The 54,663-nt window shown below is 32.1% G+C and overlaps 2 protein-coding genes across 3 annotated transcripts; one reads left to right on the top strand and one right to left on the bottom strand.

Annotated features, from left to right (window-relative positions):
* Window positions 1-5,537: 5,537 nt before the first annotated feature.
* Zyx (lipoma-preferred partner zyxin) lies at window positions 5,538-11,210 on the top strand. 2 transcript variants are annotated; one of them, XM_089220892.1, is made up of 9 exons: window positions 5,538-5,698; window positions 5,821-6,087; window positions 6,157-6,269; window positions 6,347-6,560; window positions 6,673-6,842; window positions 7,552-7,730; window positions 9,203-9,323; window positions 9,403-9,753; window positions 10,193-11,210. In XM_089220892.1, the coding sequence occupies exons 2-8, from the start codon at window positions 5,832-5,834 to the stop codon at window positions 9,532-9,534; spliced, it is 1,185 nt and encodes a 394-aa protein (XP_089077018.1). In that variant the 5' UTR covers window positions 5,538-5,698; window positions 5,821-5,831; the 3' UTR covers window positions 9,535-9,753; window positions 10,193-11,210. The 2 variants fall into 2 exon arrangements, with proteins under 2 accessions (XP_089077018.1, XP_089077017.1); XM_089220891.1 differs by having other exon boundaries at window positions 6,154-6,269.
* Window positions 11,211-14,088: 2,878 nt separating this feature from the next.
* On the bottom strand, window positions 14,089-50,769 carry ft (cadherin-related tumor suppressor fat). The gene is made up of 14 exons (XM_089221356.1): window positions 45,122-50,769; window positions 33,079-33,396; window positions 31,422-31,655; window positions 30,923-31,124; window positions 30,093-30,286; window positions 29,082-30,003; window positions 28,828-29,008; window positions 25,188-28,764; window positions 22,765-24,317; window positions 22,135-22,690; window positions 21,806-22,076; window positions 20,937-21,587; window positions 20,169-20,425; window positions 14,089-15,684 (listed from the first exon to the last, which is right to left on the bottom strand). The coding sequence occupies exons 1-14, from the start codon at window positions 50,261-50,263 to the stop codon at window positions 14,593-14,595; spliced, it is 15,150 nt and encodes a 5,049-aa protein (XP_089077482.1). The 5' UTR covers window positions 50,264-50,769; the 3' UTR covers window positions 14,089-14,592.
* Window positions 50,770-54,663: the final 3,894 nt, after the last annotated feature.

Below are 54,663 nucleotides of genomic sequence, written 5' to 3'. Positions count from 1 at the left end.
ACTTGAAATAAATGTAGGTACTATAAAATGCAATAATTTGAGGAAAAAATTTTTTATCTAATAAATATAATAAATTAAAAGTAATTAATTGTATATTTATATATTATATTCAATATAGACACCTATTCGCTATTAGTTATCAGCTACTAGCAACAGCATAATGCATTAATACATACACCATTATGTATATTATGTTGTATACATAATTTATAAATTGTTGTTTCATAACTTTGACCAGTGGTGTACTGATGGAGGGGGTTTTGGGGATAACACTCTCCCCCCACCCGAAATGTAAATGTATGATATGTTTTGTTATGTACAGGTGTTAGGTCATACATATGAAAAAAATTTTAAATTAAAACCCCCCAAAATTCAGGTCTAAGTACGCCACAGACTATTATGAGTAGGTTAACTAGATCACTTGGCTTAAATACATAAATAAAAATTGCATACCTATGCAATTTATTGAAATATCCGGTGATACACGACTGCGGACGGATCTTATCAGGGCTACCTTTTTAATAACACGATTGCGGACGCCGGACGATTATACTTTAATGATGGACACCCAAAAATGACACGATTGCGGACACATGTTGCCAAATTTATAAATAATACTTCGATAATGTGGGAATATGGGAATTCTGAGCGTATTAAAATATTAAATGTAATTTGCAGTTAGAAATCATTTCTGTTAAATAGGTACTGCAGTAATAGCTGCGCACTCGTAGACCGTAGTTATAGTGTTCTATTATATAGTGTTTTTATCAAACTATGGAAAACTGTCAAAATAATTTATCAGAACGTGGTAAAGAGTTAATTCTACACAAAACAAATAAATATCGATTTAGACGACAGCGAAATGATGGTTTTGTAAAATTTATAATATATAAATTATTGTCTAATATCTTAAACCGCGTTGTAGTCGGTGCTCATTAGCCATTCAAACGATAGTCGATAAGCCTATCATTAAATTGATAATCGTTGGGCTCATTAGACTGCGTTGCACAACTTGGTAACGTTTCAATAAATTTCGTCCGGAGTCGTGTCATTTTTTGGGTGCAATATAAAACCTTTTGTCATACAGTGGTCGTCCGCAGTCGTGTTGCAAAAAAGGTAGAGCGTCCGCAATCGTGTTTCACCCGAAATATCGACATTTCTCAATAATGAATCTCTCGACATTTTAAAATCTTAGGTAGGTACCTATACCTATGGTTATATTAAAGAAACTATCAAAAAGGTGAATCTAGATTTTACTGATTTCCTGAAGATATTAATATTGCAGAAATCGAAAAAGAGCGATTTTAAGTTTTATTTTGTTTACACCTGTTCAACATTTCAACACATATTTTATACTCACTTTTGTCGATTCATGACAGCAGTTAACAGTATTGACACATTTATAACTAGTTTGTTTTGGTACTTAAAATTCAAATGAGCCATGACCGATATAATATATTGTATTCATCAACCGACAACAGTATTCCGTAAGTTTTAACTATTTAAATAGTATTAAAATAGGTAATGTATGTAAATAGTATTTATATAGGTATACTTGGTATATTTCTAAAGTTTTAAAGTTTGCCAACAATGCCAACACCATAATGATACAATTCTATATTGTCTATATTGACTATATTACTATAGTAATATAGCTATTAGTTATATTATTGAGTATAGGTATAGTACCTACCTATAATTTCGAATCAAAATTAAAATTAATAAATCATCAAACCTAATTAATGGTATTGTAGAAATATGTTGATATTGTTATGTGTATAATAGTACACTAAAAAGAAATTATTATAATTGTATTTGTTTTTATTAGATACCTAAGTAGTTTGGTATAATAAACGATTTAATTTGTAACATCCAAGTACAAGTTTAAAAACATATTAATGATGATTGATAATATAGGGATGGGATAATTTATCCCATCGGCCATCCCTATATTAGGATATATATATATATATATAACGATCAATGTTAAATATTCCTTCCTTAGCTCGCCATCAAGTTTCAGTAAAATTTCTTGACGTTTTCAAAAATGAATTAAATATGTAAAGTACGAGAGCAGTTATGAGAAATAATTATAATTTTTCCAAGTAGATAATATTTCCAAAAACATTGCATGTAGTTATCATAATTCATAATACCTTATATTATCATAGATATGCATATACCTGGTTTGAGGATAAATCGTTATCATTACGCGATTTGATACAAATTTAAAACTCAAACGCTCAAAACACTTTTCCTATAATGACGCTTCTAATTTTCTCTATAGCTATTTGAAGCAAAATTTATAGAAAACTTAGTGTTGAATTTTATAACCTTAAATATAAATACAAACAATATTATGAATTTTGAACTACAAAATAATTCGCAAATATTCATGGTTTTGACGAATTTTTGTCAATATTTGAAATTCAAATGCTAATAAAAATTTAATTTGAATTTCCAGTGGACATTTTTTTTGTGATAAAGATTGGCAAATTTGTAAGGAATCTTGTATTAAATTTTCAAATCTTAGATTTAAAAAGAAAATTTTTCATGAATTTCTAGCTTAAAACAATTTGCGAATTTTTGTGCCATGTTTACGTATTTTGTAAAAATTCAAAATTTGAATGCTTATAAAAAAAAATTGTGACTATGAATTTATAATAAATAAATTTATAATTTATTTTATTTTTCAACTGCTATTGTAACAATATGTTAAGAGCCTTGTATTAAATTTTCAAGATTTTCTACTCAAAAAAAAAATTTTTATCGATTTTAATTTAAAAAAAACTAATAATGATCGAAAATTGCATATACCTATGAATAGTTCAACTTAAATCAAAAAATTTTGAAAATTTCATGGTGGATAGAATATACTTTTATAAACATTCGGTGAAAATTTCATGTATCAATGGTCATTTGTTTTAAAGTTACATCAAAAATCAAAATCGATTTTATCGAAAACTGACTGTACGTAAAATTTTCTGTTTTCCCTTAATTTTTAGTTTGTTTATCCCGATTATTTAGAAAAATATTGAACATTTTCCAGTTTTAACCCCCGAAAGTACCAACTAGATTCACTTTCTGATCGAACGAGGTACTGAAGTCAAAAATCGAAGCACTTTTACTCCCCCAAAGGCCAAAACGTGATGACAAACACAAAAAAAAAATATTCATGGTTTTGACGAATTTTTGTCAATATTTGAACTTCAAATGCTAATAAAAAAAAAATTGTGCCTATATATTCTTATAATTTTTTAATCACTATAAGAATAACTTATGAGAAACTTTGTATTAAATTTTCAAGTATTTTGATAGAGCCAAAAAAGTTTTGTCGTCACTTCAAAAAAAAATTTTCAGAAAAATTGAAAATTTCATTTGTCTATAAATATCTAAAAAAAAGTCAAAATATTTCGAAATTTAAATCATGTAAATGAAATGCCATATAAAAAATTGATTTGGTCGAAAACTGGTTTTGCGTAAAAATTTCCGTTTTTCTGTCATTTTTTTTTTTTTTGGTTTTCTTGATTTTTTTGAAAACTGTTGGAAAATGTTTACTTTTGACCTCTATAATGCACCAAGGATATTCACTTTTACATCGGAAACCACCCACAAAGTTTGAAATTGAAGCATTATTTCGACTAGTTATGCTGTACACAGACACACAAAAAAAAACACAAATCATTGTAAAATCAATACATTCATCACTTCGTTCAGAATCTAAAATAATTTAAATACTTATAAAAAAAAAACTATTATCTCAACATTAATGAAAATATTTTACTGGAAAAATGTATGTCGATTTACGTAATCAAAAAAGTCAAGATTAGTCATTTATAAAATATAATTGATATTGATTAATATTATATTTTGGTTGATATTTTAACTTGAAGTTTAAAAACTATATTTAGTAAGATGGTTGTTTTATTAGTTAGCACACTCGTATAATAGTTAAAATATTAATATTGGTATTAATTATTATAGCCATCGAGGGTACATTAAACTTTAATTAATAATAATTTATAAATATCATTGGTAATAAATTGTAAAATTTTACCACGACGCGTGATTTTAGTTTATAAATGAAATTACGTAACTCATTATAAATTCGTATCACTCTCACTTATTTATTTATAATATAATAAACGCGTCACAAAGGTACTCATACACGTAGACGTCGTACACATAATACCTATATAATACGAGTTATACGTCCTAGTAAATTCTATAGGCACACCGAAATGATTTCTTTTTAATAAATATAATAATAATACAATTATATGAATTATGAATGAAATAGGTACTTAATAATACTTAATAATAATATTATTATTTATTAGTTTATTACACTATTACGTTATCTTTCATTCATGAGCATCTACTCACACCGGAACTAGGTATTTGTAATATTCTAGGCATCTGACATCCGTGTCTTATTGCGAGTATTAATATGGGTACCTACGTGTATATTCTTCATTCGTTCACTCTATGGTATAATACAGTAGTAATAGAAGTCACGGGTTACAATATCCGGTCAGATGTAATCGGAATAGAAGAGAAAGTGAATTTTTGTTTATTTATGTAAGTCATTCATGTTGGATGTGTATACGTCATATATGATGAGTAAACACTCGTCCACATAACGTCTTGACTTATATTTTACGATGTAGATGGGTTATTTAAAGTTGGTACCAAAGAACTGTAATCAATGGAAACCTTACTACCTTATAGAAGAATCCCATAGACGCGTAAGTAGCTGTCAATTTCCGTCCTCCCACACTTTTTACAATTTGTTTTTGTTTTTAAAGTGAATTTTTCTTAACTTTTCTGATTAGCTACATACATATCAATACAAATTATAAATTATATAATGATTAATGTGTGTAAAATGTACATATTAATTACTAATAATAAATAAAATGACTTAAATGGTCATTTAATAGATTTATATTTATTATATTTTGTTGTTTTATTAATAATGAGTGATTAAAATTGTTTATCCACAACCATTTAAGGAGAATTTTTACACGCATGTATTGTCGCCGTCTAACTATAAACTGTAACATGGAACATTTTCGTTCAGAACAATCCAATTTACTTTGTTTTAGAGACTCAGAGTAATATTGTAAATTGTTATTTAATCTGTTATTAGATTTAAAAGTAATAATAGATATTATAATAATACAATCAATAGGCAATAAGCATATAGGACCAGTTTGATTTATTTTTATATTTTGATTTTATAACAGAGTTGTCTACATGGTACTTGCCTGATCAATAATAGTAATGTGCATTTACAGAAATACAGATTCCAACTAAAACTATAACTCAAAAAACGAATGTCACAACACTCATAACAGCCCACCAAAAATCAAATTTTTATTGTCAAATTAACAGCACTTTTTCTTCCATGAATTAGTACATGAGTATTAATAATAATATTGTGGCATAAATTCATGCTTATCGTGATATCCAATGTTGATATTATATATATATATATATCTGATGTTATCATTCTGTTATCAATTATTATTATTATTAATTTTAATATATCAATCTAATCTTACATTATTAAAGTACCTATATAAAATTATTCCGATTTCGAAAAAAACATTCAAAAAATAATCAACACTCGATCTGTCAAGCTGTATAAAATTTAATAATTGTTAGTTGGACCATAATCAAGACATTTTCCCTGGTAAGAACAACGATCATCGATAAAAATATCACATTATTAATGTAGCATTCATACCATTGTCATAAATTCCACACAGGTGACTAATAATATTTTTACTATTGTTTATATGTTTATAAATCTAGCTCTCAGAAATATGTACAAAAAACCATCTAGTCCTTTATATGCCAATGTTTCTGGAGTAAAGTACAAGAGTGAAGAGTTGACTCCCCAGAATGAACCCACTTACTACAATACAGTAACAAAAATAATGCCACAACCTTCTCAGGGCATTTATAGCAATGTGAACTACCATGAAAAGTCCAACAACATATATTCTAACATTGCTGAAACGAGCAAACCAGCTTATAAAAATACTCAATATCCATTATATGACAATCTAAAACCATTAGGTTTGTTCACACTTATTTATACATTATTTTAATTTAATTTTGATTATTTATTATATTTATTTAAAGTAGCTAAAGATAACATACATTGCCCTCCATCTCCAGTGAGTTCAAGTTACTCTGAACTTCAAAAAGCAGTTAGTTACGAAGATGATGCTAAAGATTTTGATAATTCTTCTTCTCAAGTAAGTAGACAACAGGGCAGGTGTCCCTGCATTAATTATTTTTTTTTATTTAAGTTGTAATATTTCACTTCTCTTAGGCATCAAAAATGTATGAATCAATCTATGAGCCTATTAATGCTGTCCGTCCACCTAGTGAATTATCATCAACATATTCAATGAGCAGTCTTTCACAATCCATTACTACTCGTGAACATGAAACCGAAGTTGATTCTTTAACTGATCTCCTTGTAAATTCAATGTCTGTCAATGATGGTAAAAAAAGTTCGGACAGTAATGCAAGCTCTTTAGATTGTAAGTATCTTTAATAGTTTTATAATTTATAATAATTAATATTATTATTTACATTCAAGAGTTAATAATGTCAATTATTATTAAAAATAACCATTTTATTATTTATATTAAGGGAATTGTACTAAATGCAATGAAAAAGTAATGGAAGAAGGTCTTGGCTGCACAGCCATGGGTAATATTTATCATATAAAATGTTTTACCTGTACCCATTGTGGAGATCAATTAGAAGGAAAACCATTTTATCACATTGATAACAAACCATATTGTGAAGAGGGTTATTTGGTAAGTGTTAATAATTAATTATTTAATAATAAGCTGTACAGTCAAAATTATTATTTTTTTTTTAATATAATGTATAATGCTATATAATGTAATATCTTATAATATTTTATATTAATTTAATATTGAAGGATAACCTCTGAAATATAAATTATTTTCAACAAATCGTTGTAAGATTCATTTTTAATTTGTTAAATATGATAAATAAATATTTTAACATTTCGTTTATTGCCCCCTAGTATAAAAAATAAATCAACATTTATCAGAAATTTATAATTGTATAAAAATAAATTATGAGAAATATTTTTAACAAAAGAAATCTACTAGGTAATGATTTCTGACTATTTGTATGAGTCGATTCAGACATTCAGTGTTACAATATTTTTAGTTTTATTAGGTATAACAATTAATAATTGCACACAAGGGTACCTATACTTTCATATCTAAATAAACAGCTTATTAAGATGTATATATTGAAACAAATTAATATTTTTAGTATAATTAATAATTGATCTGAATTTTTATTTTTCTTAATGTTTTAAATTTTACATTCTACAATTTTTTGAGAAATAGTATTTTTTATTTACTGTCATGGTAGGTATTAATGTATTATTATATCTAAGTAAAATATATGTATACAATTAAAATATAATAAATATATTTGAAAACAATTGAAACAAATATTTTCACATTCAATTTGTATTGTATTCAGGATACATTGGAAAAATGTTCTGTTTGTCAAATACCAATTTTGGATAGAATCCTAAGAGCAACTGGACGTCCTTATCATCCACATTGTTTCCGATGTATTGTATGCTCTACATTATTGGATGGCATACCCTTCACTATAGACGCAGCCAATCAAATTTATTGTATTGATGACTTTCACAAGTAAGGCATCTTGTAAAATATGCAAACATAAAATATATTAAATAGTCATAACTATAAAGATAAATGAATATTCATTAAGTGGGCAGATAGGTGGGTCTTTGGAATTGTTTGAACAATAAAAGAAAAGTAGTAGTAAATAAGTAAAAGTTTTATTGTATAAAATGATAATTGATTATGAATTGAAAAATAAATATCATTTTCTATTAATATTATTTTGATTAAAAAAAAATATACATAGATATTATTATACAAACTGATTACATAAAATATAACCAATTAATGTCGATGACAAAATTCAACTACTAAATTAAATTATTTGATGATGTCACTATTTTTTTTATTATCATTAATTTCTGTAAGAAAATTAAATAGTTGAATAATAAATGTATAAAAGTGGGTAAGCCGTGGATGTTGCTCTGCTGTACATTAGATTACAAGTGGGTTACTGTAATGGATGAAATTAAATTTGAATCAAATGATATTAAATCATTGTATACAAAAAGCAATTTTGAGCGGAAATGGTTTATCTGTCTAGGATATAAAATAGATTATTAATACTTATTAAAATATTTGACTTTCCGGTGTGAATTTTTTTTTTTTTTGTTCATTTATATCAAACACTCATAAAAATTTAATTTGACTTCCTGGTAGACATTACTTTTTTGATAAAGGTTACAAACTTATAAGGAATCTTGTATTAAATTTTTAAATCTTAGATTTAAAAAGAAAATTTTTTATGAATTTCTAGCTTAAAATAATTTGTGAATTTTCGTGATTTTTACGTATTTTGTCAAAATTCAAATTTTGAATGCTTATAAAAAAATTGCGACTATGTATTTATTTTATTTTTCAACTGCTATTGTAACAATATGTTTGGAGCCTTATATTAAATTTTCAAGCTTTTCTACCTAATAAATTAATTTTTATCAATATTAATTTAAAAAAAACTTATAATGATCGAAAATTGCATATGCCCATTAATAGTTAAACTTAAGTCGACATTTTTTGAAAATTGCATGGTAGATAGAATATACTTATATAGATATTTGATGAATATGTCATGTATCTATGGTCATTTGTTTTAAAGTTGCATCAAAAACAAAATCGATTTTGTCGAAAATTGTATGCAAAAATTCTTGTTTTTCCCTTAATTTTTAATTTGTTTATCCCCATTATTAAGAAAAATATTGGGAATTTTTACTTTTGATCCCCATAGTACCAACTAGATTCCCTTTCTGATCTAATAAGGTACTGAACTTCAGTACCTTATTACTGCCTGAAGTCAAAAATCGAAGAATTTTTATTGCCCCAAAACGTGATGACAGACACGAAAAAAAACACACATCATGGTTAGGTTATGTATATAAAATGTTAAATATTTATTACCGTTACTTTTAAATACCTGCATTTATAAGCATTAAAAAATATTTAATATTACTTTAAAAGTTTAAACACAATTATTTTTTCTATAGGAAATTTGCTCCTAAATGCAGTGTATGCCAATTCCCTATTATGCCAGAAGTTGGTCAAGATGAAACAGTAAGATTTGTTGCATTGGACCGAAGCTTCCATGTACAATGTTACAGATGTGAAGTCAGTTAAAAAATATCTTATATTATTTTTAATTCAGTTTTATTTTATTTTCCATAAATTTGTCAATTTATTTTTCTAGGATTGTGATACCTTATTAGGATCAGAAGCTGAAGGTAGAGGTTGTTATCCATTAGATGATCATGTGTTGTGCAAAAGTTGTAATGCTAAAAGAGTCCAAGCTTTAACATCAACTATGATCACTGAACTTTAAATAACGTTATACTCTATTCCAAATAAAAGCTCACCATGAGACAGACAAAAACCAATTAAAATTCCATTTTAGACAATTTCTGGGATATGCATGACAGTAGGCGATCACAGAGAATTTAGACATTGGTTTGGAGGATTTGAACTTTGTTTCAAGACTCATTTGTATGCACCACAATGGTATGCTCTTATTTGGAATAAAGAATATGTCGAGACTTCACAAGTTAGTATTTTTCTTTTAATAATATTAATAAATAGTTATTAAATAAAATATTAATCACTTATAAAATTTAATAAAACAAATACGTTATTAATTCAGGGCATTTGCATATCAATCTTGCTAAGTTGTATTTAATGCTAGATATAGAAATATATCTCAAGTTAACTTTGTTAAGTATGTTAAGTTGTATTTTGCATATTTATAAATAAATTTATGGTCATTTTTACAACATCAAATGATTAAAAATAGGAATGGATAATAATTTTAGCTGTTTCAAAAATTGCTTATGAATATTATTGAATATTTTACCAGTTTGTAATGCATAAGTGCAGTCATTTTTTATAGCATGAACTTACAAGCTCTGGTTATATAAGATATAAATTCATACTATAGAACAATAAATTACTAGTATTAATTGTTTATTGTATATTTTTTTTTACAGATTCCTAACTTGGATTAAGCAATCAAATACATGAAATTGACTACCAAAGTTAATAATTGTGTACTTTATTTGCGAGTCAAATTATAGTTATTAAAACATCAAAACCATTTTATTTATCCATAATATTATTATAATCATTTTTTGTGATGTAATTTGTGCATTTATAGTAGCTTTTGAAAAACTTTTGATAAATTAGTTCATGGTATTTACACTTGCAGTTAAGATGTTAGTGTTATTAAAATATTTTAGAACTCTTATTACTACAATTATTGTATAATTCCTTCTTTTTCTAACTTTTATATTTTTTTTAAATATTTTTTTTTACTCTATCAATATTAGCCATTATATATTGTAATAATTGTCATTCCATAATACTGTTATAGTAAAACTTTTATGTTTTAAGATTGTTCCAGTTGTTGACCACATTCTTTGCTAGTCTATTACTGATAGTAATTTTGTAATCTAATTCTCAGATTTTTAAATTATATTATACTTATTACTCATAGTTATATTAATTTTAAAATGAAAACTTTTTTTAAGTTTAAATAATCATACCAATAATATAATAAATTTTATATTAGTGTATTAATAAATATATTTAACATACTTGTTAATTTAGTCAATTGTATATGTCTTATTGCATTATCCATTTATATTAGATTATTAATTAATGCATTTGAAGTGATATATCTAATTGCTATTATTGATAATATTATTCTCTCATTAATTATATCTATTAAATTCTAATGTATACTAAAATATATGTAGCCTAGAAAGTAATATAATAGCTATTGAAATAAACATTAATTAACCTGCAGAGGATTATGTGTTTTGTATTTTTCACAAATATTAGGCATTTAAAAAAAATTGTTTTTTGATTGTAATATTATTAACTATATTATTAATATATTAACTCTAGTACTGATTTGTGAGCCCCCCCCCCCCCGATCCAAAAACAAAATGTCCTTAAAATTGATTAAGATATTATTAAAATAAAAACTAATTACAAAATGTTTAATCATCAGGCTTTACTAAATATCATGCATTTTTCATGGTTTTTAATTTAAATAAGTCATTTATCAGAATATTTATTATGTGTGACTTCCTGATAAGTACTATAGTCTATAATGATAGGTATAGTATTATGGCACCAGTGCACCACTACCACTAGGTAGTAGGTACTGCTGTAAATATCATGATTTATAAAAAAAAATTTCAACACTCGTTGGGTTAAAAATCACTATTTTACAATATTATTTGTCATGAGTAAATAAATAAACACAATACCTACACATCTAAATTAAATTATAAACAATTCCACGTATTGTTATTGGATAGGTACATTAGTGTGTTGAATGCTTATAATGTACCAGCATTGTCTATAAGTTATAGTGTTGGCCGTTAGAATTAAATAGGTACTTTTTTATCTAGATAAAGATAAAGATAACAGGACAAAAATGTATCTAGAAAAAGATAAAAGATAAATACATTACTATCTAGATAAAAAAGAAGAAATATTTTTAACACATTAAAATCCAAAACATTTTAAGAGTACCTACACCTTTGATACTACTTAGTACTTCAATATTACATTAACACCCGCTATAAGTGTAAATTAATGTTAGCAGTAGATATTATTGTTAATAAATAACTAAGGTATAACTGAAAAAACATTTTTTAAATTAAGTATAAATATCAAGAAAAAAACTACATATTTTACACGACTCATCACAGTCAATTTTAATTATTATAAACCTTCACAACAGTTTTAGTAAATATTTACATTTATTTAGTAGATAAAAAATTATTGTTATTAGGTGAAATATATTATGTAACTAATACCATGTAAACTATGTACATTGAATAAGTATATACTATTACTATACAATAAATAAAAGAATATTTTAATTTATGTTATGCTCATGAGTCATGGTACCCAACCAAGTTTGAATTTAGGGAGACTAATAGCCGATAAAATAAATGGGTTGATTTTAAAAAGCTCTAAATCAAATGAATAATTAAATTTTTTTTCAAGACTAAGAACAATTGAACATGATAATGGCTTGCAATAAACTAAATGCGTTGCTTAAATTAATTTCAATCTTAAAGTAATTATAGTGGGTGCAACATACCCTAAAAAACATGTTTTTTCACCTTGTAACAGATCAAGTGATGTGGCAAAACAATATTTCTCAAGAAAACTCCACTCCAAAGTTTTGATTTTTTTTAATTTTAGGTTATCAAAGGCAACACCCAATTTTTCCTTATTAGTCACAACTTTTCTGACTGCAAGGAACATTGAGTTCCGCCTATAGTTATAATCGGTACATGGAACATACAACGGCATATCTCATATACTTTATCCGACGCCACTTAGCTTCTATTTAAGAGGTTCCAAAATAAATTTAATTTTGCAAATATAGCCTTGAAGATATTATTATATGAGTTGTCTCCAATTTTTGCCACATCAGTAGTAGCGATAAACTTAATGTATGAGCAGAGCAGGTCAAATGGTTCGCCAAGGTTATGTCATCTTCAAAATCGTATTTGAATTAGACACCGTAAAATCAGAAATTAATTTTGTTAGGTACATCAACAACTTCAACCTCATCAGCACTCGTATCATCAACCTCGCCATCAGTATCACTTTTTTCGCTACTTAAAGATTCATCACTAGTACCTACCATTAAACCAGTTACTATTAGTAGTACTATCCTGATTATATTTTCAATTGTGAGGGTGGAAAAAATTCTGAATGCTTTTCCAAAATTTGTGGCATTGTCAGTCACAGTATGTGAAATTTTAGAATTATTTATTTGAAACCTTTGGGTGATTGTACTAAAAACTTGAACTATATTTATATATATATGACTACCTTTTATTCGCCGACAACCTAGTATATATGAGTATATCTGATAAACAGGGACGGCGCGAGGGGGGAACAATCGGGGCAGCTGCCCCGGGCCCCGCGATATTAAAATTATAATCAAGGCCCCACAGTTTTTAAATTATATTTTATACTGTTCAGAGATTAGTTAGTTTGGATAATACGTAATGTGACTGTTATTTATTTTGCATGGGGCCCCGCAAACCATAGCGCCGTTCCTGCTGATAAAAGTATTCTCATCAAGAAAATGGCATGTCATTCTTAGGTAGCTTTTGATGTTACACGGCCATATATCAGCTATTGTGTATAGATATTAAGTCCGTCAACATTGTATATTTGTATAGCATAGGAATTATACTTTAAATGTAATTCTTTACTTATATATAGACTATAACAGAATGGTTAAAGTGTCAGGCCCTGTTCACGGGGTAAGGGACATAGACCCATGCCTAGAAGGAGTGGCATTTTCAAAACAATGGTAATATTATATGTTATAATTTATAACTTATAAATATAACATTTGATTTTGCTTAGTGTTTTTTTTTTTTTTTTTTTTTTTTTTTATAGCGTTATACCTTAAATTGTAATAAATCACTTTTTTCGGCATGTGAGTGGAAAAAATTCCTTAGGGTACACTGTGTCCAAATAATCCAAATACAGTCATGTATGTGTGAGGTGTCCGACTTTCCAAGACTCGTGGACACGTATTCATTTGAGTTCAAGCGAAAACCCATAGCATAGACTATTGTTAATAAATGGACTGCGCTTCCCCATATCCTTGTGTGTTGCCATGTGCCAACAACACTGTTAGTAGTCGATACTCGACTTGTAGTATAACCTGACTTAACTATGGAGTATGCTATCTTTTTCCAAAAATGTTAGTAACTTTGTTGTTGAACTATATTCTCTCTCTCTCTCTCTTTTGCTATGAAGACTGAAGATGATGTAAATCAGTGTTTGTTTGTGGTTTTTTTACGATAGTTTAGTTTTAATGAAGCAAACACGAAAATGGAAAAGTAAGAAAATCAGTCAATTTTTTATTCATTGGTACACATATTTGTATATACATATACATAAAACATATTATACTTACAAAACTATATGGCACAAATATTATGTACAGTCGCGAAACTCGTATATCTTATTGTATTTACATATATATCTACGACTATATAATATTACATAATATATATTTATAATAGGCATTTTATATTTATGAAGTTTGTACATATCGTTAAAATATTTTTTCTTGTAGAACACGATTATATAATACTTTTTTAATATTCTCAAAATAATAATAATTACACATTTACAAGTAGGTAGTAAAATTACTTAAGCATAAAAATATTTAAGAAAAAAAAGTGTTTCGAAAGAGGCAGGAATTAAAATACATAAAAATAATAATAATTAATAATAATGGTGACTGCTCGGGGGACGGGGAATAATATTTTGGACTAGCACCGTTTGCGTCGGCCGGACCATATGATCGCGGTCGTTGTTGTCATTGCAGCCGTCAGACGTACTCTTCGGGAGATTTTGGCGACTGTCGGGACGACGATGTACCTTCGCCCGTTCTTGCGGCCACGGAGTCAGCGACCGACTGACCGCTACCGACGCCACTGCCGACACGGTGATGGTGATGGTGCAACCGGTGATCGTGATCGGCGTACGGCGACGACGGCGACGGCGGCTGCATGATTGGCCTCATACCGTTGTTGGACGGGGCCCAGTTGAGCAAGTAATCCCAGCCGAGCCCGACCGGTATGCTAGACGACTCTGACGGATTGTTGTTGGGCGTCCGGACGTTACGGTACATCGCAGGGCCGTCGTCGTCGGACGCCACCAGCGTGCTCAGTGAACCTCTGAACGAAGAGTCGAACGTGTCGTAACCCGCGGCCGCCTGCATTTGTTCCTGTTGCTGGTGCTGTTGCTGTTGCTGGTGTTGGGCCGCCATGACTGCAGCGTCGGACGACGAGGACGACGAGGGCGGCAGCTGGGACGGGAGCGGCAAACGGTGACGGCGCTGAGAGTCCCTGTCCGACGACCCGGACGCGCTCTTTCCACCGCTGCTGCCGATCTTGTTGAATATTACATCGCTCAGCTTCTCTCCCGACACGCTGTTGTTGTCGTACTCGATTTCCGAGCACGTGAACGAATCGTTGCCGCTCTCGTCCGACGACGTTGACGTACCGGTGTCGTCGTCATCGTCGTCGTTCTGCCGGTGATGTTGCTGCTGGTGCCGGCGGAGGTGCGCGTGGTCATCCACCATTATGTTGGACGGCCGTCCACCGCTGCCGCCTGTCCCGGACACCACGTCCACCGTGCTCCCCAGGCTGGGTGGTCGGCCGTGCTGCTGCTGTTGCTGTAGCTGCGACTGCGTTCGGCCGGCACTGCCCATGCCGCTTCCGACTCCGCCGCCACCGCCACTGTTGTTTCCGACCACGCCACCGCCACCGGACATGCCGCTGCCCGACAGGCTATGACCGCTCATCACCGGACTGTTCAAGCTCCGTTCACTGTTGCTGTGCAAAGGACAGTCTTTGTTCACCACGCCTGACGACGAGGTGGCCAACAGTGCCGTCTGAAGTGGCTTACCGCTTATGTCCTGCACACAAAAACAATGGATCAAGTTAATATCTACCGTTTTAGTTCACATCGTATAACATAATTCTACAGAAACAATAGATAATAGGTATACATAATAGACGTGCGATAAAAAAGTTTTTGTTATAAGATGTAATCGTAAATAATAAATCATAACAATTAAGATTGATTAAAATATGTAGGTACAGTATGAAAAACCCCCAATAATTTTTTTTTTTAAAACACTAACTTTTGAGTCCAGTGTAACCGGGTCATTTGTAACCTGGACATGAACTCCTGTGATATTTAAACCCCCATCCCGAAGAAATTTAAAGTATTACTCTAATAAGTCTAATAAATTTACTTAGGAGTAAAATTTTTCTAAAGTAATGTGTGTCTGCATTTAAAATATCAGCTGTACCGTATTAAATACGAGTGAAAAATCGGTGCATCACTAACATTCATAGTTGTGAAATTTGAAATTTCAGCTTTGAATATATTTTGTTCACTGATATTTTACCTCTGATAAAATATATTATTTAGTAAAACTATTGACTTCCTAACATTTATATGGAAGATTTATTCACTATGAGCAAATTTTACCAAAGTTAAATATCTACCAGAAAAATATTGCCACAGTCACCCCCATCAAGGTCACCCACATGAAGAGGAGTATATTATAAATAATAATTTATTATATATTATTGTATTCTAAAAATTTCTAGTAAAATGATACACAATAATATTATAAATTAATTATATTATACACTAATACACCTGAATAAGCACACTTTATTCTACTATAGGACACGTTATACTATTATATATTATATATCACTAATTCCTTTCAATATTTTATTGCGGTATATTATACGTATTGACTCTAGTATTATTTACGTCATTGCACTACTGCAACCACCATACAGATAAAATTGGTTTTGTTGGTTATAGTTACATATATACAGGGTGATTCTTTTATCAAACAACACTCATTATTTAAAAAAGTATTGACTTTTTTCAAAATATTTTTTTACATAGTTTCAAATTGTTAAAAAACCAAAGTTTTTATTGAAAAATTATATTGGCAGAGTGGAGTGGTACGGGGTTACCCCGCAAAATGTTTGTACACTACTCCGCTTGTCTAAACTTTAAATACTTTTAACTCATAAACTACTAGCCCTAAATTCGATTTTTATGAATCAAAATACTTAGAAAAATATTCTGCTTTGGAATATGAAATTAAAACTCTATCTTATTTGTCATTCAAAAAAGTAAAAAACTTAAAAATGATTAGGATAAAAAATATTTAAAAACATAATTTTTTAATAAAAAGTTGGTTTTTTAACAATTTGAAACCATGTAAAAAATATTTTGAAATAAGTCAATACTTTTTAAATAATGAGTGTTGTTTGATAAAAGAATCACACTGTATATACATACAGTTTTTGCTAATTTTTAATGTCCAAATGTACATTAGTACCTATGATATAATGGCCCGACTATATATACTTTTCTGGACGCATATTATTATAAGTGCGGTCTGCTGGTCTGCACGTAAAAAAATATGCATTTACACGGGCTAAAAAACACCACGCCACCGTAACGGATTTCAATTAATTATCTCGCCACTTACCTACTTCGTTTCACGTTCAACTATACTTATATAATAATATATGATAATGAGTGCAGCCAAACGCGTAATGCCATAGCGTGTAATAACTGCGATTTCCGAGCACAAGTTAGTTTTGCTACGTTTGTAATTCCAATACATTAGGTATCTGGTATATAATATCAGGTAATGTTATATTATTATTATTATTATTAAACGATAATATGTTATATACGTCTGTTGCCTGTTATGTGTGCAATTCGTTTCCATACGAGTACCGCACAAATCGGGCTTTGATAGATTTAAATAGTACCTACTTATATTATATTATCTTTTTTATTGCAATATACATATGTTATATATATATATATATATAATATACGTAAAACAACTAATATTATCTAAATAAAAAAAATCAGACCAAGTTCCAAAAAGTAAAAACAAATAAAGACAACATGTATTATTTGGTGGTTTTATCATTGTTTAAATATTTAGTATGCATTCTAAGTCCTGTTACCTATGGATCTTAAATCTTGCATTATTGTGACTCCATTATATTAACATGACGTAATATATGTATATATTATATTGGTAGGTATTTATATATACGCGCGCATAGATTTATAATATATAATAAGTAGGTAACATCACACAACCTGGAGTTTAACAAAGGTATTATTATATAATAATATTTAGAATTGTCGAAAGTCAATAAAATAGAATAAATTTTAAATTGTAACAACATAGCCGGTTACAATGATTGCATAACTGGTTTAGTGAATAAAAATCTATTTTACGTACGACTTTTATTATTTTTGAAACCAATAATTTAAATTATAAATGATCACTCATAGTAAAGTATACAAACCGATTATTGTGATTTATAATGAACATTTGTAGAGGTCAAAACCGTTAAAATTCTTAGTTTAAAATTTTCATGATTCAAATAATAATAATAAAAATAAATAGGTAAGTAGGTAGTTAGGAAGTTATATCTGTATCAATATTCAGAAGTTAATGAAAATCTACAAATCTACAAATATGAGATATGATTTGATTTTGAGGTTTCATTCAAGCCGCAAAATAAAACTCACCAAATAAGTTAATTATCATTGGGAACCTGTTTTGAAACTTTACATGGTCAGAAACACTTGTAATGATTTTCAAAGATAAATAGGTAATTACATACTTTTGATAGTACCTTATTTATTAGTATTAATATTTCTCTGTATCATAATTTACCAATAAATATCCAAAATTGAAAATTCTCAGTACTTGTTTTAATAACAATCAGGGAAAGAAAACAAATTGAGGAAAAACAAGAATTTTTATAATTTTTAATCGTTTATCGACAAAATAGTTATTGTTTTTTTTTTTTTGCTGTAGATCAAAAGTGGTTTCAAACATATTATCATTTTTGATTTTATGTAGTTGTTACTTCTTTACATGTCGATATTTTAGCTTGGTCAAAAAGTTGGAAAATTGAATTTAAGGTTGCCTTAAATTCAATTTTTTCGTTCATATTATAAAATTAAAAAAATATCAATAATGCAGTCACAGCATATTTTTTATAAGCGTTTAAAGTCAGAATTTTGACAAAATTTGTGCCACCAAAATTTGAATAATAATTTGAGTAAGAAATTCTTGAACAATTTTCTTTGTAAAATATATAAGTAGGTACTAAAAATTTAAAAAAAAGATTCCTCATTAAGTTTTTCTTCCTATAACAAACAAAGGTACTTGATCAAATGCTATTACCTATGAAAGCATTTTCATATGTTTCTAGTCCCTTATGGAACAAATCATAATTTTTTCAACGTCCAACTCTTTCACAAATCGTTTTTACAGTTTTATCTTTTAATTAATTGTTGGTTTACAGGGTTTAATATAGGTACCTAGTGTATTACGGCGCCGCGGAAGCAATGCGAAAGCAGATCCCGCGGCGTCGTCGGTTAAAACTGAAAAAAAAAGAAAAAAAAAAAGGTACCTAGTGTATTAGTGCGATGAAATTTCTGATGCGAATGTCGACCTATGACCAATTGTTATCACGACGTCGTTTAAAAGTGCTTATTAGATGTGCAGAAGCGAAACGATTCACGATTACTTTCCTCTTACTCGGCTCTTAGTCCGAGACACGTGCCGTGCGTTTTCCGAGGATTACGCGCTAGACGGCGCGTCAAGGTAGGATGCACAAAGTCATCGCTTATATATTATTATTCACAGGTTTGTAATAGCCATAAATATCTGCATTCCGCGACCGTTTATATATATATAAATGAGATTTTATTGTAATTACATAATAATACTATATATTATTATACAAACAGTTACGGAAAATCTTGAGAAAATAATATTAATTAATTAATAATCGCGTAGATATCGCTTTGTTTGTTGATTTTTTGTGTAATATACTAATATATAATACTTATTATTAAATTACTTTGATAATGTTGTACGATGCTAATAATATTAATACCATGATTTAGTACCAAGATATATTTTGTACTACAAATTGGCAATATAAATAAATTATATGCAAATCACTGCTATTGGTTAGAATGGTTAGATCATTGGTTTATTAGGTTTGTACCATATACGTTGGTAATTTTATTATAGTAACTATTTTTATTATTTATCTCTATACATTCGTATCTATATATGATATATCTCACCACAGTCTACTAGTATCGCTTAATATTTTCAAACGATGTACCTAGATATAATAGTATAAAGTTTTGTTTTTCTTAAAACGTTCGCTATAAAATTTTTATAATAGGTACGTTATTAATTAATATTTTAAAAGTCAATATCTTTTGTCTAAATAATATTTTTTTTTTTTAACAAACAATATTTTGTTAAAAACTTTAAACCTCGAATCAAATTAAAAGGCTACTTACTCTCAACGTGAGTATTCTGGGTAACTGTTGACTAAGTTCACTGCTTGGACTAAGCCTAGCGAGCGGTGTGCTTTGGTGTTGCATGTGATTGGTAGAATCCAATGGCGGAGGTGGTGGCGGTGCAGCTGACCGACTATCTCTGGAATGTGGTGATTGAAAGCCAGTCGCGTGTCGCATTTGTTTGTGATACATGTTAGACGGCATCCCAGGACTAAGATGAGACTTCATTTTCCGTAAATTGTTTCCATCTCGGTAACCTAAACAGTCAACATGACGTCATATTTTACAAATAAATGTATCAAAAACATTTCGGAATCAAAAATGAAAGTAATTTATTATTTTTTAGAAAAATCATTGTTCAGAATCAAAAAATAACAGCATTCATTAAAATAAATGCATGATAACTATTGCCATACGTCTAAAGATAAAAAATAAAACTTACGTTCGAATAAATAATGCGTTTCAATTAAATTATAAGGTTAATGCAAAAACACTTAACGAGTGAATTAAGATAATAAGTGTAATGACCAATATTTTAATTTAATACTCACAGAGTATATATTATATATTAAATGATATTCAAATCAATTATAGAACTAAATATGCATAGAGTATACATAAAAGCAATTTCACATATCGTGTTTGGATTTACGTTTCATTAACTCACGTTAATGAAAATCTCGTATTGGTGTTTAAATAAATAATTTCATGGGATTAAAATGGTTTAAATAATATTAATTTATCGATGTAATGTTTTTGAACACATACTTTTATAGTGATAGACAATATCTATATCTGACGGTGCTATAGAGCTGGCGTTTTCTAGGTCATAGTGTTCAGGCATATCGTGATCCCCAGTCACACTATCGTGCTGATGCATATTCTTCATGTGCTGATTGAGCTCGTCTCTTTGTGGTGGCGGAGATTTTCCCACAACCTCCCTTTCAATTATATCCGGTCTATGTGGCCTATGTGTATCATTCATACCAATGTCTTGATCTTTATAGCGCTTGGAAAGTATCTCCGGTGGCACCATATGATGCCGTATTACATCTCCAGTTTCTGACATAAACGATGACACAGGTATTGTGTTCAGAGCTGGAGATTCAGAATGGAGACCACTTTGAAAATGATCTTTACCACTATCAGAATCTTTATCACATTTAGTTTGTCTTCGTATTTTAAACACGACAAAACTTATTGTTATTGCCATCAATAATATAACGAAAAACACGATAACCAACGTTATTCCTAGGCTAAGCGGATCAGTAACAGCAATACCAACTGATGCTAGCCCGGACAGATCACAATCGAATGATATATTTCCAGTATGAAAAACTTCTGGAAATATACTTCCAGTTCCATTAAATGGTTGAAGTTCTTTATTGATTGTTAAATTAGCTAAGCAGCCTGAAAAACCTGAAAAAAATTTTAAAAATTAGTACCACAGTAGTATTAACACCATACTTGTAAAAAGTAGGTACACTCAAAAAAATTGTATTAATCAGTTTAATAAGTTGATATAAATTCATCAACATTTTTTAACTTAATGAATTTATTTTATAACTTAGGTCACGAATTTCTTTAATATTTACTAACTGAAATTTATTATTGTTTAAATTAAAACAAAAACTCACTTGAAGTATCAATTTTTCCAGAGACATATTCACGATCGACACCACCTAGATACATTTTAGTTAGATATGGATCCAAAAAATCGTGCACGCTGGCTGAATCCAATTCTTCTCCAACTTTTTGACCATTCAAAAATAATTTCAAGCTTTTAGCGCCTATTACCATTGTTAAATTATGCCAATTTCCATCATCTACATTTTTTTCTACTGACATATTCACAGTAGACGTCGAAGTACTTAAAAACGATGAATAGAGTAGTTTACCATTTATAAGCTAAAAAAAAATTATAACTATAAATATTAAGATCGATTTTTTTAAGTATAATATTTACTTTAACTAGCGTAAAATCTGAATTGGAAGCTGCAAAAAGTATGGTAGCATTTGATTTCATTGTTCTAAACATCAGACTTAGTTCTTTAACTGGGGTTACAATAAGTGAACTTCTCTTAATTCTAGACTCTTGTCGCCATACTGTTGTTCCATTATAAATTGATTCCAATAAATGCATTCTTCTGTGCTTCTCTGTGATTTTGTACTCGAGGAACGAACCTTCGCCCAACGAGACTGGTTTAAATGCTTGAAAACAATTTGGCGATAGTACATCATTATCTTCACATTTACACATAACACCATTCCATCGGTCCAAACAAGAAGATCCTTCACCACATAGTGTTGATGATTGAGCACAAAGGCCTTGGCGATTACAGAACGGATCGACAGCTTTGGAAGATATTGGACTACTAAGGTTCATACCATAGCCATTAATAGTAACACTATGCACGCAACCAACAAAATCGTCCGATCGTATTTGTCCGGGTCTTTCTAATAAGGGATCAGCTGAAGTAACTCCACCAATTAACAAATTATTTCCATTAAAATTCAAAGTTCTGAAACACATTTTAAAATTATTTTAATACAAACAATACAAATATATTAGATTTATCATTTAATGAATACATACCCTACGGTTCCTGTATTATCACTATAACATGATTTATCCGATGGTCTGCATTCTTGACAATTGTCTCCATTATCGATACACGATGCAACACTCAATGATAGGACTTTACCATTCCGCACAGCAGTTATCTTATACCACTGACTATCGGCCAACGAAGATCCATCACTTTTTCCAACACTAACAGTAGTTATAGAGCTTCTAGCGCCACCGTATGAAAACACGCATTTCCCTTCGATCAACTCAATTGCTATAAAATCGGATCTTCCTCCAACCTGAATTCCATAATTGTATAACAGTAAAGAGTCCGGTTTAGATGTAGAAAAAACGATTGTAATATCATTAGTTATACTGTCCAATGACGGGAATGACATATATGAATACTCATTAAATCCAAACGATGACTTATCGCAATGCCTTCCATGCAAGCCATTCGGGCAATTACACTTATATCCAGGTTTCAAAGAAACACAAGATCCTCCATTTAAGCATGGGTTAGGTCGACATGAATCAGCTGATAATTCGCATATGTTTCCTCGATATCCCGGTCTGCATAAACAAAAGTATCCAATGTTGTCTTGAGTTTGTTTACAACTACCGCCATTCATACAAGGGTTGTTGTCGCATTTATCGTAACGCTCTTTTTCGCATTCTAGGCCTTCTCTATCTGAAGGGCAGAAACACTGATAACTTATGCCTTGTCTTCTACAAGTACCTCCGTACTGACAAGGATTTGGTGCACATGGATCTTGGCGTTTGTCACATTTTTTTCCTGCATATCCTTCGGCACAGGTACAAAAAAATTCTTGTAGTATAGTGGGTGAAGTAAAAATAAAATCTTGAGAATTTGTTACGCGTGGTTCTTTCGATATAACTAGAGATGTAGAACAATTTCCATAATTTTCACAAGTATTCTTTAGACATGGTGAATAATCGAAGAAAACTGGCAATCTTGTTGTTTGTGTAATGATATTTGATTTACTCCTTAAAGCGTCGTTCGTATATTCTTTAGTCAAACCTCTTACAGCTATAGCTACTTCAATACCATCATCTACTTCGTTAATACTGTACAACAGAGGTTCGTTATCTTCAAATGTTGAGTTTAATACATTTATAAATTTCGTATAATGGTTTTCAATAAAACCCGAAGAAGTGATATTTTCAATTCTCGTAAAAACAGTATTTTCTATTATATTCTTATCGATTGTTTGGTATTCTACTTTAACAATATTAGTGACAGAATCATGTTTGCCATCATTACCAGACACATGAAGTACAGTAACTGGTTTAGAAATACTATTGATATGTAAATCACAGGATTCAGGAATAAAAAAATCGTTGTTTGTTTTTTCGAGATAACATTTATAATCTCCCGCTGTATCAGGATCAATAGGTCTTACATCTGCAACTTTTCCTACAGGATATTCATTTTTGATTGAATAAATGAGAACATTTACTGATCTTGGACTAGATGGACAGTCATTTTGATCTAAAATTACGACGTTCAATAGATTTTCAGTTGTAATTTGAGGAGAACCATTATCTGTGATTGAAATCTAAAAAAAAAACCAAACAATGCCATTGATTACATAAATAATGTTTTGAAAAAGTTTTAATTTAAAATAATTAAAATAATAATGTTTATACTTTGTTGTTGAAGATTATATTCACTATAAAATAAAATGTTTTTAATATTTAACACCCAAATATTATTTTATTTTAAATGTATGAATTAAATTATTTGTTTATTATTTGTAAATTTTATAAAAATTTAGTAAAATAATAATTAAAAACTATTTTCTCAAACTCACTGAAATATGCAATTATTGAGAATCCAAAATTATTTATTTAAAAACTAATGATCTTAACATTATTTGTATACCTCTATACTTATGCTATTACAAGATTTAACATTAAATTATCTATAAAATTGCATAAATGAACTTTTATTTATGAAAATATCAGTTTTTGCTACCCTCCAAAATGAATAGCCGCTAGTTTAACGATTAATTTAATTATAATATAAAAAAAAAAAAAAAACAATTAGGTATAGTGAAAATATTACTAAATTACTATATTACCTAATACACAAACATGAAAAAATATAAAAATATGCATCAAAAGTAAGAAAAAACCGAAAGGAATATTAATATGGTCTAAAAGAAAAATGGATTTATATGCAAAATAAAATTTAAAACTATCTTTATCTTAATAATCTGTTATTTCATTCATATCATCTATTTTTGTGGTTTAATTAAAAAAATATGTTAATGCTACAAATCTTTAGACCTAATAATAATTATAAACAGTTTATATTAATCCTCATTGATGATACAATTGATACATCCATATTTAAAATCAATTTAAGTACATCTAAAAACTATTATAATACTAACCACCTAATTTATGATTACTATGATACATACCACAATACTAAGGTTTGGTGTTTGTTCACGATCAATTGATCTAGCAGTTCGAAGAAGTCCATTCGATTCGTCCAACGTAACAAATTCCCGATGAGGTCCACCAACTATTCTATATGTAAACGGAGCTCCATTTGGTGGTTGATCTGCATCAGTTGCAGTTAATATCATGATACTTGTATTTATTGGTTCGTTTTCAGATACATATCCCACACTGTTGTCAGGAGCTAATACTGGACCATTATCGTTCACATCAGTAATCATAACTTTAACTGTTGCACTTCCAGTCTGAGGCGGGGATCCTGTATCTACAGCTGCAACTATAATTTCATAGTAATTGATAGTTTCCCTATCAAAGTGACCAACGGTTTCAATAGTTCCATTTTGCGGATCAACCCGAAATAATTGTGTCATGTTGTAGAGTATAGAATAAGAGAATTGATTATTCTGAGGCCAGGCATCTTTATCAACGGCGTGGACAGTTAATATTTTTGCTCCTGGTCTAGTACCTTCGGAAACCAAGCATTCATAATACTCTTGATCAAACTCTGGAGGGTCATTTCCGTCTTGAATTGATATTATCACTTGAGCTTCATCAGTATCATTTCCTCTAATGCTGCCAGCATTTTTCGCCAAAACAGTTAGTATAATTCGATTTTGTGTTTCTCTGTCTAGATGTCTAGAAACTCTTAATAATCCAGTATTATGGTCAATCGTAAATCCTTTGTCATTGCTAGATCCAACTAAAAAGTAATACACTTTGCCATCATTTCCAGCATCTAAATCTGTTGCTTTTACTGCCCCGACGTTAGTACCGATTTCTGCAGATTCAGGTACATCATAATAGAAAACAGATTGACTAAATGTCGGATAATATTCATTTACACCGTCTATATGTACGATAACTTTTGTAGATCCAGATAGTGTTGAGTTTGGATTAATGGCTAAGATTTCTAAACTGTAAGATTTTTCTTTTTCGTAGTCAAACACTTGTTTTGAGAAAATTGCACCAGATGTACTATTGAAATAAAATAAGTGCTCTCCAGTACCACCAGTTATAGAGTAATTTATTATTGCATTTTTAGGAGAGTCTAAATCTTTGGCTACCATTTGTGAAACAAATGTTCCTAGTGGTGAGTTTTCAAGAATAAATACATTAAATAGAGTTTGATTGAAAATTGGTGGATTATCATTTATATCAGTGAGCATAATGGATAATGTAGCTTTAGACTTTTTAGGTTCAAATCCTGTGTCCATTGCAATAATATTAAGCTTATATTCTTTAATACGTTCAAAATCCAAAATTTTAGCTATAGTTATAGCACCAGTTTCTGAATTTAATTTAAATTTATCTGATAAATTTTCAAACGAGTATCTAACTAATCCATTTGGCCCTTCATCTTGATCTGTTGCTTTAACTGTCAGTATTGTTGATCCTATCGGTTCATTTTCTGGTACAAATACTTGATAACTTAATGAAGAGAATTCTGGGTTAAAATTGTTCTCGCTAGTTATTGTAAAGGTGACATCAGTTAAGTCTTGTTTTGGTGGTACTCCGTGATCTGTTGCTCTTATCACTAAATCATAACTTTTACTTAAATCTGTATCAGTTAATTTTTTCTTTAGCGATATTAAACCAGACAATTTGTCGACTTGAACTAAATCTGTAGCATTGCCTCCATATACGAAGTATTCAATTTCGGAATTTACGCCTGAATCGTGATCGGTTGCTACAACAGTAATTAAAGGTGACCATACATCCAAATTTATTGGGATTGGTGAGAAATATTTTTTCTTTTCGAACTGTGGTGCATTATTGTTTGAATCAATAACGTTAATAATTATGGAGCATTCGGATGACAAAGGAGGTTTACCATTATCAGTAGCTAGAACAGTTAATGCATATTCATTTTCTGGTGATATGTCTTTTGTTGAATGTTTGTATTTTAATGGACGTTTAGTAAATATATCACCATATATTGGATCTATAAAAAAAACATCAGAAGGCTGTTTCAAATTAAAAGAAACGACAGAGTTAGATCCTTGCTTATCTCTATCGGTAGCAATTACACGACCAACTGTAGCTCCAATTTTGTTCGTTTCGGGAAAATTAAATTTATAGTTAGTTTTTTCAAATTCGGGTGCGTTATCATTAACATCTTGAATTGTTATAGTTAGAGGAGTTTCAGCTTGCCATGAACCATCTGCTGCGACAACATTGAGTAAATATTCATCTTGAACCTCGCGATCTATAGCAGATGCTATATAAACTTTTCCTGTATCTGAATCAATTTTAAACATATTTCCTGGATTTTCAGTAAATCTGTAGGTTGCTTTTGCGTTGACGCCTATGTCTAAATCTGAACTTGTAATACCAATTACAAATGAACCAACTTCTGTATTTTCAGTTACATTAACACTGAACAAACGTGTAAATCGTGGTGGATTATCATTTATATCTAGAACATTTATATGTACCATTGCAGATCCAGTAAGAGGCGGATAACCTTGATCAACGGCTTCGACCATCAACGTATAATGATCATCAGTTTCTCTATCCAATTTTGTGTTGGTTACTATTTCTCCTGAAACATCGTCAATGCTGAAAATTCCATTAATATCATCGACTAATCTATATGTTATGATGCTATTTTTTCCTGTGTCTTTATCAATGGCTACAACAGTTATTACAGAAGTTGGAGGAAATGTTTCTTCTTGAATAGAAACGGTGTAAAATGGATATTCAAAAACTGGTGGATTATCGTTTACATCAGTAACATTGACAGTTAATAACACAGCACTTCTAAGTTTAGGCTCATCTGAATCTGATGCTTCAATCCAAATTTTGTATTGGCTAGATTTTTCATGATCAATTCCATTTTTACCAATTATTACTTCACCACTAACCGAATCTACTTCAAACGTGTTGTCGAAATTGCCTCCTGCTATAGAAAAACGTAAAATGCCTTTTTTTGTTCCAATTTTTGGTGTTGTTGCTAAAACTCGTGATACGCCACTTCCAGGACTAGAATTTTCAACAATCGATAACTGTTTAGTTCCTACATGTCGCACAACAGGAAAGTCTCGATCTGGCCAAAGAATTACAGTCAAATCAAATTCTGCATTTTTAGGTATCTGTCCTTTATCACTAGCTTCGATTTTTATTTTGTACTCCATTTGTTTATTTAGTTTTTGAATTGATTCAATAACGCCAGTATTTTCGTCTATATGAAACATATCTATATCCCCGGATATTAAATGGTAAACAATTTTTCCGTTATCTCCAGAGTCTAAATCTATAGCAGTTACCCCAAATATAAATTGTCCTGATTGAGTTTTATCTGACACATAAATAATACTTTGTGACGTTGAAAATATCGGATAATTATCATTTACATCTCTTGCGAACACTGTTAAGTTAGCTACTGATGCTTTAGGTTCTGTTAAACTCGAATCTTGAGCTACTACTGTTAAATAATACACTTCATTTTCTTCCCTGTCCAAGTTGGATAATGTTCTTAGTATTCCTGTATCTTCGTCCATTTGAAATTTATCTTGTTTATTTCCCAGGAGGCTGTACCTAAAAAATAATAAAGAATTTGTTATAATAATTGAAATATTTTATTAATCTAACAAAATATACTTTATTTTGGCGTTCAACCCAATATCAGAATCTGTTGCTATCAATTGAGTCACTGAATACCCAACTGGACTATTTTCATCAATGTATGCTACGTAATTTTGTTGCTGAAATTTTGGACTATGATCATTAACATCCTGAACAATCACACGAATAAATCCTGTGCCACTTAATGATGGCATACCTATAAAAACAGTTGGACTATTCAAAATGCTATTTAACATAAATTAATACAATTTTGAAGTTATTTTATTTACCCGAGTCCATAGCTACTGCAGTTATTAAATGTTCAGCTTGAACTTCTCTATCTAAGCTCCTCACAAGATGTATTTTTCCATTAACACTGTCTACAGTAAAATATTCCGTGTCCTTTAAATAATATCTTACTCTACCATTATATCCAGAATCTGCATCTGTCGCTTTCACTATAGCAACTGGAAATTCTTTAGATTCTGGGATATACTCTTCGAGAACATGAATAGTATAAGGGGAATCTGGAAAAACTGGATAATTATCGTTTATGTCCAAAACAGTAATTATAACTGTAACTTCATCAGAATTAGCACGGTTATCAACACCGACGGGCCCATCTTCAGCTTTAATAGTTAGTACATAGCGAGATTTACGTTCATAGTTAAGATATTTTGCAACTCGTATTAAACCAGTATCATCAGCAATGCTGAAATCCAAATTTTCATCTCCGTTTGTAATAGTATATCTTATACCAGCATTAGGACCAACGTCTTTATCAGTGGCGAATAATTGAATAACTGTGTATCCAATGGTTACATTTTCAGGTACAGATGAACTATATTGCCTTGGATCGAATATTGGACTGTTGTCATTTTCGTCCAAAATATTAACTGTCAATTGAATTATTGAGTTTAGAGAAGGATCACCGCGGTCTTTAGCGCCTATTTCTAATTTGTAGGATGATTTTGTTTCGCGATCTAAAGAATTCGCTACACGTAAGACTCCATCAATGGATCCAATAGTAAATGTTTTTTCATCGCCAGAATTTATCCAGTACTCGACAAATCCATTTTTCTCTTCATCGTCATCTACAGCTTTAAGAACCGTAACTATTGTACCAATCTCTACATTTTCCATGACTGCAGTCACGTTTGGTGTAATCCAGTGAGGGGAACAGTCGTTAACGTCCTTGATTGTAATTGTCATCTATATATGAAGGAAACTCATTAATAATTGTTTAAGACAATGAGATTATATTATATTGCATGTATGTGAATTTCTGTGGTGTTTATTACCTGCGCAGTGGTTGAGAGTTCAGAAGCCGCCGGGCGTCCCCCGTCCTTGGCAACTACTACGAGATTATATGAAGCTACAGTCTCACGGTCCAAATTGCGATGTGGCCAAATAGTGCCATTGTCCGGATCAATAGTAAAATCGCTGTCTTCTTGATCAATAGATTGAATTGAATATTTTATTTTCCCGTTGATTCCTGAAAATCCAGAATGCATTAACTTTTTTTTTATTAAAACTAAGTGTTATTAAAAAATCTGAAAAGTTTAAATAAATAAAAGAAAACGAAAAAATTAAAAACTTCATTGAAGCGTTCTATACTTATCGTTTATAAATAAAATAACAAGAATAAATAAATACCTAACTAATTGAGAACAAAAATGCATGTATAAGTATATAATAATTTATATAGGTATCATACATATTTAAACACGCAATCGATAATATTTTTTACATCTAAACTAAAGTAAAATCTGAGATTGATCCATATTTCCATACAGAATGATCTTAATTTAATTTCATTAATTAAGGTCTATTATATTAAATATATATGTATATTGTATATGCTATATATATATTTATGAGTTATGGTAAATCATAGTTTTCACGTAGTCGACACACTCGATAAATCAAATTCATTATCCGGCTAATGCCGGTAAAGAGTGCTTGAAAAAAATATGTTTACTAATAAATTATAAAACACATGTTTCCGCCAAACACTTTGTATACAGTATATACTGTCCTATACATAAATACATACATACATTGTATATATACATGCACGTACAGAATATTATGCATCGAAGTAAACTTCGGCGGTGGTTTAAATGTTTACCTGAATCACGATCTGTTGCCATCACCGTCGCCACGATCGTGTTGACAGTAGCGTTTTCGTAAACATCCACATTGTAACTATTTGTCTCAAACACGGGTGCGTTGTCATTTTCGTCGATAACGTTTATGTACACCGTCACCGTCGAGGACAACATAGGCTTTCCCGCGTCCTGGGCTTGGACAGTCATGATGTAGTGCTGCACCTGAACAACGCAAACAGACGACATCGTTATACAACAATAAAATAGTATATACATAATATATCACACAATAGTTAGTAATGACATGAGAATGATTTGATAAATAGGGCTAGGGAGCAAGAGTCACTACCTCTCCCTTCAAATATTTAATTTAGCCCACCCGATAAAGTTAGGTTAGGTATTAATTTTTTTTTTTTTACTATATTATATCAATCAACTCTTAATTAGTGAATCAGTCTTCTCCAAAAGGGAAAAGACGACATGATTCAAAAATTGGTTAGAATTGACTTAAATACTCGCCTCCTCGTAATCCAGTTTGCCAGTTAGGGAGAAGGCTCCCGTATGCGGATCGATGTTGAACACGTCGTTAGCCCAATCACTGATCACCGAATACGTGACCACGCCGTTGACACCCTCGTCCTCATCCACGGCCGTTATGTCACCGATTTTCGTACCCCTAGACCGAGACTCACTCACATCTAGCGAATATACGCTCTTGGCGAACGACGGCGCGTTATCGTTGGTGTCAAGAATCTGTAAACGGGCAGAAATATTAAAATTCTAAACATAATGTTATGAATAATTTTATTTGAAGATATCTCGATTTTGTTTTGTTTATCGTTTATGATAATATATTATATTATATATGGATCTCGGATCACCTCACCAATCAACGCCATCCCGGAAATTCGTGTTTTATGCAAGGCATTATCGATCCGACGCGTTCAAAACAGCGGTATGATGGGACTATTAAATTACTTTTTCTGTTGCGTAAACGTAAACTTGATTCGTTTTGCGATAATGTTTTACTATTTGATTTCAATGTCTAATGGGAACTTTGACACCGCGCCACGGTCTATGATATACGCACAACATGTATTTTATTTCATTATACCCCGTTTAAAATAATTATTAATTGACACGATAAAATATTATTTGCGTAGAGAGCGGTATAACGCCACTTCTATAACTCGGATGAATTAAATTAATAAATTATAACTTACAAATGTAAAACAAAAAAATACTATATATTATGTCTAATATAGGTATGTATGAATGTATGATACATAATACATAGTTAATGAAATACAAGCGAATAGCCGGAGATCGCGTGATGTTTATATACCTAGTATGATAGTATTAGGTTTTAATATTATTATATATACTGCAAAATTGTTTAACGAGTAATATATGGCACGTGCTGTCCGTGCTGAAGCGTCAATATTACGCTGTTGCCGAGAGTAAGAACGTGTTTGGTAAGACAAGAGCTGCACAAATGTTAAACGTGGCAAGAAAATTCGACGCGACCGTAGGGCGTTGATACATTTTAAGTACTTATCGAATATATATAATAATTAATATTTTATTGCTTTTGATGCAACTCCGCGTGTACGAATCGATAGAAATGTGTAAAAACTTTAACTTATAAAATAATTTATACACAGCACAATATTACTTCTACCTATATGTATACCTGATACAAATATATATTTAGGGATCCCACAGTTCTCGTATTTGAATGAAATGTTCCAGTATTTCGACACAAGTTTTGTTAATCGCAAAAATAAGTCCCCTCATCCCTTCCCAAATCAACACCAATATAAATTACAAGTGTAAGTATGATTTAAGAGTCTCGTATTTAAAAAAATTAAATCTGGGAACTCAGATTACATAATTATATTATAATAATAGTACCTAGTGTTATAGTGCTATAATATACTTCGAAGCTACGGATAATATCGCGATATCGAAACAACGTTTTACGTTATTAAAAAAAAAAACCATTCGGTGGAACTGTTTCCGACTTGGCATTTTTGCTTGTACAGGGTCGTACTACGGCACTGACACAGTGATACACTGTACAATAATATTAATAATATATATCGTTATAATACATTAATAAATGTTTTGATCGCACGGCTGACGATAAATTATAGCAAATTGTATCTGTACTTACGACGAACACTACGGACGTGTCGCTGTGGTGAACCCCGTCGGATACGCGTACCGGTAGCACGTGTCTGGGACTAGTCTCTCTATCTATGGGCTTGCGCACACGGACGTTGCCGGTGTACGCGTCCAGCTGCAGCGGCGAGCTACTTCCGCCGTTGTCGCCGATCACCGTGTACGTGAGCGTCGAGTCCAAGTCGGGGTCGGTGGCTTTGAGCGTGGCCACCAGCGATCCGATCGGAATCTCCTCGGAAATCTTGTACTCGATCGGAGTGCTCGGCCACATCGGGCGGTTGTCGTTCCTGTCCAAAATCTTTACTTTCACCTGCAAAACGGGTAACACAAAAAAAAACAATTAAAACACACACGTCAGATGAAGATATTTTTATACGTTAATACGCATACCTAAATATGATGATACAATCTTATGATAATATGCATTACCTATACATAATACCCGTCATAACGAATATACGTCATAAATCATTGGTACACGTTCGCGAATCCGCTCATGCGTAGTTGTCCGTACGGGAGCCAAAATTTTTTTATAAAACAAAAAATAACCTAACGCTAATTGGCTCCATGCTATAGGTTTTTGTTCCCATAATATCACGTCGGTACATACCATATACATAAATATATTTATATTTATTCAAATCGATGTTATCTTATTAAAATAACTTAACGCATTCCGGATCATGTTCTCAAACACCGTGTATTTTCATTCAATGGTGTTACTTTTTTTTTAATGACCCAAGCAATTGCGCCAGAGCATGACGACCAGAAAAACTATCCACTGTTCAACCGTTTAGGCACCGCCTCCGCCCTGGCGATCGCGGACAGACGTATATCCTTGATATATAGGTACTTATATATATGTATATACACACATAATGCAATATAAATCAATAAAGAATAAATATGTGTATATTATGTCCATCATATATAATATTATATATAAATTTCCGTTTTAATTATTCGGAATTATGGATTTTCGTTTTACGTGTATTTATAAATGCATATTTTTATTCGCAGACATGATATTAAAATACATAGAATATCTGTTTAGACGAACAACAGCCGTATATTAACCGAAAATATTTCTGAACCCAATAGTATAGCTATTGGTGGTATTTTACAGTACACGGTACCATCAACTATTCAAATATTATCCCACACCCTAGTATAACTAATTTTCTTTGTGTTAAATAATGTTGTGTAACGAATATTTGAAGTCATTAAAAATAAGTGTTTCTAATTAACAGTAATTATTTAATTTACTTGTTATGGAAATTATAAAATTAAACTATTAAGATTTTTATACAGCATAATTTTTGGTTTTTTTTTAACATTCCTAGAGAAATATAGCCGTATATCTGAACGTTAAAATTTTATTTTTGTAATTTTACAGTATTCAGTATTTCAGTGACAATGTGTTTCCAATTTTTGAATTCAGACACTATAGTAATTCATAAATTTATCTTTTCTTTGCAAACAATTTGCACGCTAAATGAAAACCTGTCCATCTACCTACCTACATCATATATTATATGTACCCAAAGTATGAGTTCAATGTTCATTAAAGACGCTCTATGTGAATCAACACAATTATTAATCCATTGGATTACTAAATATTTGTTTTGTAAGGTTCAATATCAAGAAGAATATAAAAGATGAAATATATTTTTTTTGCTTAAAAACTGAATTTATTATGTGTCATAAATTTATTTTATTTAAATTACACTTTTCATTGTGACCATAACGAATACGTGTGATCTATAATTTTGGACTTCAGCAAAACAAAATTGTATTATGATTGCCTAGTAATATCTACTATATATAAAATATATATAGTATACCTTATACCTGTATAAAAAAAATATATATATATATATTACAATAATTTGAGGGCTTGACAGTTTCAAGGTAAGACAGCGTTTTTTATTGTACAAATTGTTGTTAAAACCTGTTTTCCCAAATAAATCCCACAGTAAGTCAAGTTTTATAATAACAAAGGAACGAAATAATATAATGTTTTCAAATACTTCTTCACCACATGATCTTTAATAAATTTATAATTCTATAATTCTAAAACGATTATAAAAAAATAATAATTATATATTTATAAATAATTATTTTATATTATTTTTAAAAATGTGATCATAATATTATTTCCGATTAGAATTAATAAAAACATGAATGTTTTAGTTTTATTTCACACCTACACGACATCACTATTAATTCATGGACAAAAAAATTAGTTTAGTATCAAAAAAGATAATATGAAATATTTTGTGTACACATAATTAATTTTAAAGATATTTTTAAATATAAGTAACCTACTACAGTTGTATATTTTTTCGATAATTAGTAATATTATAAATCAATAAACGGTTTTATTTTTTATTCACACGTTTTTCTCGACCAATTCGACAATGTTATGAAATAAGGGTACTTGAATAATATATTATATAGAAATAGAATTTGATAAAAAGTAACGTACAGACATTTTTTGAACGGGTAAAAAAATATACATTCTTACTGAACCGGTACATTGTTATTTGGTATTTTTAAACGAGTCTTTCCGCAGGCATCAAAAAAGAGGTACAATTGATGTTAATTAGTTTACTATACCGAAATGGATATATATTTTTTTCTATGGGAATTGTTTTTTTTTTTTTATGATATAGGGGTAACATGTTTATCGGCGGCGGTTAGTTAAAACAAAAATTATATGCCTTCCCGTAGCAGTACACGCGCTGTAGTCTGTAGACACGATTAATAATTGTAGCTATTTATGAAGGTATCGCGTGTGTGGTGTGTAGAACCCAACACATGAGATCGGTTGTAAAATTAAATATAATACAAAACTATTTATTTTGAATTTATTAAGGTTTTTAAGCATTTTGTATTAACGATAAATAATATCGTATTGATAAAGAATTGAATAGCTCGAATTGAAAGCCAAATTTTAACGGTAAAAGTACTTTTTAATAAGTTGTATAGGTGCATCAAAATACTCGACAGCAGATATATTTCTGCTGGAGACACGAGTGATCGTTTTATTTATTTATAACAAAATGCACGCTCTCAATTGAATAGCCTCGTACTATTAAAAAACAATCAAGTAATGATATAGTTGATATGGCTATTAAATTTTAATGGTTATTTGACTGTTGTGTTAAGTTGCTCCTGGAATTAATGAAAATTATACGTGCTTGTACAAGAACAAATTATACAGCCCAATGGCCGGATGAACTACTCTAGCTATACATAGATAGGTTGGTAACTATAGTCTATACACCAACTGACTACCGAAGATCAAACCTATCGTATTCAACCGTTAATAGAGAAGGAGAAAAAATCAAATTTTTTGACACATAATCTTCTAAACCAAACGCCGAAGTCGTTACTCGTTTAACAGTAGGTATATAATATATACATATATATAAGATGATAAATAACATGTTATCCTATTTAAATCCGGATAAAATGTTCATGAATATGATTGGTTAATGATGTTATAACACAGCTCACCATCATCTCGATGGTTCATTTCATTATATTTTAATATACATATATATATATATTATATGTATATATAATATATTATATATGTACCTACAGTCCTACACTATATTATATTGATATAGGTACAAATGATAGATTGGTACATATTGTAAGTATATCGTATATGTATCGACAACCGACCTATGCAAATTCGTTTTAAAAATAAAACCTAGTATTAAATAAACACGTGTTCGGATGTTCAAACAATCAAATTCGAAATCGTTATAGGTTTATAATTTTTTTTTTCTTTATTAAGATTTTAACATTAAAATTATTATACCTCGAACCAACCATTCTGTAACAAGGAAAACATTTATGTGATAAAGGACCGAATAATACTATTAATATACTATTACTGTTAATAAAACAAACAACTCCTATATTTTTTACACGATTCCAATATAAATTTAAGTATATAGGTACATTCGATAATACTTATATTGTTGGCTGGTAGAGCAGTGGTTCAGGAAACGTTACAATCAAGAGTTGAAAAAAGAATTTTTAATCGTTTCCTTTGATGAGAGATCGATAAACAATAAAGTATAGTAAATGTTGAAAAATTCTAAATTATACAGTACACACTTTACATAGGTACATCGATATAAAAATATGTGCAATAAATATTTTTTGAAAAAAAACGGATTTCATAATAATTAAATAGTTATTATTCCATTACTATATACAATTACTGTTAAAGTATCAAATTAATAATATCAGGTAAGTATGTACAGTTAAATCAGAAATGCACAAATTATTTATCACACGTTATTTTAATTTTTTACAATATTTAATCTAAGTTTATTATTACTAAATATGAAAATCAAAACCAATGATCACTGATCAGTGATCACTATGCATAATATTTAGATATTAGTATGTTACGATGATAGTCGACTAAAATATATCCTATCAAACTTGAAGTGGTTTTAAAATTGTATACGTAATTACGAAAAATAAATATAGTTAAATGTGATTTCATATAAGTAATATAAGCAACCTATGTCTTAATTAGTTCTTTAAAAATGCAATAAAATTGAATTTATAACTATTATCATATATGATATATACATGAAGTATAAAGTATACTTTACATTTTATTTTTGAGATTGCCACAAGATACCGTAAGTATAATGTAAATTAGAGCAGTTATATAATTCTTCACTATTACGGCCTATAACGAGGCAAATTTTTTTATATAATTTATAATAATATTACAAGTATAAAACGAACATACTTAATATTTATAATTTGTAGGTATATAATTAATATTTTGTTGGCAATCTTAAGAATATCATTATATTAAGTGATAAAATCTTCAAATATAGATAATACATTTTATTAAGAGGTCGTCGCACCCACATCTCCATCTTACACGTGTACTACATAGCAAATCTTCGTTCACTAATTTCAATAATGTGCTGTTAGTTTTGATATTAGAGTGAATTGACCAATATCAAACTTTTAGGTAAGAAAATTATATGTATTTCCTTTTACGATATTTTAATTTTTCAATGAATTATGAGTATAAATATTAATAAAGAAAATTTTAAGTATAAGTGTATAACCTATAATAAGTGTGCAAGATGGAGACAATATATATGCGTCTCATGATGCGTTTGCGACGTCCCCTAAAGGGCAGCGCTCACCAAAGTAACATGATGCGCGATATAATTAAGTGACGAGTTACTACAAACAAACAAAATTTATTTTCACACCATAAATACCAATTTGAGTAATTTGATGGTTATGTTTGATTGACATGTTCTATACTTGAAAATTTTACATAATCATACCTACTAATAATTAAATATCATATTTTAAATTTTCAAAAATAAATGTATACTTTTTATTACTTAAAAGTTAATATACTATACTGATTTGATTACATTTCGTTGCAATAGAAATTTAAAAATTTATTTTTTGAGACATTTTTAAAGGAAATGTTCCAAAATTTATTAATTTAAAAACAAAACATACACATGTTAAGTTTTAATGATATTTATTTTTATTATTATTAATGAAAAGATTTCCTGAAATAATTATCTAAACTTGATGTTATTGAGATATATATTTTTTTGTTACGTTTTACTTTATATTACAATTTACAATATGTAACAATAAATTGTAAATTGTTGATACAGAACACATAAACATTTCATAATTTTGAAAATAAATCCAATATAGTGTATCACATACTTTATGATCTGTAAATAATAAATATTACAATTTATTAGAATATTTTAGAAAAATATTGATCTGGGAAATTTATATTCGGAAATATTCTACAAATAATAAAATTAATATCATTGATTTAAACAAGTAGTAGCAACTAATTTAATTCATATAAAAGTCTCATCAACTACGCAAACAATTAATAACAACAATAATAAGGACGTACGGGGTACGGCAACTATACAACAATATAATTGATAACTATTGCTTCATTCGAATATAAAAAACAAAAATTAAATTAAAACATATGTCGGTACAAATTAGAACAGCATCTTATTTCAAGTTTAACCTTATAAAACTATATCGTTTATATTATCCCGACACTAATGTAATAATATTGTGTTATGTGAGCAATGCCCATTATTGTAACCTATAGGTAACCTACCTACACCCAGTCATAGGTACCTACCTACTATAATATATTGTATACATTCACCGTACGCGGAACCCACGCAATTTACTATTAGTATAAGTGGTAAGTGGTAGGTTAGTACCTTTACAACTCCCGATACGTGTAAGACGTACGAGTGTACTACTATGGTCTATAATATTATTATGTACTATTGCTAACATCAGATACTACAATACACTATAAACCTTCAGTTTTCAGTTTTCAGTTCTACTATGTATTATATCCATCGATATGATATTATTGTAAAATTATAATGAGTTAGACGGGTAAAAATATTTAGATATCGTCAAATATTACGCTTTTACTATATTGAGTTCACCCCCGCACATGGTTCGTTTGTAAAATATATTTTATAATACTATGTACTAATATACTATATGTAGTTTTATAGTTTATATTGTTATTAGAGTTTTGTATATAATCCGCAGTGACAGTGGCCTTTTTTTAAATATAAATATCTATTTTTTCCCCGGTTTTTCTTCCTGCCGCGGACAATAAGAGTAACACACGCACACGCACATGCACACACATACACACTCACACTTATATATATATATACTATATTATTATGTATATAATATGCCGCACTGCTGCGGCGTATTGTAGGTACCTACCTCTATACTGCGAGTAGGCATATATGAAATATTCATCATTGTAGCAGGAACCCATTATCCAATCGGCAAAATACCTCCAACGGGATTCTGCCGTTCATATATACATATTATTATACGAATGCACATATAGCGGTCACTGTTTTTGTATGCCAATTATTGTCACTTGATTTAATTTCAATAACCGATATAATATTATATATTATTATAATGTGTGTGTGTATATAAACTATAATGCATACACGTACGTGCGTGTGCATATGATGCGTATGGATGCCTACGAGAGTAGGTATAATATGTATAGAAAATAAAAACCACAATAAATACGAAAACTGCATGCCGCCGGTATTATAATATTTAATAGTCAACCAATACGAACCCATACAATTATTGCACTATTAATTATGATGATTAACCACAGTTTTTTTTTTTTTGACGATCTCCGTATATAATACGAAAACTAAAATAAAAATGTACATTATATTATGCACATTCAGTGAGTGTATGTACCGTATAGTGGTCCTGTTTCTTATAAGTTTGAAATCAGTACCTTTAGGCGTATTTGCGGTCTGTAGCGTGCAGTGTTCGCCAATGGGGAGCAAGAAAAGGAAAATATTATTCAGACGCTATCGTGAGAATGTGGGCGTGTCCAAAATGTTGAATCTATTCAATTCCTTGTGATTAAAATCAACGTCTAGCCCCGTTTATTCAATGTTATCACATAAGTCGTTAAAATGAAAAACGGAATAATTGTGTCGTTTTGCAAAAGCCTCGGAAGTGGTAGATTCATAATATATTTTTATGGTATATGCGAGTTGATCTTTATAAAAAAAACATTCTCGAATTATTTTTATCGGACGTTTCTATTATATACGTGTCTATAATATGTCATGTGGTTTTTGAACTTCGAAAGTGCCCAGAGTTACTTGTATAGTTCCATACTTATAATATGTCTTAAATATTTTCACAGATAACTCTTTATAACATACGCGACCATATAATAAAAACATAGCAAAATCTTCAACTGTCAGTTTAATTTATCGTTATAAAATAAGTGTTTCCATCGCACCGATGCTATCTTTTAGCTGTACGCCAAGATGAAACCAAAAATGATAAACTCTAAAATATACGTCCATCTGCAGTTGCATAATTACTAAATGACCGAAAGCCGTGCGATCTTTTTTAGTGGTAATTTTTCTAATTAACTTCGCGGGTTTGTCAATAAACATGTTTTACATTTATTATCGCCCTATTCCAATACAAAATGGTTAAAAACTATTTTTATTAGACACTCCGATTACGATAACTCTAAAGCACTCTCGTGCACATTAGCATACTGATATATCTATATATACATTATTGAGCATGGTTATAGACGAGATGATATTATAAATTCACTTTTTTTTATGCACCACTATAATAATGCTAACAACATCGGATACGCTTTGAAATTATACATTTTTAAAAGAAAAAATTTATTTTATATAAAAAAAAATAACATAATATTGTTTTTTTATATATTTTATATTAAGTTAAGTACCAATATAGCAGGTATATTATATTATATTAAATATTAAAAATAATAGTAACATAAAAATTATAAAGGGTTATTCAAATTCTACGGACACGCAACCATTTTAACCGTCTTGTGTTGTTACCAATAACATAATACTAAATAGTAAATATAATAAATTCAATGAACGTTATAAACATTTTTTATTTCAACGAATTATTATTATTTATAGGTACCCGTAAACGTACATGATACAAAGCACATATTTTATCAAGTAGGTAAATATACCCATATATATAATATATATATATATGTTATATGTATATCAGTATATCCTTTTTTTTAAATTAAAACTATAATATAATGATGATAATTTATTATAACAGATAATAATATATACGTAAATACAATAATCGTGTTTCTTTGAGGTTATTTGAAAACAATATTTTTGTATTTTATAGACGGCCGTACAGATACAATATTATAATGTTGAGTAGAATAAAAATAAAAATATATAATACACATTGCAAAACATGAAAAAAATAAAATATTTTTTAATTTGATCCAACACGCCATTGTATAAAGCATTTGATTTCTAATGAGTAAAAATAAGAAAAAAACTCAAGGTGTTTTAACTCCTTAAAGGATAGTCATTTACTTTCGGAATTGCGTGTAATAATAGTTTAATCCATAAGAGGATACTGTACTGTTCATTGTTCACCTTCGTAAGTAAAGTTTTTTTTTTTGTACAGATGTTGAGAATACTCTAACCATATTTATCTGACGAGTTATATATACGCATTCCAATATGGCAGTTTATGCAATTGACAGACAACTCATATATGGGCGTATATTCAGGGAGGGGCTTGAAGGGTTAACACATACATAATTCCCCTCTAAGTTAAAATACCCCTACATAATAATCAACAATTTTATGATTTGACAATTTATACAATAAAAATCACGCTCAAGCGCGAGCCAAATTTTTCAATTGAACATCTGCTTCTGTTGGAATTGTGTTCTAAACTCTTTGTGTGTAGATATTTTTATGGCCCGCGCTGTACGTACCCAGCTGGTAGAATAATATTATTATTGAATAGGGATTTATTCCCTCAACCGGCGCGACATTTTCAAAGGCCGGATATCATATATCAAATAAACAATTGGGCTTACAATAACTTTTTACACCTGTGGTAAAATACAATTTTAAATGTTAATAACATATTGGGACTAGAATTTTATTTTTATTTGACTTTTAAAATGTACTACGAGGTTTACATTACATAACTACCAATATAATATCAATATATTTTCATATAGAAAATTAAACATTGCATTACGTTATAATTGCTTTTATACAAAACATTTATTTACACATAATAGGTAATATACTAATAGATATGTAGAATGAATAAATAATTAGGTATATTGTAACCAGATATAAGGATATTATAGAATTGGTTTTGCATTGTGATAAAATTACATTTTTACGTATAATATTATACACCTATAACAAAGATATCAAATGAAATTCTTAATTAATTTATCATCGATTACCTATATCGATAGTTAATAATTGTATTTTAAATCATAAAATCATATTTTTCCAAAACGTTTATAATTTATGTACAAGATATATATCATTTATATGTATATATATATATACGTATAGTGCATTATACACTACCAATCGCGAGATTTAATACTCCGTAAATTTTTCTAATTTGTTAGTCAATTAAGCCAGTTTTTCAATACGATTTATAGGCAGATGAAAATTAGTTGTAAATTTAAATAGTATGTTCTGATAGATCTGATCGTGTTAAAGTCGGAAAGATAAACGATGCTATTAAATTTTACGATTAATTAAGTTAAGGAAATACCGGTGACTATCGGAACATAAAAAATAGTTTTAAAATATTAACAATCGTTAACAATTATTCTTCAAAAGTAAACTTAATTTCCGATGGTTTTGAAATTATATAGTTTATTAGCTAGTAACATAAAAAAAAACCATAAAATCATAAATTCTTGTACACCGTGCCAAAATAATATTAGTAAATAAAAAGATATGTTTCATGGTTTTTATAGACGTCATGTAAGCATCCCAAACTCACACACGGACTGCCAGTTCGAACCTTGACATTTTAAAGTTACACGGGTTTACACGGACCAAATGGAACAGTTATCCAAAGGATTAGCCGACGATAGTATTATATATCTATACATATTCAAAGCTATTTTACACGTCCAATTCTCTAGTATGCCGGTGCTCCATAGGCCGGTTTTAGAAATATTTGTGAATATTATAATATATTATAATGGTACCAACGTCAGTTCGCTAAATATATATATATATATATATATATCGTCGAATGAGCTGTCTGCTTTGTATTTAATCATCCAATGGATTTGCGTCGGGTTAAGACAACTGACGAAGTGGCTGAGCAGCAATAGATTGGGAGTTATATTCATTCGCCGTGCCTCGCGCTGTACAAAGACGCATTAATTCTTCGGTACCGGCACGCGGCGTACAAATAGGGTAAAAAATAAACGGAAAAAAACGTTGTTTTTTTATACATAAATAACGTGTTCAACATGTTCATAAAATTACAGTTAAAAAGGGTCGCGATTTCCAAAACTCCGGCAGCGTAATATCATAAATTGTCAAGTAAATGTTCGTTGTTTGTATAAAGGTAACCAATAAATGTGATAATAATGACACTGATATTTATGACATGTATTTGTCGGCTGAGCAAAACCTTATTACCTGTTCTGAGCAATGTAAACATTAAAATTTCGAAGGATAAGTAAACTTAATATTTTTAAAATAAGAAAATGAAAGTAAAATATAAGGTATCTACTCAAACATTAAACAAATATAATTACCCTAATACACAATATGCTCCTACATATACGTAAAAATACAATTTAACAGCAATAAAAATGCATTACCTATATTATTTATATTGCATTATTATTATTTTTTGTTAACACATAACCCCACAGTTCCGAGTAATAATACCTTATGTGATCGTATAAAATATTAATTTTTTACATGCATTTTACAAATCTATAATGAATATATAGTTTGTTTACAACTTCAAATGTTATTGTACTTACTCATATTTCAATCGATTTATTGCACCAAATTTAGAATAACGAATCAAATAAATTCTATAAAGCTTAATAGTATCAATAATAAGAGTTCTAGTATATTATAATATTTTAAGTATGTTTAATTTTAAAAGACAATTTTTTTCTAAAAATAACAAATTCACGGTAGATATATATAATGAAATTCACGTAATGAGAAATGACATAAAAACAATTATGTCCCAACTCGACCCTCCCTCCCCACCGAACATACACAATACTTAAATGCACAGTAGACGGGTCCGCGTGTTACGTACATTCCATTGTTCTAAACAAATTTCAAGACTTCTGCAGCGGACCCCCTGTAACCGTCCCCCACACACTACACAGGAATAGGTAACTCGTCGACTACTACTGATCCACTTTGAACTCACCGCGGTCTACCAAAATCCGGAATGCCTAGCTAATTGCAGCCTAGCGAATCGAATAAATCATACAGTAAGCGAACAATAATAACAATAATGATAAAGTTTCGGACGCCGAGACGCGAAGTAGAAGAGCAAAAAAGAGGAGAAGGAGAAGTTGTAGGATAAAAAAAAATAAATAAATAAAAAAATACCTGAATGTGACCGGTTTTCGGTGTCTGCGATCCAACGTTAGTAGCATAAACGTGCACAACGTACTGGTCGGCGCCACCCTCCCTGTCCAGCATCGCGGCCGTGTAAAGCACGCCCAGTTTAACGTCTACGGAAAACATCCGATCCGCCTGCTGCCCGTTGAACCCGGTCACGTTCACCACGTAGTATTCAATTTGCCCGGGCAACGGGTCCATCCTCAGCACGCTTGTGCCCAATGGTTCATTTTCGTATACGGACCCTTCATAGTCCCTCAGGTCAGCCAGCTTATCAACGCCATCTGTGTCCGTTAGTAGAGTGATGTAGGCGTCGGTCGACTTTCGTTCCGACTGCACCGCCTCGTCTGTGGCACGCACCGTCAGCTTGTACGACCTTTCTGGCCGGGTCAACTCGCGGCGCAAACTGATTGCTCCCGATGTTCGATGTATGGAAAATAGTTCCGAGTCACCGCCTACCATTTCATAGGTCACCAGCCCGTTTGTACTAGTGTCCATGTCTCTAGCCAGAGCATGCATGATAAGTGCACCGGCGTGCTTGGCCCGTATTAGTCCGGTGTCCACAGAAACAAACACGGGAGCGTTGTCGTTTTCGTCATCCACTATAATAGTAACAGTTTTTTCAGCTGACAGCCGAGTTTCCACTGGCATGGCTTGGTCAATTGCTGTGACAGTTAGTCTATACGTATCCACGTATTCCCTATCGATGGGTAACACAGTGCTTATCACGCCCGTCTTTTCGTTTATTTTAAAACTTCGCCTATCATTATCTGGTTGTTGTTGTGTAATAGAATAGTGTACCAGACCATTTAGTTCAGAGTCCGGGTCGTCGGCGACCACATGTACGATGGACGTTCCCGGTTCCAGATTTTCAACGATTTGTCGTACAATGGCCGTACTTGGAAACTGAGGTGGATTGTCATTACAGTCCAAAACAGTTACGTGGAACGCTAGTGCTGAGGACAGCCTGGGGTTGCCATTATCGTAAGCAGAAATGTTTAACACGTATGCGCTGATGTCTTCATAATCAAGTCGCTTGTGCAAATACAGTACACCGGTAACAATATCGATATGAAATGTATCACGTCGATTACCAGATACTATAGAATAATGTACTTCACTATTCACACCTAAATCTGGATCAGTAGCGCGGAATCGAACTAATTCGGTGTTCACCGTAGCGTTCTCAAAAATTGACACGCCCGACGGAGGAGACTCGAATTTTGGCGGATTGTCGTTATCGTCTAATACTTCTACGGTGACTGTTGCCGAAGCGTTAAGTCGCACATTCGTGCCGTTATCGTGTGCAGTAACTCGTAACATGTATAATGCACGTGACTCCCTGTCCAGAAGCGCATTGATTGTAATCATACCAGTTCCATTGTCAATTCTAAATTTGTCATCATCCCCGTCCTCCATGGTGTAATGCACAGCACCGTTTTGCCCATCGTCTTCGTCAGTTGTATATACTCGTAACACATGCGTACCAACTGGTGACCCTTCTGACACTTGTACTCGATAAGGTTGTCGGAAAAATCGTGGTCGATTATCGTTTACATCATTTACATAGACGTTCACCTTAGTTTTATCATAAAGTGGGTGTTTTCCGTTATCTGAAACTGTAGCTTCCAATGTAATAACATTTTGACCTGTAGCCCGGATCAACTGTTCTCTGTCAAATTCCCGCTGAGTCCTGATGAACCCATTTTTTGGATCGATCCAAAAGTCCGTTTTACAATTGATTAGAGAGTATGTCAACTCGGCGTTTCGACCCGTGTCCCGATCAGTAGCCGATAATTTACCCACAAATGTACCAGCTGGTTCATTTTCGTTGATGTGAAAATCAAATGTGATTTTGGCAAATTCCGGTTTATTGTCGTTCTCATCGGTCACATGTACGATGGCCACTACAGATGAACTACGAGCTGGTGTGCCCGCGTCTCGAACTACTACAGAGAGTGCGTAATAATCTCTGCTTTCCCTGTCCAGACGATGTTTGATGTATAACATTCCATCCGGAAAAATTCCGAAATTTCCTTCCACGTCTCCTTCTTCAATGGCGTATGATAATCTAGCATTGGAACCATAATCTCCATCCGTAGCTGTTAAACCAAAAAATCTACTATTGACGGCAGTAGCTTCGGAAAGTGACGATTCGTATGAAGTTTGATCGAATACAGGAGTATGATCATTTACATCTTGAATAGTGAATAGAACTACATGTTTAGCACTGAGTGGGGGATTGCCAGAGTCAGTGGCTATAATTTCGGCGGCTATTACGGTGCCTGGGGCTGTATATACCGGCTTATGCAGATACACGATTCCGGACGATTCGGTGATACGAAACAGGCTGTCAGGTTTGGATACCAATCGGTAAGTTACCCGGCCATTCAACCCAACATCCTTGTCCTTAGCCCTTGCTACACACAATTCTTGTCCGACGGCAGTATTTTCGTAAAGATCCACTTCGTCGATTACTGTGACAAATTTAGGTTCATTGTCGTTTACATCCAAGATAGTTACATTTACCAAAGCAGAACCAAACTTTAGACCAGCCCGCGCTCCAATACGTATACTGTAAAATGACTGATTTTCCCGATCGATTTTCTTCCATGTTGTTAAGACTCCGTTTCTATCTACCCGGAAATTTCCATTATCACCATTCAATATGAAATAAGCCACATCGGCTTTAATGTCTTTAACTCGAACCCGACCCACTTGTCGATTTGAAATCGGATCTTCTTGGCCACTGTGGTCTTCGTAAATTTGAAACGAATATCCCTCAGCTGTGTCGAACTTGAGTGTTTCATCGGCATTTTTTATGATTTCTACATATGCATCTTCAGCTGCTCGCCGGCCATCTCTATCTACCGCTGTTACGTTTAGACGATATATAGATTTCGTAAGATCTCCACTGCTCTTCAAGTAAATCGATCCATCACGTGCGTCAATATAAAAAAGGCCCGAGTCACCGCCACTAGCTAATCGATATTCAACAACTGCGTTTTCTCCTTCGTCAATATCATATGCTGAAACCGTAAGAATACTAGAGCCGGTCGAATGATTATCGCCAACAAATGCTACATATTGTTGTGGATAGAACACAGGATCATTATCATTAACGTCTAGCACATCAAGTATGACAGTAGCTGTGGATGATTTGGGCGGAGATCCTTGGTCTTTGGCTAATACTTTGATTTTGTATTCCAGTACCTTTTCTCTGTCAAGTTGTGTTTTAGCTGTTAATTGACCTGTCAACGAATCGAGCGCGAACGCACCCTTATACTTGTACTGGACTTCAGGATGTAAACTGTATGACACACTACCATTGGTGCCTTGATCGTGATCTGATGCCGTCAACATGGCTACTAAAGTATTTTCCGGTACATTTTCCAACATTTTTACAACAATTAATTCTTGTGTAAATTCAGGTCGTTCGTCATTTTCGTCCAAAACAATAACTTTTAATTGTGTGTACGCCCATTTGGGATTAGGGCCACCGTCTCGAGCTGAAATTTTTATCTCCGCGGCACCCATTTGTTCGCGGTCTAGTCGCCCTTTGAGTGTCACTAATCCGGTATCCGGATCAATGTCAAACCATCCGAAAGCGTTACCTGACACAATCGAGTAGTAAATCTGAGCGTTTATACCGGTGTCTTCGTCAGTGGCCGTAATGCTGGCCACGTACGTGCCCACAGGCGACAGTTCGCTTAGTGTCGACGAGTATTCACTTTTTTCAAATACCGGTTCATGGTCATTGATGTCATTGACGTATATCAGTAGATATGCCATAGTGGTCCTGGCAGGGGTCCCTTTGTCACTGGCCAACACGGTAAGATTATATTTATTAATCTGTTCCCTGTCCAAAACGCCGTGAACGCGAACAATGTAGAAGCTCTGCGACGATTCCAATCGGAAATGATTCATCTCGTTACCAGATATGATTTCTATGGTCGTTTCACCATTGAGCCCCTCGTCAGGATCCATAACAGACACGGCGGCGACCACGGAACCGTTGATCGCATTTTCGTCTACCGTCGCGTACGCCGCGTTCGCTGGGAAATACCGGAACCTTATTACCGGGTCGTGATCATTGGCGTCGATCAAACTTATGGTGACGTAGGCCCGGCCGTCCTGTCTAGGTGATCCGTGGTCTCGAGCGTGAACAGTAAACACGCAGCTCTTCGGACACGATGCCCTCGACTGCTGGGTGTGTGGGCAGTTCTGTTGCGGACAGTCGGGAACTTCCGTCGTGTATATGGCACCTGTTTCCGGGTCAACGCGGAACCGTGTGTCCGATGTTTCCGGCAAATAGTATACGATCCGGCCGTTTTCACCCAGATCGGCGTCCGTGGCCGTCACCTGTAGCGCGAACGTACCCGGCGGCGCGCTCTCGTTCAACCACGCACTGTAATCCGTATGCGCGAATACCGGCGGGTTGTCGTTGACATCGAGTATGGTAACGTTGACCGTCTGGTAACCATACCTGGTAGGTACACCACCGTCGCGTACGGATATGTTGAGCTGATAGAACGACACGGATTCCCGGTCCAGTTTTCCGGTAGTCTGCAGATACAAATACGTGAGATCGCCACTCGGGTTGGACGTGATATCCAACCGGAACTTATCATCCACATTGCCGGCAACAATCCGATAATCAGACGACACACCGTTAGCGCCCGCGTCCTTGTCTGTGGCTGTATCTAGGAGCACCTTATTGTCGGGTGCCGCACTTTCCGGGAACGATACAGATATGACCGGCTCCGGAAATTCGGGCGCGTTATCGTTGACGTCGGCTACTAATATGCGAACCTCGATCGGGTAGGTAGGCTGGCTGGACAGCACAATCAGGTCGTACCTGTCATTGGACAGCGACTCCCTGTCCAGTATCTGCGCCGTGGATATCTCGCCGGTGGTGGCGTTCAGTATGAATTCGTCGGACGGCTCGTTGAACCTGTACGCGAACCCTGGCCTGACCGGTATCCGCCCTACGGCTGTGCCTTTCGGCTGGCCCTCTAACACTTCCAGCTGAACCCGAGCGTTGTTGTCCACATCGCCGCTGGCGCAAACCATCGACGACGGTCCTACCACCAACGCCAACACTACGCATATCACGGCGATCCATGACATTATGCGAGGGGTGACCCCTTTCACACCGTATCACCCGGTCATTACATTCGCGCGCGCGCACCTGAATAGGTACGCTCTTTCACATAGGTACCACTGAACACTTTACTAAAAACTACACTCACAGCACTACCGTAATCCATGTGCGGCGGCGACGTCGACGACGACGGTCACTTCGGTCCGGAATCAAAGCCACTGTAGTACTATATTATTATTATTATTCAGTAAAAATCTTAAACGCGGAAAGATACCAGAGTTTGGCGTGTGCGCACACGCGAATAAAATGCGCACATGCGAACACTAGCGAACGGTTAAAAACGACAAAAAAAAATTAAAAATCACGACTCGTCGGATCGTTATAATGATAATATATCGCGCCCTTGTACGTGCAGGGTAGAAAACTACGGCGGATCGACGACTACGATGTACACACGCACGCGAAATAACTCTACTACCGCACACACGTATCGCAAGACGGAACGGCCGAGTGTGTGCGCGTATACTGAAGACTGGTTTGGTTCGGTCGGATCAGCGGCGGTGGCAGCGGCCGGCTCGGTCGGATCCGAAGTGGAAACATTCTTTCGGTCGGCCCCCTTCTGCGCGCGTTCCACACTAACCCCGCCGGCCACACGGCCATACTCATCGCCACCCGCCCGCCCGCCCAGCCGTCAGAACCGTGTGTTCTCCGACCCCCGTCGACCCGCTTCACGTTCACGCGGCGGCGGAGAGCCCGTTTTTACCTGTCAAGATTACCCGCCGCAGGCCCAATGCTTACGTGTGCGTGTGCGTGTATGTCCGTACGAGTGTGTACGTCCATACTGTTGTAAGCGGGTGTTTGTGCGAGAGTGTGTGTGTGTGTGTGCGCGCCGGTCGGTCGGCCAGGTCGTCGTCGTCGTCGGCGGCGGCAGCGGTGGTGCTTGAGTATTTTACTGCTGTTCGGATATACACGGCACAGGTTCTAGTTGAAGGTATTCAAGATGGCTGCACCCCGTTCGCCACTCGCCCACCACCGGATCGCTCATATTATGTTTAAGTGCGTGTGTGTGCGTGTGTGTTGTTTGCGCGCGTGTGTGTACCGACGATAACGGGGGGATTCGCCGTGCCCGCGCCCGCGCTCGTTTCGTCCGTTTGCCCGCGCGCTCGCGCCCATTCATGCGAGTGCGTCCGCGCTTTGTGTCCGGTCATCTTGCACTATTTATTATTATTATTATTATTTTTAAGAAACAGCAGTGGCATCCGAATAGTATTATAATATTATCATTTATTACATTATTGTAAGAGACCAACGTTTCGCGCATCATTCGTTCCATTTCTGCGCATATAATATAATATATTATTATGCAATCGTCTATCATCATATTATTTTACCTATCGCGTAATAATATTTTGCTAATAATTTAAATATCAGTATGTATGCGTCCGTAGCTTAGTATAAATCTTACCGGCGGCGACGGTTCGCCACACTAAATATGTACTCGAACTCAATACACATGATATTATTTAGTGAACCATTTAGGTTCTGGGTGTACACAAAGAGCCTTTTGCCGGATGCCTAAGCTACAATAACGGAAAACGGTATTTGATTCGTATACAATCAAAAATCAACGACCGCAATCCCAATAATAAAAACAACAATAATTGCCGAATTTGATCGGAAAGATATACACACCTGTCTTTCGCCTGTGGTCCACTACGGCAGTGAGTACCCCTCCCGCCGCCACCGTCGCCAACACCAACGTTTCCGCCGCCCAATAAACGTTTATTGGTGCCGACCAAACCGTCAATTATCGACGTTTTGTTTTTAATTTTTCGTGTTTTTGTTACAAAATACGCGTGTGCTCGTATAATATGATATATTTATATTTCGTTTTTTGCTACATATATTATTATATATTAATAAATTATATTATAATATCGGAAATATTTTCGTATAAGACATCTATTTTCGAAAAAAAAAAAAAAATCGTAAAATACATCAGCGAGCACCGTCCGTAATATAACTTCGACGACGTTTTTGATTTTTTTTTTCACGGTATGCACGCGACGTTCTTGTGCGTAGGAAAAAAAGAAGAAAAATAATAACGTAAAATAATAAATACACAGCAACAATGTCGTCCACGCGGCAGACAGATGGTGCCTATTCAATATTTTTGTGTCCCATCTCTCTTAAAGTATACGCATATGATTTTTCTGTGTAGAAGAAAAAAAACACGTTGTTTGTCTATACCTACTCTATCAGGTAGCTGGTAGCAGAACGCACTTCTCGAGTAGGTACGAATCCGTAAAGAAACGTGTGGCTTGCGCGCCGGGGGTTACGAGAGTCTCGTAACGAGCGTTGGAAAAATTCAACATCCAACGATTTGTACCCGTTTGGTCATTTGTCCGTCTGGCATTTAGTACACGCCGGGCCTGTTGAACAATCAGCTACGGATATAAATATTGTTTATTTTCCGTTTAATGTGACGTCGTCGAAACGCTATGTCCGATAGGAATTTAGCTTGCATTTACGTATCTTATTGTTTGTAAATCGATTTTTGTAAGTTAACTATTACTAATATTTCAGTTGGTATATCGTAGACCTGGTACCCTATATTACGTATAATATGTTGTCACGTCTTGTCAAGTTATAGGCGGCGGTCAAGCATTAGTTTGCTCGGATAATTTATATTACGTTGTAGTGGACCATATTTTGATGAAAGCTGCAGATTAATGAGAACTTTAAATAAACTTATATGACGTTATTAATAGTTTTATAACAGTAAGTCATTATATCTATAAAATACGTATGTTGTAAAAATAGTGTTAGTTGTTACGGAATACAGATAATGAATAAATTGTCTTTGTTAATCACGCGCGTTCAATTAAGTTTATTTATTGCACTTATAATATTCAGTAAAAATAATTTAAAACTAATTAACAGCTTATTAATCACATTTTTGTATTGTTTTGTAATAAATAAGTCGTTAATTTTGTTCGTAGTTTTATAGGCAACTACGATTATAAGTTCAATAACAATCCAGTATACCTGGTAATTTTGATTATATTATTGTATTACATTATTCGGTAATTAATTTGACTTGAATATATCACTTCCAACCTTTTCACTCAGCCCTTCAGTCATTTATTTGTTTTTTTAGAAAAACGAATCACGGTATATGTTCATTTATTTCAAACTAGTACCTTATTATTGCTTAAATGTTATTGTAATTTTTAATAGTGGGCACTGTTTCCTGCAATTTAGATCTGTGAATGTAAGCTTATAATAATTAATTAAAATATTAAATTTCAAAAATCTTTATGATTTTTAGTTTTTACTACAGTTGAATTTTGTAAAGTATTTGACAATTGATTAATATTTCTTTCTTATCATACTATTTACACATATATTATATATTATAATATACATCTCAATATATGGGCATACTTCAAAAGGCCTCTCAAAAAAACTTGGAATATTATCAATCGTACCTAATTTAAATGGTGTTTTTCTTAGACCTGTACCATACTAACCAAATATCACGTCACCTGAATTCAAAAGAATTAGATTGAAATTCAATTTTATTTTATTTTCACGTTTCACCTTGAATGAATTGTAAACATTATTTTATGAACAAGAACCCCAAAATATGTCAATTGCATGCCTCCGTCATTCGTTATAGGTATGTAGATATGTGTCCAACACACATAATGTGTGTGAGTGTGTGTATACATAAACTATAAGAATAACAAGTATATAGGTACTACCCGATGCCACAGTAATAGAAAAATTTGTGCTCGTATATCCACGTAGGCATACGTATAAATATATGATATATATATATGTATAGTAATCGTAGGCCGTAACGAGTGTTGGGAAATTCAACATCTAACCTTTTGTACGAGACTTGTTTTGTTCATTTGTTCGTCCGGTATTTGGTATCTACACGTGACCGGTTAAGTACCATCTTACAAACATTTTAGAGTTAATCGGTTCAATTATTTATTAGTTTCTCATTTTTATGCGCAGTCCAAATTTACCTCACATTCTAACAGGTGTAAAAAAATTTAACTTTGCCATTTTCGGTTGATTAATCGCAATCGATTTAGATTTTTATTTTATTTTTAATGCAAAATGAAATGTACATATTATAGTATATTACATTTAAGCGTATTCAAATAAAAAAAGCATAGTTCTTATAACGAATGGGACAGTGCCAATACAAAAGACATATAGGTACCCATATTTAAATAAAGTAAAAAAATGTAGGTAGGTAAACTGCACATACCTACATAATACATAATATATAATATAATAACGTATTTACGTATAGAGGTACCTGGTACCTGGTACAGGTTTCATCCGAATATTATGCCCCCTATTTACACGAGTTTCAAAAGACTGCTATTATTGTAGATGGTTCTTT

This window comes from Diuraphis noxia, unplaced genomic scaffold, assembly GCF_037042655.1.
Source record: "Diuraphis noxia isolate RWA-SAM2 unplaced genomic scaffold, SU_Dnox_SAM2 contig0002, whole genome shotgun sequence".
Classification (NCBI taxonomy): domain Eukaryota; kingdom Metazoa; phylum Arthropoda; class Insecta; order Hemiptera; family Aphididae; genus Diuraphis; species Diuraphis noxia.
The sequence above is the reverse complement of the archived record's forward strand: the minus strand, read 5'-3'. Positions and strand labels throughout refer to the sequence as shown.

Excerpts from the sequence above, each read along its gene's own strand:
- Zyx (XM_089220891.1), top strand. The coding sequence starts at position 5,832 with ATGTACAAAAAACCATCTAGTCCTTTATATGCCAATGTTTCTGGAGTA. Across the intron at positions 6,843-7,551 it reads ATTGTGAAGAGGGTTATTTG|GATACATTGGAAAAATGTTC; the intron begins GTAAGTGTTAAT and ends TATTGTATTCAG. Across the intron at positions 9,324-9,402 it reads TACAATGTTACAGATGTGAA|GATTGTGATACCTTATTAGG; the intron begins GTCAGTTAAAAA and ends TTATTTTTCTAG.
- ft (XM_089221356.1), bottom strand. The coding sequence starts at position 50,263 with ATGTCATGGATCGCCGTGATATGCGTAGTGTTGGCGTTGGTGGTAGGA. Across the intron at positions 31,125-31,421 it reads GCAAACTGGATTACGAGGAG|GTGCAGCACTACATCATGAC; the intron begins GCGAGTATTTAA and ends TGCGTTGTTCAG. Across the intron at positions 20,426-20,936 it reads TATTGTCTATCACTATAAAA|GTTACCGAGATGGAAACAAT; the intron begins GTATGTGTTCAA and ends TTGACTGTTTAG.